The sequence below is a fragment of the Ahaetulla prasina genome, chromosome 2, assembly GCF_028640845.1.
Source record: "Ahaetulla prasina isolate Xishuangbanna chromosome 2, ASM2864084v1, whole genome shotgun sequence".
Classification (NCBI taxonomy): Eukaryota; Metazoa; Chordata; class Lepidosauria; order Squamata; family Colubridae; genus Ahaetulla; species Ahaetulla prasina.
Window position 1 is genome coordinate 223616615 of NC_080540.1, and position 72089 is coordinate 223688703.

Here is a 72089-nt window from a genome sequence, read left to right on the forward strand (position 1 = left end):
TCAGGGCCTGAATCCAGCCCATGATATGCTTAAATCTGGCCCTTTGGGGCTGCCATGGAAACAGCAAAGGACCGGCCTGCAGTGCCTCTGCTAATGAAAATGGAACTTGGGAGGGCCATGTGCAGCCCTCCCAGGCTCTGTTTTTGCTGGCAGGAGGTTGCAAGAAGCCATCGCAGCTGAAAATGGTGCTCAGAAGTCCATTTTCACTGGCAGAGCACTAGGGCCACCACAGGCACCCCCAACAAGAGTTATGTCGAGCTGGCCATGCCCAGCCTGGCCCCCCAAGGTGAAACACAACTCTCATGGGGCCCTCAATGAAATTGAGTTTGTAAAGCAAATACAAAGTTCAATTAAAATAGCATAGAGCAGACTATTCTCCATGTAAAATATAGTGACCAGACGTCCCGCTTTTGGCGGGACAGTCCCGCTTTTTAATAATTTGTCCCGCGTCCTGCAGCAATTCCAAAAAGTCCCGATTTTTTTTTTGTTTCACTCCCATTCTGAAAATGGGAGGCGGCAACGCAAGAGGAGGAGGCGGAGAAGGGGGAGTGGCAGAGAAGGGGGCGCGAGAGGGAGGAGAGACGCCGCTTGACTTCACCCGAGAGGAAGAGAAGAGCCGAGAGGAGAGCCGAGCCTGCCTGGAAGAGCGGAGAAGCAGCAGCCGCTCCTCCTCCTTCAGGCAGATGGCAAGACTCAGCACGCATGCGCAGCCCCCACCTCCCCCCCGTCAATGGTGTCCCGCTTTGCCATCGCTGAAATCTGGTCACTTTAATGTAAAAGGATGAAAAATGTCAATCAATACACATACCCATACAGGCAGAGACATGGACACATGGACACCCATACATAAACACACACAGAATCTTTTGTTCATTAGCTTCATGGAACAATGTTGGTGCTAGAAAGAAATGATACTACACCCAGTTTTATTTATTTTACTTTTTATTATTCTATTTTATTTTATTTTGATAGGCATGCCTCCTGTCTTTTAGAAGGCCAACCTAGCAAGCTTCCCCCGCCTCCCCCCCCCCCCCGAGATTACTGTTGTGTAACTTCTTTGTGAGAAAAAGGAATAATTGTAAGGAGAAACCACTTCGGCAATTTCAGGTCTCTCTCTTGTATCCAGAGGGGATCAAAGGAACTAATCTCCTAACTGGGAGATTAGAAATGTCTGCAAACATTCACTCTACAAAAATCTAGAGCCATCTTCATTCAACCATGTACTCCGGAAATCACAATATATCAAATTTCCAATTTATATATATTAAAACAGTCATCTGCATTTTTCTGATGTATGTATGTTTGTACACACGTTTCCCCAATACGCATCTTTAAAAATGATGTGAGAACATAAATGCAATGAGCCAGAATGTTGTCTTTAGTCAGACATTTTCTTATTTATCTGTATAAGTCATTGAAGCTTTACAAATAAACTGATCCTGTGCTGATGCTTTAATATACACTTGTGTATTGGGATATTAAAAATCATTTGAATATATAAAACAATTTCCCAGTTTCACTGAATATACACACATTGTGAGGAGGGTTCTTTATCTCTTGTTTCAATTTCTGTTCTTTTCTTCCTTTCTTTAGAATTATTTTTTTTATGTCTGAATTTGAAACATGTATTATTCATTTACCCACCCTCATCAGCTTAATAGTATATGTTAGAAACTTCATGAAAAACATCTCTTCCACTCAATTTGAATCCATGTTGCATCACAACAATCTCAACCAATGAAGTCCCTTCATTTTATCCTCAATATGTATATTACATACATATGCATATATGTATATGTGGTGGCTCAGTGATTAAGGAATTGTTGGCTGGAAAGCTGGGTTCAAGATCTGAGCATCACACAACCTTATCAGGTTAAGCTCCTGTTTTGGCCCCAGCTCCTGCCAGCCTAGCATTTCAAAAGCATGCAAATGAAAGTAGATAAATGGGTACCACTTCTATGGGAAAACAGTGGTCTGAAATGTCCTGCTGGCCACATGATTGTTAAAATCATGAAATGAAATGAAGATGAACAGCCCTCTATAGTTGGCAATGACCAAAGGAGTAAAATCTGCAGGGATTCCTTTACCTTTTATACCTGTAAAACCACTCTGATTATAACACATCTCCTTTCCTAGAGCATACTTTATTGTCTACTGCATACTTTAAATTTATGCGAGTAAAAATCAAGTCCTAAACTGCCACAAACCTACAAAACTAAGAATGCAATATGGGTATCTTAAAGGACAAAAATGCAGGAGCAAAGATGCCAAAGCTGATGTATATTCTCTAAGTCAGCTGAATGTATGGTGATAAATAATAATAAATCAAAAACCAGCTAAGAAATAAATTAAAGTCACCCACAAAGGGAGGGGGGAGATCAGCGATTAAAATAATGTGGATGGAAGAACAGAAAAATATTTGCAGAAAGAAAACATTTCAGCAAGTTAGACAACTTCTTTGAATGTCTTTGACAACTTCTCTGAACAGAAAAAGGAAAAAAAACATTTAATACCTCTGTATGTATGTTTGGAACTTTGGATATTTGGCAAAGTCTTGAACAACAAGCAGATATATTTTTAACTAACATAATTAATTATCGTCACGGCTATGTTGACCTCAAATGTTAAAAAAATAATATGTCACAAGACATAGACGAAAGGCATTGAAGCTGATGTACAACTAGGTATTGAAAAACACACAAAACCAAGATTTTCCCCATCTGGCCCTCTACAGTGGGCCAGATGGGAAAAATATATTATATCCAGTATGACCCTAAATCATGTCCAACTCTTTCTGTCAAATCAATGGCATGAAAAGCGGGAAATGTTTGGAAAATATGAGATATCTATTCTGTATCAATTGTTTTATAGATCACCATATTGAGAACCGTGAACTGATCCACAGACATGTTGCAATGCAGATTATTATGATCTGGGGATTAGGAGTGATCCCACGCTCACAGAGCTTTAAAGCAAGCTAACACCAGGGTTTATGGCCTGTTAGGAACTGAGCCACACAACTGGAGTAAGCGGTGGGCAAGAAAGTGACGCTTCATCGGTATTTGCAGCCACTCCCCAACACTAGCATCACTGTCTCAGCTCCACCTCAGATCATCAAGCATTAGATTTTCATAGAAGCGCGAACCCTACTGCAAACTGCACAAGTGAGGGATTTAGGCCATGTGCTCCTCCTCCCCAACCCCCGTCGTTCCATGGAAAAATTGTCTTCCATGAAACTGGTCCCTGGTGCTAAAAAAGTTGGGGATTGCTAATCTAACACATAAATAGATTTCTATCTAGTTTTGGGGGACATTATTATCATGTCAGGTTTTGGGGGACATTATTATCATTCCAATGCTGAGGTCAGATTACTTTCTGGTTGTTTTTTAGTTCAATGGTGTCAGTTCAGCTCAGTGGTTTCCTTTCCCAGAAAGCAGTCTTTTAGTTTTGTTCACCACAAATGCCTGACAGACCCAACTAGTTTCCAGAGAGAGTTTGTGGTTTTTCATTGAGGACCGAGTGGCAGACCAGCTGAGACCTGAATTATAGACTGAAATTGAGTGAGCCATGGCTGATGACTTTAAACTATAAATACAGCCCCTCCTTGTGCACTCTGGTTTATGGAGAAGCTCTAAGAGATGAAATGCATGAATAGGCAGGTGGCTGCTGGAGGAAGACAAAGAGCGAATCCAACTGAAGATAGGGAAGAACCCTTATTAGGGCCTATATTGAGGCAACAGGGGTGATGAAACAATGTTGTTCGTCCATCTTTATTGTGTCTGCCTTTTGGCAAGGGAAGACCTGCAGGATCACTGTGAGGAAAGTTGGAACTATTTGACAGAAGGTTGCTTGGATTCACTTAGAGTTGGACTCCAAAAGGTGGTGTAGCAACGATGCTTGAAATACAGCCTCACAGGATTATTTGGAGCATGTTTAATTCTGTAACCCCAATAGGTTTTCTTTTCTTTTCATTTGTAGAAATTAGTAATTTGTTTAATTTATAATGTGTATAAATTATAAATCAGAATTGCTATGAAATCAAAATGATCACTAAATAAACAACCACTGGTATTTAATATTTATTGCTGACATCCATTTTTAGTTACACATTTATTTCTGTTTTTAAAAGAGAGGTGGGGTACAACCTCCCGATGAAAGGTTAGAATTGAAAAAGGGCCATTGAAGCTACCATGCTACCTCTTGGATACATCTCAAGCTCATTATCTACTTCTATTGTCAGACCACTGAGATTTCTCCTGAGGCTCAAATGACAATTCCACATTAAATTCTGCAATTATCACATTTTCTTCCAATATTTTTCTCATCTGCATGATTTGATGTGTAATATTTATCTATCCACACTTTCCCACAGTTACCTTTCGCACAGCTTCTAATGTATCTAAAGAAGCTTCTTTGTCATATCTCTCACCAATCTGAATTTTTGAAGCTTTAATCTTTCAGACATTTTCTCTGCAATTCTTCATGATACACTCCTCTTTGAACATCCTAGACCCAGTCTTTCCAATTTTCAGATTGTGGCTGAACTATTTTATGCAGCTACTGTACATTAACATCTTTCTGTTGCTTCACAATATTTTTCCTCACTGGTTTGGGAAGTGTTCTTAATATTCTTTTGAACTATTTTTCCATTATTATTTTTTTCTGAAGGGGAATTGTTATATGTTTATCAGATTTCATTTTTCTAAATTTCAAAATATATATTTCAATTTTCTTTTTAAACAATGTAATTAAAGTTAATTGCTCAATTCCTCGTAAAGTTCCATTACTTTCAGCTCATGAAATAACTCTTCATATTGGACAGAATCAAGGCAAGAATACACTTCTTTCTCCTTCCATTTTCTCAAGGGAGAAAATCAGCAAATGAAGTAAGGGTTGGGGTTTTTTTGAGCAGGGACAGAAATCACATTTTGTAGTTTGTCCTGTCCCCCATTACCATCACTTCATGCTATCTTGAAATATCGTCTGAGACTGTAATAATTTCAATTACTATTTCATTTTTCACATTTATGAAATATGATGGGACTTGAGGAAAATGGAGGAAATGAGGAAAATGGAGAACAAGATGTCTCCAAAACAGTGGAGATGACAATGTGGCAACTACTAATGGATTGGCAGCAAGCTTGCTCAAAAGGGAGTTGAAAAGGAATCCAAGTAAGGACTTATTTTCAATTTACAAAAAAATGGTTTCTAAAACCTTGAAAGAATTTTTGAGATGGGAGAAAGAAAGTCTGCATGGAGATTCAATCCCATGACAGCAAGTTGATTAAGATTGTTAGATGCAAAAGAACGGAAGTTAAAGTTGATTTGTTTAATCGGGTTAATATATGGAAATTTTATAAAATTCTGGAAACTCTTGATGGACATTTTATCAATATTTGGGCAGAAATGTAAGCAAAACCTGGATTTTTTTCCTCAGGGCAATTTTGTGAATAGATTAGCACATATGTGCATTATTGATTTTAGTGAAATGTGAGTATAAAGGTAATGGGCAACTATTAATTTGACAGTACTTGTTGCATGAAAGATTGGAAGTTTTTTCTTTAAATATTTTTCTTCTTTCTTTTTTTAACTTTTTTCCTTTCTTCTTTGCACTTTCAAAGTTTATTTCTTTCCTATACTTTACTCTTTTCTTAGACTTCCATTTATATTATCTTGTAGCACTAAAATTATATACCAAGAAGTTTTTTTTAAAAAAAGATAGTAAATATGATAATATTGAATTGAAATGCATTTGCATCAAAGCTATCCCATCATGCAGATCACGGCAAGAGCCATTGCTCATGTGGAGTCTAGGACAACTCACTCTGGCCAGTTCTTCTGGGCCATCTCACTACAGCTGAATTGCTCTGGCCCAACTCACCTTGGGACAATTCAACATGAAATAACTCAAGAGAGGGGCAACTGAATTGCAGCAGGCCTTGTCTTGCTTTAGGTTTGAACAGTGGTGAAATCCTCCATGGTTTGCCACTAGTTCGCTGCCCGTGCATGCTGCGTGCATGCATGCACAATACATCCCAAACACATGCTATGCGTGCATGTGCAGTATGCACCAAATGCATGCTGCAGTCCTATATGCACAGTGCGTACCAAACGCGCACTTCGCGTGCAAGCACGAGGCTTAACAAGGTAAGTAGAACAGTGAGGGGGGGAAACCAGCTGTGCCACACGATTTAGATTTGCTAGAAAGCAGGATTTCCTGCTTTCTAATGAATATAAATCACATGGCACAGCTGATCGTTGGAAATACCGGTTCAGATGAACCGGTAGCTTTTATCACTACCGGTTTGCCTGAACCGGTGCGAACCAGTAGCATTTCACCCCTGGGTTTGAACCTTCTCAAGTTAGAAATCTTCGAGGTTGGGGTGAGCCAGGAAAGGAGTTTCTTGACCTTCTTGTCCCTCTTGGGTTATCCCGTATTGAATTGTCCCACGTTGAAATGTCCTGTGATGAGTTGGCTTTGGCAAGTCAGCTGTGGTGAGATGGTGGCAGTCGGTTGCCCCATTCCACTCATGTAGGCCTATATCCTATAGCTCTTTTCTATATACATTAGCATTCTATCTATGGTGGGCTATTACATACGCCAATGTTTAGCTATTCAGTTCTTCTGTAGAGTCAGACACTGGTTATGAAAAATGGCTTCTAATGTCTTCCTTAAAAGCTGCCAAATCTGCTGGTTTTTGCTATGAAAAACATTAGCAGGAATAGCTGCAGGATTAACATGGGATTGAAATTAACCCTTGTAATCTCAGCAAGACTTTTGAAGCATAACATTGTACAGATGTACTCTTGGGTCATATAAACCATCTGATTTTCACTAAAATTACAGAAGCATTCTAGGGTGTATGAGGAACTAGTAGAAGTGGGTCAACACAAAGCAGAATCTTTTTTTTAAAAAAAAAATCTCACTGCATAAAATATCTATAAAGGAATCTTGTCTCCCTTGAAGCATGGCAAACTTTTAATGGAAATCCTTGTTTGTGTCCTAAATCCGGTGAACTGGAGAAAATTATATGGAAGATGAAATGGTTGAAAAGACATACAAAATTATCAGTTGCTATGCTTTAAAACAGGGGTGTTTAACTTTGGCAACTTTCAAGAACTGTGGACTTCAACTCTCATGCTGGTTGGGAAATTCTGACAGTTGAAGTCCACAAATCTTAAAGTTGCCAAGATTGGACACCCCCTGCTTTAAAACACATACACCACACGTATGTATGTATATATGCATGTACATAAAGTGAATGTTCCCCTTGCACATATGTGCTAGTTGTGCTAGAGGCGGTGCTCATCTCAAAGCTGAAGACCCAGACGTCCGAAGACATCTTCGGTCATGTGGCCGGCATGACTAAAGGCCAAAGGTGCATGGAACACTGTTACCTTCCCACCAAAAGTGGTCCCTATTTTTCTACTTTCATTTTTTATGTGCTTTCGAACTGCTAGGTTGGCAGAAGCTGGGACAAGTAATGGGAGCTCACCCCGTTACGCAGCGCTAGGGATTCAAACCGCCAAACTGCCGACCTTTCTGATTGACAAGCTCAGTGTCTTAACCACTGAGCCACTCCCTTATTCTTTTATTTTATTTTTCTCTCTCTCTCCCCCCCTCCCATCTCTCTCTCTCACACACACACACACACATACACACACACACACACACATATGTTTTCTGAGGTTTTCGTGGGTGTTTGTATGTAGGTCTTTGGTTATTCGGGTTTTCTCCCACGTAAAATTGGAAGTGTCTTGGCGACGTTTCGACGAAGCCTCATTCGACATCTTCAGGCTTCAGCTTCGTGCTTCTGGGAGCAATGTGTGATCGCAGCTGTTTCTTCCTTTTAACTGCTCGTGAGGGTTTGAACTGATTGGGTGGGAGCTTGGCTGTGCTCTGATTGGATGGGGGTTTTTTTGTGCTGTGATTGGCTGGGGTTGTGTCCTGTTTGGGTGGGGGCTTGGTTGTGCTCAGATTAGTCTGAGTTGCAGTGAGATTTGAGCTGGTGAGCTGCATTGCTGTTATCAGGCTTCGTGTTCGTGGTCATGCTACATCTTCATAGTGGGTGTCAGTCTGAATGGATTCCAAAGAAATAAGATTGCCAAACTAATCCAAAAAGAACCCCCCACTAAAATCCAAGACAGAGAACAAGAAAACGGCACAGCCCTCCTCCTATATATAAAAGGCACCACAGACAGAATCAGCAAGATCCTCCACAAACACAACATCAATACAGCATTCTGCACAAACCAAAAAATATCCACCATCCTAAGAAACCCCAAAGACAAAACTGAGTTAGAAAATCAAGGAGTATATGAAATCTCACGCACTGCCTGCCCCACCACATACATCGGACAAACCAACAGAAGAATAAGTGCACGCATTGAAGAACACAAGAACTCAATCAAAAAAGAGGAACCAACTTCTTCCCTGGTCCAACACCTTAAAGCTACAGGACATGATATTGACTTTAAAAAGACCAGAACTATCGCCAAAACTGAACACTTTAACAACAGAATAATCAGAGAAGGCATCGAGATAGAAAAACGCCCACACAGCATGAACAAACGAGATGATACCTCCCGCCTACCAGCCATTTGGAAACCCGCCCTTATTGACAAACAAGTCCCTAACACGAGGAATGACACCAGACCCACACTCACGAGGTCCACATAGGATGTCACCACCACACATCCACCCAGAAAGCAGACTCAAACCCACACTGATCATGAAGCACGACCAAGGACCAGAAGCCAGACCGCAGCTGCAACATTAGCCACTTCAAACCCCTCCAATCCATACATGCAGCAGACTGACACCCACTATGAAGATGTAGCACAACCACGAACACGAAGCCAAACAACAGCAATGCAGCTCACCAGCTCAAATCCCCCTGCAACTCAGACTAATCTGAGCACAACCAAGCCCCCACCCAAACAGGACACCTCCCCATCCAATCAGAGCACAAAAAAACCCCATCCAATCAGAGCACAGCCAAGCTCCCACCCAATCAGTTCAAACCCCCACTAGCAGTTAAAAGGAAGAAACAGCTGCGATCACACATTGCTCCCAGAAGCACGAAGCTGAAGCCTGAAGATGACGAATGAGACTTTGTCGCAACGTCGCCAAGACACTTCCAATTTTACATGGGAGAAAACCCGAATAACCAAAGACATACATACATACATACATACATATATATATATAGGGATTCCAATACGTTTGGTCGTAGCTTGAGATATTTGGAAATGATGTCATCAGTAGAAGTCAAATGGATCTTAGATCAACTCTTTTGAAAGCAACAGCAAAATGAGTTTTGTTACAAGGCAGTATTTATCATTATTATTTTTTAGCAATATCTTCACCAAATTTCAAAGTCAAACATTAAAATACAAACTAATATAAAAGGGGAATTGGAGTAGCAAAACAAATTGAAAATGACAAAAAAAAATACAATAAACAAATTTATAACAAAGGTGACCTCCAACTTTCCATCAGCCCAGAAATAACAATTCTACAGCCTCTCTAAATTTAAGCAAATAATACTAATATCTCAAAATACCACTAATCAACTTTCTAAAATACCTATTTTCATAAAAACATATATCGTAATTATTCATTTAGTTGAAAGCGGTTGCCCGCTCAAGCTTTAAATCTTCCCCGCAAATCAATTTAATATCTTAATCTACTGATAGCATTTAACCTAATAATAATGTCGTTTCAGTGTGGAAGAATATGCATTTTTTTTATCTCCAGAGCATGATAAACAGCCCAATCCTGTTTGACAAGCAGGTTAACTGCTTTACAATCTAACTGTTTTTATCTGAGTGATAAAGTGCAATTGCTCTCGAGATAGGAAAAAATCTTTAGGGAAGTTCTAAGGATGCAGATTGAGGTGAAAACATCTTACCAGAAGGGAAAAGAAGAAGAAAAAAAACTCTTCAGATAGAAAATGGTGTAATAATTAAATGCAGAACACATTTTGGTATCATCTTTTCTCTGGGGCACAAAAATGCAGGTTCCATTTTAAAAGGAAACTCTTCCTTTTGAACATACAATTTATTTTTCTCCCAGTGCCATTTTGAGGCCTTGAGGCTGTTCTTGTCTCTTTTTTAATCTCTTAGCATCTTTCAAAACCCTCCACTGTGTGCATATGTGTGTGTAAGACATTGTTTGAATTTACATCCTACCTGCACCTTCTCTCTGTTATTACAGTTTAAGAGGACCCAGTTTAAGAGGACCCAGATTGTTGGGGGGGCAATAAGTTGACTTTGTAAATATATACAAATAGAATGAGACTATTGCCCTATACATTGTAAGCCGCCCTGAGTCTTCGGAGAAGGGCGGGGTATAAATGTAAACAAAAAAAAAAAAAAAAAGAGACTCTGCAGGAAAGAAGTACCTGAAACTTCCCCCCCCCAATGCTAGGGATTTCATTTTGTATGAGCAGAACAAAGGCTGAGACCTCATCTTGACTGATGAAGTAGTGTTATTAGTACTGAACAGCTGCACAGCCTTGTTTTCATTTCTTATAACTATAGTAAAACAATTCAGGGAATGTTATCATTGTCATCTTGCATCATAAATCCCTTAAATGGATTTTTATTGTTGTTAATCCCCCTGGCTTCCGACTCCACTCTTATGCCCTTTAAAAATTTCCAAATGATTGGAAGACTGTCCAAAACTGGAAAGAGGAAGGAGGGAGGGAGAGAGGGAGGGAGGGAGAGAGAGAGAGAGAGAGAGAGAGAGAGAGAGAGAGAGAGAGAGAGAGAGAGATGTCCTTCTAATTTTGTCATTGGAAATGCTGGCAAGGCCACTGTCTTTTAAGAAGACAATATCCAAATTGTTCTTGTCGTCGTCGTCATCATCATCATCTTCATCGTCATCTTCATCATCATCATTCTACCATTATGCATTCAATTGACCCAAATAAATTATATTTATTGTAGTGGTGAAAGAACAAGAAGTGGGGGGGGGGAATCATATAAGTTACTTTTTTTTACTTGTATTTATTAATATTATATGCATGAAACTCCCTTGGCCCAGTTTATCTACTTAATCACGATGTGTAAAATTTGGCAATTTAGGAATGGGGTATTCCACAGAACAATGGAAGATTTTGTTGTCCCATTGGACTATGTTGCAATGTTGCATCTGACAAAGACCATGTCATGCTACGGGCAATACTACAATTTACAAAAAGTAAATTTCCCCAACCGGAAGTGTAAGAAACAATATTCCCTTTGATACATTAAGCCAAACTCAAACAAACATTTTGAATTAGCAAAACACTGGATGAAACTATACTTTATCCTATAGCCTAAGACCATCATATTGTTCTTTAGAGCATTGATAAATATTAGGATGCAACAAAAATGTTTTTTATATCATTTTGGTGTTCACATCAGTTGCTGTATATGCAAATTTCTCAAGGGAGAATATAATCTTAATTTTTTTTATTAATCAGTTCAACATGTATCCAATATTATTTTTATATATTTCTTAGATTTATATCCTGTGTTTCTCACAAGGCAGATTTATATCCTTTGTTTTTACTGAAACAAAATAGAACAAAATTTCACTCATTCCATAATGTGGAAGGCTACCCTGTTTTCCCGAAAATAAGCCATCCCCTGATAATAAGCCCAATCGGGCTTTTGAGCTCATGTGCTAAAATAAGCCTCCCCCCGAAAATAAGCCCTTCCTGAAAATATTTAAACACAGAGCTGGAAATCAGGTAAGATGGCAAGAGGTGCCCCATCTTGCTCCATGCACCCCAAAATAAGACCTCCCCCAAAAATAAGGCCAAGTGCCTATTTCGGGATTCAAAAAAATATAAGACAGGGTCTTATTTTCGGGAAAACATGGTAATTCATATGGAGACACCATAAACCTCAGTCAACAAGGAGGAAGGACCGACAACAAACAACACAAATCTTCCATACATCTTCTTCCTGTTCCATTCATTTACTTATTTGCTTCTGTGCACTAATACGTACAGCTGATGTTGCACACACTACCTGGTTTGGCTTATGGTCATTCACTTACAAATTCACAGTCTTGGTCAACACGGCCCAGATTCTAACCACTTCCAACCAAACTTTGAGGCTCAACAGGGTTTTTTGGAGGGTTTTTTTTTTTTGTCTCATGGAGACATGATGAATTTAAAATAATAGCAAAACTTGTTACAATGTCCATTTACTCTTTCTCACACACAGAGGCATTCATCCACACTTAACCATGTCCTTCTCATCTTAGGCTGGCAGATACTACCCAGAGAGATGAAAGCTACCAAGTCTGGATCCAAAGGCAACTCAAAAAATGAGTTTCAGGAATCCTTTTATCTTCCAAAATCCTTGCTGAGCTCGATGTCTGGTTCAGGAATTCTGGGAGTTGAAGCACTGGTGAAATGTAAAATTTGTTGCTACCAGTTCTGTGGGCATGGCTTGGGGAGGGGGATAATGTGACTGGGTGAGGGTGGCCAACTTTTTTTTTTACTTTTAAAAGCACTTTTTCAACCAAAGAAAAAATGCTTTTAAAAGTAAAAAAAAACCTCTGATGATCGTGCGGCTCAGCTGGGCATAAGGGAGGGGCAGGGATTTTTGCTACCGGTTCTCCAAACCATTGCTACCAGATCAGGTGATACGGTCTGAACCGGGAGCATTTCACCCCTGAGTTGAAGTCCATGGGTCATAAAGGGGCCATAGTTGTCCACTCCTCTTGCTGAATCAACGGCAGAGTGGTTTTCCTTAAACTCATTCCAGCTGATGTCCAAATACCAATATCCACAGGTTTACTTCTGTGGAGTCCCTGACACCCAAGAAAATTCCAGCAACTCTGATGTGTGTCTCCAAAGGGATCAGAGAGGAAGAAGGGCACAAAATAGGGACTAAGGTAAAGGTAAAGGTAAAGGTTCCCCTCGCACATATGTGCTAGTCATTCCTGACTCCAGGGGGCGGTGATCATCTCTGTTTCAAAGCCAAAGAGCCAGCGCTGTACGAAGATGTCTCTGTGGTCAGGTGGCTGACATAACTAAATGCCAAAGGTGCACGGAACACTGTTAATTTCCCACCAAATGTGGTCCCTATTTTTCTACTTGCATTTTTTTATATGCTTTCGAACTGCTAGGTTGGCAGAAGAACAGGGACTATGAACCTGCAAAAATGGCAGAGGTATCATGCATGCAGTAGACTGTCTTGCCCTTGGCCTTCAGATTCTGCCAGCTACACTAAACTGTTGTGAGAAAAAAGTTCATTTTTAATAAAAAATCAAAGCAACTGAAGATCAAAATATGCTTTTATTTAAATGCTCAAAGTACATTGATGACTGGCATCTTTGATAAGGAACTGCAGAAGAGCCCTGGGAGAAGCAAGGCTACAAATTATATATGCTTGGTTTGTTCTACTATAGAAAGAAAAATAAAGCAATATGAGAAATTACAGTTTGACCCTTGCACCAGAATGCTTTTAATAAACTATTAGAGTTGCTTTTTCACACTATTAGACTTCTGCCCTGTTAGATATTATCAACATGTTTAATAAACATCAGTGTATCCACATTCTTTCACACAATTTTGTTCACACTCTGAAGAAAGGACAGCTGTTTGGTGTTTGTTATCTGTCTTCACTCCATGGTCTCAGCACTAAGCTACACACTTCTTAATGATAAAGTTAACAGAATATATTAACTATTTCTAAGGCATTGAATTGAGTTGACCTATATAATTGTTTAGTTGGGGTGTCTTCTGCAGTTCTTTAGTAAGCAGTCCTGTGATCACTGTAGTTCGTGCTGCCAACAAAAAGTATATTTTGAAGCATCTATCTCTAATCATTTCGGTTCTTATTTAAAGTAAGCGTTTTTCTGTAAGATGGTAAAATGGGGGATATTATAGAACAACTATCAAAAGTTGTCCAAGCTATTGGCCATTACCCATTTCAATTAATCCAGTACAAATAAAAAGGCAAAGAACAATATCACTATAAATTCTAAAGATCTAGAAATGGGGGTAAGAATTTTTGGGTTGTGATGATCTCATCTATTCTTCCATTGTATGAAGGAAGGAGGAGGAGAAGGAGGAGAAGGAAGCGAAAGAGGAGGTGGGGAGGAAAAATTGATTTGTGGATGGTGGTCAGGCTTAGGTGATAAACTCTTTGCATAGGACCAGAGATGGGTTTCAGCAGGTTCTGACAAGTTCTGGAGAACTGGTAGTGGAAATTTTGAATAGTTCGGAGAACTGGTAGTAAAAATTCTGACTGGCCCCACCCTATCTAGTCTCTTCCTCTCAAGTCCCAGCTGATTGGGAGGAAATGGGAATTTTGCAGTATCCTTTCCCCTGCCACGCCCACCAAGCCATGCCACGCCCATCAATCCACACCCACAGAACTGGTAGTAAAAAAATTTGAAACCCACCACTGCATAGGACATTATAAAACTTTTCAAACATGGTTTTCACAGTGAACTTGCTTCATAGGGCTTTAGTATAAATACTGTGGGAAGGTGGGGAACTAGAAACAAGCATTTCTGATTAAACTGTATACAGTATAAATAACATAGGAATGTTAAAGTACTGAATCTTAAACAATGAATATTTTAAAAAATAACATTGGTTGTAAAAGTTATCCCTTCATTGTTTCTTTACCAATGCTCAGATTATAAACAAAATGAGCCTTGATTAGTGCTAGAGGAAAGCAAATATGATTTCATAGAATTATAAAGATTTGGTGGAATGAATACCGTTGTCACAACTGATGCACAGTGTTCGTTAAATGAACAGAATCCACACCGGGGGTGGGAGGGGAGGAAGAGTAACACAGTTGATGAAAAGTATGTATACCTGTTCAGAGTCAGTTTTTAATAACTGAATCAAAAAAAAGGAAGAAAGAGAGAGAGGGAGGGAAGGAGGGAGAGAAGGAGGGAGGAAGGAAGGAAGGAAAGAAGGTACAAAGGAAGGAAGGAAGGAAGGAAGGAAGGAAGGAAGGAAAGAAGGAAGGAGGAAGGAAAGAGAAAGAGTGGCTCAGACTGCTAATGCAGTCTGTTATTAACAGCAGCTGCCTGCAATACTGCAGGTTCTAGTCCCACCAGGCCAAAGGTTGACTCAGCCTTCTATCCTTTATAAGGTAGGTAAAATGAGGACCCAGATTGTTGGGGGCAATAAAAAGTTGACTTTGTATATAAATATACAAATAGAATGAAGACTATTGCTAACATAGTGTAAGCTGCCCTGAGTCTTCGGAGAAGGGCGGGATATAAATGCAAATAAAAAAAAAAGCAGATGAGTCTGTGAATTTCATGATAAAATTTAGAAGCTTCTACTGGCATAGCTTTCCAAGGATTAAAACAAGCTGAATACTCAAAAGTAAATTATTCTTCTATTCAATAAAGTACAAGAAGGAAGTAATTTGAACCTACCAGTAATAATTGGGTCTGCATGACAGAAAAAGCACAATCTGCACAAGTTTTAGTTTGATGAGAGTAATAATGAATAAAATATCTAAGAAAAAGCCAACGACCACTCTGATATAAAACATTTTATGTTTGCTATATAAATTCTAATCGTTGTGATCCCGTGTCAGTAGAATTCAGAACTAGGAAGTACTTCAATGAGAATTGCTTAAATCACAAATTTCTTTTGGGCAGATTTCTGGGAAATAACTGGAACAGGAAATATGTTTTTTTTTCTTTTATAAACCTCACTCTGGAAAATATATGTTCATAAAAGTATCACAGGATGGTTTTATGAATGGAGAGAGAAGATTGTATTTACATTAGGCAATTTGTTCATAAATATCAGTCAAACTGAGACATAAATAATTTAGCATATACTAGTTTAGGAAGAGTAGAATTGTGTAGACTTCAGCTTGTCTTCATTGTGGTTCATTTGGATGAGCCCTTGTAACATGGAAAATTGTTACTGGATTGATGCTGTCTTCTTTTTATTTCTTTTCTTCCTCTTTTACTGAGTGTGTGTATGTGTGTGTGTGTGTGAGAGAGAGAGAGAGAAAGAGAGAATATTAGTTTTTTTGGCTCAGATAATAGTATTAAAGATAAATATTGTGTATTTTAAGACACTAGGGACATATATATCCTTAAGGAAATTTTGGTGATATACTTAAAAATCAGCTATGTTTCCAGTAAATAGTTAACGGCTTAATTAAAACAGAGGCCTAAAAAACAATGGTGGAATATAGTGCTTCTAGCTCACATAGTGATGCAGTCTAATTGCTGCCCTGATACGTCCATGTAAATGCATGTACATTATCCGTAAGGAAACTTGCAAGGCACAGCTTGTCGTTCCATACCCTGCTGAGGTATAAAGTGAATGCTGGAAATGTTGGAGAAGACATCTTTTTTCAAGTGTATTTTTAAATAAAAGAAGGAGCTGCTTTTCACTGAAAAAGCGAAGAGGCTTGGGGAATCAATGAATGCAGCCAGCATTCATTGGAGAGAAAAAAGCTCTTAACTCTTTGTGGCAAAGAGCTGCTGCTGTTGAGGTGAGATGTGGATGATTATTTATATAGGCCTCTCTTTTAACAGCAAAGGAGTCTCAAGTAGACCCTCCGTCTGCAAAGCAAAAAGCATCCAGAAGCAGGCCACAGTGAGTAAGAGCCTCAACCATCTCTGGTTTTAAGGGAAAGGCAGCCTGATCATTTATTTAAGGTAATAATCATTTATTTATAAGGCCATTTATCCATCAAAGACTCCTTGCCGAGCAGCTAAAAAATAGATAGGGAAGGCGATCAGACGACAATCGGAAAAACAAGCCCCCTTCAGAAACCTAATCACAGTACACATCGCCCAATTTACAACTGTCAGGGCAGGTGAATCCTCTTCGAAGCAGCATGAAGGAAGGGACACACACACACACACACACACACACACACACACACACACACACGACCCTCAAACAAAAACAGGATTCTTGGGAAAGCTAGTCACTGTTCCTGAGTTGACCTTTGCTAAAAGATCATTTCATGTACAGCACAGCAAGTATTTGTAAGCTCTGGTTAGCAATGGAGCAGAAGGAATTAAACAATCAATTTTTTTTTGGGGGGGGGTAGGATTTCACCTGGCTGGTTTATATAATAGACTTCTCTTTCTTTTTTCTTGGCAAAGAAGCTGATTGCTGGTTTGTTTGTTTTTTTTTTTTAATAGTTGCATGGAGTTTCTTCCAGCGAGAAATCCAATCGAGAGACAAACAGCATCGGTTGGATTTCTGCCCCTCGTGATCGTTCATCTCCTGGAAGAAAGCATCAATGGGAGAATAACTGAGCCAGGATGTGTAATTGGCCCACTTTTCTTTGCTTCTTGGATTCTATGTAGATACTTGGGGTGGCAAAAGCAGGGCTGCCAATCAGTCAGAATCCTAGAAAAAACATTTCTAATAAAATTTGTAGATATTATTTCAACGATCATGATTTTGTACTTAGCCTGGGTAAGATCTACTTTCTACTAGGGGAATTGTTCTATAACTTTGTCTTGTGTGCAATTGCATGCCCCCTGTGTACTTTCAGATTGTTCTATTTGCAATTCAAAGCTATATTTCATGCAGAATTACAGTCAAGTCCAACTTTATCACGTTTCCCTTTTTCACCTGCAGTCTCTTTGAAAGCAATGACTATAAGTTGTGTTTCCTACTAAATTCCAACCATGTTATGACCCAGGTCATCTAGGCAGAGCAGGCTTTGTTAGTGTCCTTGATTACTTTGCTAATTCCACAACAAATGGCCCTACAATGGCTGATAAGGCTCTACCCCAAACTTCCCTGAAGGCAGCCACCTATAGTCCCACAAACAAAAGCCAGTAAGCAACAAAACCAATTTGCAAAGGTAGAGAGGTCTAAAGACAAGATGTGAAACAGAGGTGAGTTTCAGCAGGTTCTGACCAGTTCTGGAGAACCGATAGTGGAAATTTTGAGTATTTCGGAGAACCAGTAGTAAAAATTCTGACTGGCCCCGCCCCCATCTATTCTTTGCTTCCCAAGTCCCAGCTGATCAGGGGGAAATGGGGATTTTGCAATATCCTTCCCCCTGAATTGGGATGGTAAGGGAGATTTTATAGTATCCTTCCCCTGCCACGCCCACCAAGCCATGCCCACAGAACCGGTAGTAAAAAAAAATTGAAACCCACCACTGGTGTGAGCTCACAGGGTAAGGTCCAGAGTGACAGACCTATAAGTAAGTCTATGAGGCAAAGGCAGGTCCATAGGGCAAAAACACGAGTCAAGGCTGAGTTTTTTTCAAGGCCAGGGGAGTGCATGCCAAAGCAAATGATTGTTCCTGACAAAGACAACCTCCCCCATCCTCTGCTTAAGTCAACCAAGGTGTTGGTGTTCTTTGTGAGGAGGATCAGGACAACCTTCTTCAGAGCAGCCTCACAGATGTCCTTTGAGTTTGCCTCCACCCTACTCTTTGTGCCCTCAGATCAATTGGGGGAGACAGTTGTTCCACATCAGAAGGTACCTGCTGGCTCTCTATACCACTACCTGTCTGCAGCCAATCTTCCCCCATGCCTGTGAGGACAGGTAGTACCCTGTCTGGTTGACCACCTTCCCCAATGCCTGAGGGGCCTGGGACAGCATTGTCCCCAGTCCCTGGCCTCTCCAAACATTCCAGGAGAGACATGCCATCTCCGTCAGACAGTCCCAGTTCCAACTATTCCTCCTTCTCCAAACCTGGATCCGATAGCATCATGACACACCAGCTGTGTTCACTGATCATTGGTCAAGATCACAATTTTAGGTTGCAAGTGTACGTTTGTTGGGTATTATTATTTATTTATTTATTTATTTATTTATTTATTTATTTATTTATTTATTTATTATTCATATTTTTATACCGCCCTTCTCCGAAGACTCAGGGCGGTGTACAGCCAATAAAACGACAAGAATTCTAACAAATTAAAATACAATATCAAGTTTAAAAAACTGATTCAATCGCTGTATACTTAAAATATTAGCTAAAATTTATCAAAACTAAAACCTTAATAAAACCCTATTAAAACCCACTAAAACCTCCCATACTAAAATCAATCAGGCCAGCCCCGCTTGGTGAAAAAAGAAAGTCTTGAGTTCGCGTTTAAAGGTCCGGAGATCAGGGAGGAGACGGAGTCCCACCGGCAGCTCATTCCATAGAGCCGGGGCCCCCACAGAGAACGCCCTTCCCCTGGGGGCCACCAGCCGACATTGACTAGCCGACGGAACCCTAAGAAGACCCTCCCTGTGGGCGCGCACTGGACGTACTGGACAATGGGAGGTAACTGTCGGCAGCAGGCGGTCCCGTAAACATCCCGGTCCAATGCCATGGAGCGCTTTAAAGGTGATAACCAACACCTTGAAGTGCACCCGGAAGACCACCGGCAACCAATGCAGCCTGCGCAGGAGAGGTGTTACATGGGAGCTACGAGGAGCTCCCTCAATCCCCCGCGCAGCCGCATTCTGCACCAGTTGGAGCCTCCGGGTGCTCCTCAAGGGGAACCCCATGTAGAGAACATTGCAGTAATCCAGATGGGAAGTGACGAGGGCATGAATGACCGTGCATAATGCGTCCCAGTCCAGGAAAGGGCGCAATTGGCGAATCAGGCGAACCTGATGAAAAGCTCCCCTGGCGACGGCTGTCAAATGGTCTTCTAAAGACAGCCGTGCATGCAGGAGAATGCCTAAATTGCGCACCGATTCCCTGGGGGCTAACGATTCGCCCCCCACAGTCAGCAATGGGGTAAGCTGACTGTGCCGGGATGCCGGCATCCACAGCCACTCCGTCTTGGATGGGTTGAGTCGGAGCCTGTTCGTCTCCATCCAGACCCGAACGGCCTCAAGACACCAAGTCATCACATTGACGGCTTCGTTGGGGTGGTTCGGGGTGGAGATGTACAATTGAGTATCGTCAGCATACAGCTGACAGCTCACCCCAAAACCACGGATGATCTCTCCCAGCGGCTTCATATAGATGTTGAACAAGAGGGGTGAGAGAATCGACCCCTGTGGCACCCCACAAATGAGTTGCCTAGGGGTCGATCTCTGCCCCCGTCCACACCGTCTGCGAGCGGTCAGAGAGGTAGGAGGAGAACCACCGTAAAACGGTGCCTCCCACCCCCAAGCCCTCCAACCGCCGCAGCAAGATACCATGGTCGATGGTATCGAACGCCGCTGATAGATCTAACAGGACAAGAACAGAGGAACAACTTCTGTCCCGTGCCCTCCAGAGATCATCAACCAACGCGACCAAAGCCATCTCTGTGCTGTACCCAGGCCTGAAGCCGGATTGGCACGGGTCTAGATAAACAGTTTCCTCCAGGTACTGGGGGAGTTGCCAAGCCACCACACTCTCTACAACCTTCGCCAGAAAACGAAGATTGGAGACTGGACGATAATTAGCCAAAATAGCTGGGTCCAGGGAAGGCTTCTTAAGGAGGGGCCTCACCACCGCCTCTTTCAAGGCGGCTGGGAAGACTCCCTCCCTCAGAGAAGCGCTGATAATTCCCTGGAGCCAGTCTCGTGTAACCTCCTGCGTGGCCAGTACCAACCAGGAGGGATACGGGTCCAATAAACATGTGGTGGCAGTATGTTGAAAAAGAGATTGAAAAACAGGTAAGAATAAATTGACTTAATAATAATAATAACAGAGTTGGAAGGGACCTTGGAGGTCTTCTAGTCCAACCCCTGCCCAGGCAGGAAACCCTATACCATTTCAGACAAATGGCTATCCCACATTTTCTTAAAAATTTCCAGTGTTGGAGCATTCACAACTTCTGCAGGCAAGTTGTTCCACTGATTAATTGTTCTGTCAGGAAATTTCTCCTTCGTTCTAAGTTGTTTCTCTCCTTGATTAGTTTCCACCCATTGCTTCTTGTTCTATCCTCAGGTGCTTTGGAGAATAGTTTGACTCCCTCTTCTTTGTGGTAGCCTTTGAGATATTGGAACCCTGCTATCATGTCTCTCCTTCTTTTCATGAAACTAGGCATACCGAGTTCCTGAAACCGTTCTTCATATGTTTTAGCTTCCAGTCCCCTAATCATCTTTGTTGCTCTTCTCTGCACTTTTTCTAGAGTCTCAACATCTTTTTTACATCGTGGTGACCAAAACTGAATGCAATATTCCAAGTGTGGCCTTACCAAGGCATTATAAAGTGGTATTAACACTTCACGTGATCTTGATTCTATCCCTCTGTTTATGAAGCCCAGAACTGTGTTGGCTTTTTTGGCAGCTGCTGCACACTGCTGGCTCATATCTAAATAGTTGTCCAGTAGGACTCCAAGATCCCTATCACAGTTACTAGTATCGAGCAAGGTACCACATATACGGTACCTGTGCTTCTATTAAGGCTAAGATGATTAGCAGTACAACTTAAGCTAAAATCATATTGTCTATGCACACAGTACTGCTTTCCTGTTATAGATAATTAAAGGCATAAGAGAGAGAGATAGAAGGGAAAGGATACTCTTAAAAAGAGTCAAACGCTGTTCTAGACCAAAGGAGATACTTCTGAACACTAAGAGAAGCATTCTTGATCCATTTCCCATTTATTTAAATTACATACCACATCAATCTTGAGGCCCTTAAGAAATTATAGTAATTCATGTGATCACAAATCAGCATTTTGGTGAAGCAGATGGAAAGCAGTCATTTGCATACCATGCTTACTGTCCTTGTCTTCAACAACACACATAACATGCATGGTGATCAAGCATAAGTAAAGTAAAACTCATGCAGGAAATACAAAACAACAACCGCAACAAAATAAAGTAAGAAGCAAAAGATCCAAAATGTTTTATTTTTGGCAACTGGAAATTCTTAGCTAACAATATTGGTAGTAAGGTAGCTGGGTAGAATGCAGCAATGTGTAAAAAAGAGGAAGCATTAAAGTGGAGTTAGGTTAGCTGAAGCAAGAAAGACTATAGCAAGTATCTAATAATTATAGGGCACCCACTGTAATAATCATTGGCTGCAAACTGGTGGACATGACCAGTCAAAGGCCTACTCTATTTTAATATGTGTCACCTGATGCATATATATTACAAAGTTCTGGAGTTTTAATGATTAAATCATTGACCATTGCTATAGATTCCTATGAATCTCAGGTAGATTTTTAGAAGCAGAAAACTAAATTCAGTTGCATATCAAACTATAACTTGATATGGCTCTGTAATCTTAAGGGGATAGAATATAAACCCTTTTAAAGTTCATATATAACAAATGAATTCTTTACATGTCCAAAATCCAATGTTGAATGGTCTAAGGCAGGACGTCCCACTGTGGTGACTTTTAGACTTGTGGACCAGAGGTGGGTTTCATCAGGTTCTGACCAGTTCTGGAGAACCAGTAGAGGAAATTTTGAGTAGTTTGAAGAACTGGTAGTAAAAATTCTGACTGGCCCCGCCCCCATCTATTCTCTGCCTCCCAAGTCCCAGCTGATTGGGAAGGAATAGAGATTTTACAGTATCCTTCCCCTGGAGTGGGGTGGGAATGGAGATTTTACAGTATCCTTCCCCTGCCACGCCCACCAAGCCACGCCCACCAAGCCATGCCACGCCCACCAAGCCATGCCCACTAAGCCATGCCACGCCCACCACGCCACACCAACAGAACCGGTAGTAAAAAATTTTGAAACCCACCACTGTTGTGGACTTCAACTCCCAGAATTCTTCAGCCAACATGAGTGGATGGGGAATTCTGGGAGTTGAAATCCAAAAGTCTTAAAGTCGCCAAGGTTGGACATCCCTGGTCTAAGGGTATGTTGTCTAATTCATGGGGTGTGAAACTCGACTGCATCATGTGATGTCAAGTGACATATCCTGATTTTTTTTTGCTTTTGCAGAGCCAGGGTGGGCGTGGCCTGCACATGATGCATCTGGTCCGAGGGTCACCAGTTTGATTCCCCCTGGCCCTAACTATCACATTAAAAGGATAGCTACCCATTTTTGAAGACAGAAATAAATTACTTGTTTACTCATTTCTTCCCATCATAAATCTGACTTCCAAGTGCATTTTTCTGCCGCAGAGAGAAAGTAATTTCCGCCCCCCCCCCCTTTATGTCATCTCAAGTGCTCTTGTCCACTTTTGCTGAAGTACTTTAATTCCTTATAAGATAAAACCAGCATTCTCTCCTTCACAGAGAAAGGAATACCCTCCTCTCAGCTGGAGCAGTAATTGACCCCGATCTAAGAGTTTTTAAGACAGCATCATTACCATTACAGTTAAAATACCTTAGTGGCAAAGAATTTTTGCCTGGTATGTAAAAGGTTGTGGATGTTTTAAAACTAGTTTTTTTTTAAATATATTTTCTTTCAACTAATTAGATAGCTAGCATAGATGAGAGCTTTTTAGATAACAAGAACAACCACCAGCACCACCATAACAATAGTATTCCCAACTACAACTTCAAAAAAGCCAATTATGACCTTATAAACAACGATCTTTCATTTCTGGACTGGCAAAATCTATTTGCAACCTGCATAACCGCTGAAGACCACTATAATCTTCCTACTTGAGATCAATAGAGTCATTAAACTATATGTACCACAAATGACTACCATGATCAGGAAAAGCAAACTACCCATATCAATAAAAAAGCTTCAATCAAAAAAAAAAATCCCTCTGGAGAAGAAACAAAAAAGGCTATGTTGCAAATTTCAAAATCCGCTACAGAAATATATGCAACCAAATAAAAACTGAATGCACAAATTACCACACCAAGCAAGAAGAGAACCTTCTGCGCACAAATTCCAATCGTGCCTTTTATAATTTTGTTTACAATAAACTTAAAGACTCAAGATCCATCCCACCACTAAAAGATTCTAACTATAAAGAATGCAATGACGAAACAGTTAAAGCAAACCTCTTCAACATTTTCTTTGGCTCAGTTTTTGTTAACTCCGATAGCACACATCCGACATTCCACAAACGTACCAGCAATGATTATGATGACTTAACTCATATAGATTTCACAGAAGATAACGTTGGAAAAGCTTTTCATAACTTAAAACCATCGTTATCTATTGGACCCGATGGACTATGTGCATACTGCTTAAAAAAACTTTCCATTAATATAGCAGAACCCCTAAGCATAATCTTTGATAAAGCCTTCACTACCAGTTCCCTTCCCAAACTTTGGTCACTAGCCACAGTCATCCCCATCTTCAAAAAAGGAGACCCCAGCTTAGTTGATAATTACAGACCAATCTCTTTGTGCTGCGTCTCCTCAAAGTCATGGAATCAATCATCAACCAATCCATTACCTCACACTTAGAAACTAACAACCTACTCTCTCTTGGTTTCCGGAAAAAATTATCATGTAACTTACAACTACTCCACTGTAAAAACATATGGACTACAAATGTTGATCAAGGCAAAACAATAGATGCAATCTACATAGACTTCTGCAAAGCTTTTGACTCAGTAGTACACGATAAACTTCTCCTAAAACTAAAATCCTATCGCATCTCAGGACCCCTTCACAAATGGATATCTGCTTTTCTGTCTAACAGACAACAAGTGGTCAAAATTGGCAATGCTTTATCAAATCCTGTTCCTGTCAAGAGTGGCATCCCTCAAGGCAGCGTCCTTGGACCAACACTCTTCATACTATACATGTGACCATATCTCAAGTAATTGTGTTCTCTTTGCTGATGATGTCAAACTATTTAACACCACATCTATCATTCAAAAAGACCTTGATCATCTAACCGCTTGGTCTAAAACTTGGCAACTCCAAATCTCAACCAGCAAATGCTCAGTCTTACATATAGGAAAAAAGAACCCAAACACTAAGTACATACTAGATGGACATTACCTTACAGATGACCCCATTCCCGTTAAAGACCTTGGAGTTTTCATGTCAAATGATCTAAGTGCCAAAGCCCACTGCAACTACATAGCAAAAAAAGTTCTAAGAGTTGTAAACCTAATCTTGCGTAGCTTCTTTTCCAAAAACACCACACTACGAACCAGAGCATATAAAACATTTGCTAGACCAATTCTAGAATACAGCTCGCCTGTTTGGAACCCTCACCACATCTCTGACATCAATACAATTGAACGTGTCCAGAAATATTTTACAAGAAGAGTCCTCCATTCCTCTGAAAACAATAAAATACCTTATCCCACCAGACTTGAAATCCTAGGCTTAGAAAACTTGGAACTCCGTCGCCTACGACAAGACCTAAGTTTAACTCACAGAATCATCTATTGTAATGTCCTTCCTGTTAAAGACTACTTCAGCTTCAATTGCAATAATACTAGAGCAACCAATAGATTTAAACTTAATGTCAACCGCTTTAATCTAGATTGCAGAAAATATGACTTCTGTAACAGAATCATCAGTGCTTGGAATACTTTACCTGACTCTGTGGTCTCTTCCCATAATCCTAAAATCTTCAACCAAAAACTGTCTACTATTGACCTCACCCCATTCCTAAGAGGACCATAAGGGGCGTGCATAAGCGCACAAACGTGCCTACCGTTCCTGTCCTATTGTTTTTCTTTTCTTCTTCCTATATACATATATGCTTATACCTCCTTATATTTACCCATATATGTGTTTATATATTATATAATCTTTTTGTATGATACCTACATATATTGTTATGACAAAATAAATAAATAAATAAACTACTGCTGCTACTACGTCTGCAGAATTCCAGCTTTTCATCGGTAGCCAAGGGCATTAAAACCATAGCACTCAGTTCTAGTGTTTCATCGTTTCTCCAGTCGCTTGAGGAAAAATGATGAAGTACTGAGATCCTGTATTTATTTGATTTCTAAATAGCTCTAAGCTAGGCAGGGAGGTAGGTAGCTGAAGAAATTTTTTAAAAAAAATAGATTTTAAAACATTCTGACCATTTTAACTAGCAACCTCTCATGTAAGAGCCAAAGAATTCCTATTTTACAGGTTGTTCTCACTTAAAGTCCTCACCTAATGACCTGCAGTGGTGAAATCCAATTTTTTTTTTACTACCAGTTCTGTGGGCATGGTGTTGTGTCTTGTCCGCTCTCACCGCAGCCGGGGTCTGCTTATCTGCTCCCGAACACGGAGGAATGTATGCCTCCCGGCCCCAGTTCTGGCTCCATGCCCAGACAAGCTGCAGAGGAGGGGGCACCTCCCGGTCCCAGCCCTGGCTCCATGCCCAAGCAGGCTGCAGAGGAGGAGCATCCTGCCCCAGCCCTGGCTCCATGCCCAGGCAAACGGAGCAGCTAGACCCCCCCCCCTCCTCCACAGCATGTGAGCCTGAGGAAAGTTTACTTCCAACAACAGCTGATTGGAGTGACCCTCGCATCAGAAGATTGGATAGGCGGAGGCAACAGAAGGAAGGGAGGGGCAGGCCTTAATGAGTGCTGAGTCATGGAGCCACACCCCATGGCTTATATAAAGGATCTGCTTTCTGGCAGTCTCTGAGTCAGGCAAAGTCGAACTTATCTTGCTGAAGTCACTTACTGGTCTCCTGCCTGCTCTGAGGACTTTGCTAGGACTTTGGGCAGAGCTGCAGAGGCAAGCCTGATTCGGATTTCCCTGACCCGGCCGTCAGCGGAGGAGTGGGACACGACATATGGCTTGGTGGGCATGGTGTGGCTTGGTGGGCGTCTCAGGGGAAGGATACTGCAAAATCTCCATTCCCACCCTACTCCAGGGGAGGGATACTGCAAAATACCCATTTCCTCCCCACTCCTGGTGGAAGTATATTGCAAAATCTCCATTCTCACCCCACACCCCACTATTTGCCGGTTCTCAAAATTTCTGCTACCGGTTCTCCAAACTGCTCAAAATTTCTGCTACCAGTTCTCCAGAACCTGTCAGAACCTGCTGGATTTCATCCCTGCTTTAATGTCTGTAAAGCACTTCCAGTTGTCATAAAATGTGCTCCACCTCTCAACCTCTGGAGACACATGGCTGCATTTTAACCAGTTGACAACTGGCTCACATGTATGTCTGAATATAGCAACTTGCAGTCATGTACAGCAACTATAATTTGTGGTGGGTTTTGCTTTTATTCTAACAGAAAACAGCAAGAAACACCTATTGGATATTCTGGATTTGCTTAATGACCACGTGGTTGATTCACTTAACCATGTGGTTCACATAAAGACCACAATGACTCACTTTACAACCGTTGTAAAAACAGTCATCAAATTGAGTCAGCTCACATAGTGATCTGCTTAATAAGCACCCCAGCATACAACCAAAATTCCAAGTCTGATTGCGAGGACCACCTGTAATAAAGACACAGTCAAGGATTTATTAACGTGCAAAAGGGTTGGCAAGGAAAATTTTTTATTTATTTATTTCACACTTGGCCAATACAAAATTCTATTCTATTCTATTCTATTCTATTCTATTCTATTCTATTCTATTCTATTCTTAAAGCAAAGATTATAGGGAAAACAGGAGGAGGAAGGATTATTAGCTATGCCAGCTGCCTTGAGTTATTTATAAATATAATAAAGGCAGGATATTAATAAATGAAAGATGTGTTAACTTCATCATTCAGTCTTATTATGTATTGTTGACATTCCCAGGGTAATTGTGTTTGGTTGTATCCCTCTGAATATTTACTAATTAATGTTCTTTACACATATACACACCCACAAATACACACACTCAAATATGGAAAATAACATCATTTGTGTTATGGTTGACATTACTGAATTCTTCAGCAGTAGCCCCATGCTACTGCTGCCTCGGCTATCTCCAGAGTGATATCACGAGCAAAGATTTTACCATGCATTGATTAAAATTTAGTAGGATCAATAGGCTATCTAAAACTGCCTTTTGAGGTCGAATTCAGCTTGTGATCTAGCATTTGATCATCCTTTATTGATGCAAAGGAAAAGCCTTATTCCCAGGCACTTTAGACTATTACTTATAATGGTCTTCCCTGCCTCTGTTGTGTAAGCCAAAAACATTTTCTTCTGCTGCCTATAATGGCTACTTCAGTGCCCATTTTCTTCAATGTGAATTCCAAAATGTATTTCTGTGAAATAATTGCTAAATAATTGATTTTGTAAATGATTGATAGAAAAAAAAATCATCCTATAATCAATTTATTTATGAGAGCGTGAAAAAGAGAGAGAAAGAGGGTAACAGGTTGAAGATGACTAACTGGAACCTAATTATTTCCTCAAAAAATGCTAAAGAAAGGAAATATGTTAAAATTACAGCATTTCTGAGTAGACCTATTATAGCAACTGTATTACTAAGCTGGCCAAATGCTTGCTATGAATTTAATATTCAGGACACTCCAAATGAAGGCTCCCTCATCCGTACAACTCTTCAGTGTATTTTTTTTCCCCCAAACAAAAATATTTTGTTTCTGATTAGATTACATTATCTCAGTTTTGGCTGGAAATAAACAATGCAGTCAGTGGCATTAGCATGATGACTTGTCTAATGCTTGTGACCATGAAAGGAAGTAGCAAATAAATAGGAATCTGGGACAGGAAAGAGAAAGACAGGAGTCAAATACAGATACTTCATTTTTGGCACCGCATAATCTATCAGGAATAAACATAACTACGAGTTCTGACCCAAAGCCAAGATTTTTGACAAGACAACAAAATTTTCTGGAGGAAAATTATGCAGTGGATTCTTATGTTAAAAAAATGAATTTAGTTCTTTTTTAAAAAAAACATTAGGCATTAGAACATGGGACTTTTAAATTGGATTCACTGCAACCTGAAAGGAAGGGACTTCTAGGAGAAGAACAGGAAGAGTTAAACTTGTCATCAGTTTAGAATTGTTGATTTCCCACAAGAGCTCCAAGTCCAATCCCTCCTGAATTCCATTGACCCTTATATGAAACCAATCTATGTTGAACTTTAGTTGACCAGATTCTTATATATAGGCTTAAATAAATCTTCTATGCTACAACTAAACTAATAGTCCTGATTCTTTGTGCCTGACAAGAAGATGGCAAATAACCTGTCATTATTTCATTTAGGGTCTCTTGGATGAGGGAATGAAAAAAACATTAAAGTGTACTAAAGGAACATAAAGTAATTACAGGAAATCAGAATGAATTTATTGAATTCTGCTTCCATGGTTATTTAGTGATGATGGAAAGAAACATTTTCTTCCTAAGTTCATTATTTGCTTATTTCACTGATGAGATTTCTCCGTACAAGACCCAATGCATATACAATAAAGTGACCAGATTTCAGCGATGGCAAAGCGGGACACCATTGACCGGCGGGGGGGAGGGGGCTGCGCATGCACGCTGAGTCTTGCCACCTGCCTGAAGGAGGAGGAGCGGCTGCTGCTTCTCTGCTCTTCCAGGCAGGCTCGGCTCTCCTCTCCTCTCTGTTCTTCCAGGCAGGCTCAGCTCTCCTCTCAGCTCTTCTCTTCCTCTTGGGTGAAGTCAAGCGGCGTCTCTCCTCCCTCTTGCGCCCCCTTCTCCACCACTCCCCTTCCTCCACCTCCTCCTCTTGCATTGCCGCCTCCCATTTTCAGAATGGGAGTGAAACAAAAAAAAATCAGGACTTTTTGGAATTGTCGCGGGACGCGGGACAAATTATTAAAAAGCGGGACTGTCCTGCCAAAAGCGGGACGTCTGGTCACTATAATATACAACCTTTTTTTCTGAATGAAAATATGAAATCCAGGGCACAAAAAGTCTTTAGAATCACTCCTTTTTTTCTCATGAGATCAGTGATCATTCTTTTATAGCTAGTTCTACTTACAATAAGTTAAATTTGTGCTAGATGCAAATGTTTCCTGAAAGGTGCCTAAAGCATGAAGATATTTATTTTATTTGTTTGATGTTTTGTGAAAGTTTCTCTGCAGTAATTTAGATCAAAGATCATTATACACTGCTTGGGTTTTCTGGAAATCAGCTTTGGTTTGTCTTCGTGTCCTTTGGGACTCTTAGAAGTTATTTTCTTGACCAAATACTGCATCTTTACTCAGTGCTAAACCTATATAAGAGCCATGGTGGCACAGTGGTTAGAATTCATTATTGCAGGTTAATTCTGCTGAGTGCCAGCAGTTTGATCCTCACCAGCTCTAGGTTGACTTTGGCTTCCATCCTTCCAAGGTCAGTAAAACGAGGAGCCAGATTGTTGGGGTTAATATGCTGACACTGTAAGCTGCTTAGAGACGCCTGGAAAGCACTGGGAAGTGATAAATAAGTCTTATTGCTATTGCCATTGCTATAAGGGATAGATTGAATTCTGATTTTCCAGTTTAATTCCAAACTGTGATACTTTGTTAAGACTAAAAAAATTCAGAAGGCCATTAAGAAGGCAGAAAGGAATTGCATTTCCTATATCTCTTTTCTGCAATCTAGCATTCATCTTAATTGTTCCAACCCAGATCTAAGACTAACTTTTGCATAATACTCCTTAGTGATGATATTATTATAAAATCAAAGATTTTCTTCTTTGATGGAGGACTATCTTAAGGACAAAGTGGATCCAGAGGTAACAATTGAGAGATAATTTTTTTAATATCCATTATTTGAAATACAGTGATAAATAATATTTTGAAAATAAAAAGAAAGCTTAAAAAAACAAAACAGAGAGAACATATTCTAAATACATTGAAAATAATGTCTTCTAAGGACTTACTATATGATAATCTACTTTAATTTAGACTCTTTAGAGGATCGCTACGATCTTGAAAATGGCCAGCTCTGAATTTCTTGGATCAAGGGGAAATTCTGTGTTTCCAGCTTAAGCCATGTTAGAACACATCTATTGAAATCAGTGCAGTTTCACTTCATTTACTGGCAGAAAGGTCCTTGAGTGGCGCAGACTGCTAAGACAGTCTGTTATTAACAGCAGCTGCTTGCAATTACTGCAGGTTCAAGTCCTACCAGGCCCAAGGTTGACTCAGCCTTCCATCCTTTATAAGGTAGGTAAAATGAGGACCCAGATTGTTGGGGGCAATAAAGTTGACTTTGTATATAATATACAAATGGAGGAAGACTATTGCTTGACATAGTGTAAGCCGCCCTGAGTCTTCGGAGAAGGGCGGGATATAAATGCAAATAAATAAATAAATAAAAGAAACCCAGAAAAAAAGTGATTAAAGTGTTCACTTTTCTCAAAGGACATTGTTTGAATGGATGCACAATGGTACAATACTTTGTGTGTGTGTGTGTGTGAGAGAGAGAGAGAGACTAACACCTTCCAACCTCTAGTAACATCAGGTGCACCACAAGTTACGTCAAAAAATCCTCTGATTCACAGCCTTACAGCCACAGTATTTGTCCATTGACAGTAACCATATTTTCTGGCTATACATAAAAAGAACACTACACACTATACAAACTGCTCTTGTTGCTTGCTCTAAAAAAGGATCAAGTAGCTCATAAAGCCTGGCAGGAGTCATTTGAATTTGGTTAGATTTTTTTTCCTTTTAAACTTTTATGGGATAGTACTTCAGCATTATATATGGACTTAAATCAAATTTCTCTCTTCACTGTGAATTAAGGAATCAGTTTTTTGTTAATTCAGCAGATTGTCATATCTTTGAGAAAATGTTTAAAATTTGCTCATGTGTTATGGGTTGCTATCAAATTGAAACCAGTCCTCCACAGTTTACTTATCGGTATATATCAGAATTCCCACCCTTATGGGTGGACTGTGCCTTCCTGGGTCTCTGGTACTCTACCAGAGGCCTGGAAGTTTGTAGGTTCTGCATAGGATCTTAACTGTTCCTAATACTCAGTGGTGGCTCCTGTCGGTTCGCACCAGTTCTCCTGAACCATATGTTAATTTTCTGAGCAGTTCGGAAAACCAGTTTTTGGAAGAAATCTTTTCCCACTTTAAAGGGCTAACCCTGCAAGGGACGCAGGAAGGAAAGGTTCTAGTGTGCCTGTATTTCTAGCCTAATCCTTATCTTAATTGCCACCCCTGTTGCTTTAAATGTTTTCAGGAACTGCCTCTTAACAGCCTTAATAGTTCTTGGCAGTATGCCCAGACTTTCTGTCTGTAGCTGAGCTTCTCCGAAGTTCCCCCCATCCTGGAGTTTTTTGTGGTACTTTTATTCCTGGGGCTTGAACAGCTATTTACAGAAGGGTTGGCACAGCCATAGAAGAAATGGCTCAGAGACAGGATGCAAGCTTGGCATTCTGTCTGATGTTTTTACTGCCTTTCTGAGGACATGTGATTTTTCCTTAAATCTGGAAGATTACCTTAGGACTGTGATGATGAACCTTTGACGTGCCCGTGTGCCGGCCTGCATGCTGGAAGTGGCACGCAAAACCATCCCACAAGGTATGTGCAGCCCCCGCTGGCCTTTGTGCACATGGGAGTGCCAATACCCAGAAGAATGGCAGTCCATCGCGCATGTGCGAGCCGGCACCCAAACACTCAGATACTGGCATGGAAGTGTGGCCAACAAACAGCTGGCCACTGCCATTCTTCTGGGTATTGGCGCTCAACATCAACCTGGAAGGTCGGATGCTGGCCTGCGCATGTGTGCCTGAATGCAGCTTTTCTGGGTTTCGTCGCTCCGACAGCCAGCTGACCGGTGCACGTATGATCACAGGAATGCAGAATAGGAGCCAGCAAGGTCATGCATTCTTCACGGGATGGTTTCACATGCTGCTTCCAGCACACGTGCCATAGGTTTGCCGACACTGCCTTAGGATATCTTGTGAGGTGAGTGAGACCAGCTGGCGTCTTTAAGTGGTGCAAATGGATCTAATGATTGCTTCTCCTGGGTGCTTTGTCAGTTCACTGAGCACAGGAGTCTTCTGTCTATGTAGATTCTTCAGTCATTCAGGTCATGGTTGTCCCAAAAGTGCCTCTTTTTTCAAGAGGCAACTGGAGTTTCTTGGTTTCCAGAAAGTCTAGTTGCCTCTTGAAAAAGCATCTTTGGGACAGAAGACTCTTGCATTGCTTCAGAGTGGCCAAACTACATTATTGTTCACTGATAATAAATGGATCCTCCTTCCAATTTGTTACCGTTTGCTCTCATAATAATATGGCATAGTAACATGGCACCAATTGTAGAAAGTTAGCACCCACCCCTTATTGGAGAAAAGACACACACACACACACACACACACACACACACACACACACACGTGTAGTGATAGCCAAGTGAAAGAACAACCCACCCATCAGCCATGGTAGTGCAGTGGTTGGATACAATGCAGTACTGCAGGCTACTTCTGCCGGCTGCCAGCAGTTTGAATCACACCAGGCTCAAGGTTGACTCAGCCTTCCATCCTTCTGAGGTCAGTAAAATGAGGACACAGATTGTTGGGGCAATATGCTGACTCTGTAAACCACATAGAGAGGGCTGTAAACGCACTCTGAAGTGATATAGAAGCCTAAGTGTTATATTACTATCAGTCCAGGGAATGACTACTCTACTGAAACATCCTAGAACAGGGGTCTGCAAACTTGGCCCCTTTAAGACTTGTGGACAGAGTTGAAGCAAAGCTAGCTGAGGAACTCTGGGAGTTGAAGTCCACAAGTCTTAAAGGAGCCACGTTTGCAGACCCCTGTCCTAGAAGAATGTCAGAAAACAAACTCTGTATGTAGTGAGTCATTCATTCACATTATTCCCCTATCATGGGACTCATATAGGAGCTCTTGTGTTTGGCAGTCATAACGTTAGAATTTTCTAGAGCTAGTTCTAGTTTAACGATTGTCTTGTTTAGCTACTGTTCACTGTTATGACAATGACAAAAAATACTTTTGTGACCAATCTTTGCATTTACTTTCATGCCACTGTAAAGCAAGTAAAGATGAAGTAAGACAATAAGCATAGTTAAGTGCCTGTTTCACTTAATGACCATGTCACCAGTGCCAATTGTGGTTGCTTAACGAGAACAAACCTGTAATTCATTCTGACCCATGTTCATATCTTTATTCTTTCTATGAAGTTCTCAGTTGGAGGGCCTTTCCAAGATTAGCTTTTGTTTATGGGTTTTCAGAAATTAATCATTGTTGTTGAATTGTTAGAGAGAAAAACAATGAGTTGTTGATGAAGTGCCTGTAATTTATGCACAGGGTATAAAATCAGAAGCAAACGGAGAACCTGAAATTATTGCCGCAATAAAGTTTTTACTTTGATAGTAAAGGGTCATCTTCAAGGGTGCAATGAATGACTGACGATGATGCAAAATGAGTTTAAATGATTTAATTATATTAATTCATAGGAATTCGAAAGAGGTGAAATCTATCAGTAGCTCGAGGTGGGCCAACATATAACCTTGGAATTTATCCCTGCAGAGGAAGTAGCTTTGAATCTAGCAAAACTTTATGTAGCTGCCATTTTCTGGCAGAGAGACACAACATCATTTTTTTTTCCAAAAAAAAAATGCAGTAAATGCAGAAATGGGACAAGAAGGATTTATGAGCAAATGCTAAGTGACACAGACTGAAAATAGGCCGATTTCTTCATCTCAAAACACATTGCTCAAAGGAGTCCGCTTCCTTATCGTGGCATTTCCCGTTTCCGTGACAATAGAAGATGATAGGACCACGCAGTTATTTTGAGGTGCTTTGAGAGAAAGCAGGGACGATAACACCAAACATTTTGATCAAAGTTAGGGCATGGATGATAAACAACTGTTGGTTCGGTGACCTACGTAAAGAATTCTACAGTATGAAGGTCATTCCATTAGTCTTCTCCCTTTCCAGTGACTGAGATGAATTACTAAAGAAGGACAAAAACCTCTTTCTATCTCTAGCTTTTGGTTTCTAGAATCTTTTGACCTTAGTGAGGCTGGCAGTGGAGCCTGCCCGAAAGACTTGAGCAGAACCATTATCTTGTCACACGCCAAGTATTTTGATCTTTTTATGTTGTGGATAGCTTACTGGCTTTGGGGCAGCCTTTCTCCTGGACACCAAGAGATCCTGACACTTCCTAATCAATCCTAGGGTTTACCTCTCATATTTCCTCTGTTTTATCAGTCTACCAGCCTATTTCTCACTTAAAAGTCACCTCAAATCAGGAAGGAAGCTCTGAAATAACCTGCCTTCCTTCTTCAGTAGGTCAAAGCCTTGACTTTTCCTGTTGTGACCCAGGCCCAAGTAGGTAGTCCGTGGAAACTTAGTCCGTGGAAAAACAAACTTTATTCAAACAGCTGGTAATTACTTCATTCCCAGCATCGTTCAACTCGAAGTAAAACAAATGCCATCCAACACAAATTCCGCAGTTATCTCTCAAACCTTAGTCCAATTAGGCAAACTGCCAAAGGCCCTTCCTGGAAAAAGTCCAGAAGCCACAAAAACAAAGATGTATACGAAGCAGAAGACGAAGCAGAAAACACAGCTACAATGTTGTTTTCCAGCAAAGCTGAAACACTGGTGCCGGTCTGTTTTAAGCCTAATGGGAAGGGCGAATCACCTCTTGGCCCTACGCCCAAGTTGTCTTCTCTGCTTGAGCTGCTCTTGCCTTCTGGCAGCTCTTCTCATGCGTGCATTAGGAACAGGCTCCACCTGTTCCTCTGCCTCACCACTATCAGTTTCTGGAGGCTCTGGAGTCCACACCCCACTTCCCGATGTTCCTGGCCTCACCTCAGCCTCATCTCTGTCTGACTCCATTGCCAGTTCCGTAGGCTGCTGATGGACCACAACAACCTGCCTTCTTTCTTCAATAGGTCAAAGCCTTGACTTTTCCAACCTTAAATTAGCCCATGCAAAATTCAGAGTGTCACTCTACAACAGAACCCCAAAACTGTAGCAACTGTTTCTTCTGTTCATATACTAGCATGCTATCACCTTCAACAGAGGCATCAAAGCAGTTCCTCTTACAGTCTATGGAGATTCTCAGTCATCCAGGTCATGGTTGTCCCAAAGGTGCTTTTTTCAAGAGGCAACTGGACTATCTGGTTTTACTTTGAAGACTTTTCGCTTCTCTTCCAAGAAGCTTCTTCAGCTCTGACTGGACGGTGGGTAATGGAATGATTTAGATCTCTTGCAAATGACAAGCTGTTTGCAAGAGATATAAATCCTTCCATTCCCCACCATCCAGTCAGAGCTGAAGAAGCTTCTTGGATGAGAAGCCAAATGTCTTCAAAGAAAAACAAGGAAGTTGCCTCTTGAAAAATCATCTTTGGGAGTTCCCCTCACTATTAACAAAACTATAGCAGGGGTGAAATGCTCCCGGTTCCGACCAGATCTCGCGATCCAGTAGTGATCGTGGCCGGTGGTTCAGCGATCTGATAGTGATGGCCGAGCAAAGCTCCGCTCACCCACTCAGGTGTCATTACTTCCTGGTTTTAACCAGAAAGTAATGTGATTTTTATCTTCTGCGCATGCGCAGAAGGTCTGTGCACAAATGTGATGTGCACATGCGCGCAAGTGAAGCGAGCACGTGCGCGCGGTGAAGATAAGTAGATTTCACCACTGGACTACAGGTTATTTAGTGCATGGCATTCAGTATTTCAGTATTTTGAGCATGTATCAATTAGACTTTCATTGCTTATGCATTCAAAATGTGTTAAATGTACTTTTATTGAAAATATGACATTAGGATTGATACACATATTTGGATTTTGTGATCATATTTTGGATTGCTTGCCAGAAATGAAAAGCTAATCTGGTAGATGTAATCAGTCACAAAATATTAATTTATCAAAGCTCTTGCTCAACCCTTGCTATACCTCTCTAGAATGTTCTTTACTTTTGTAGTTCTTTACCTTTGTAGACAGGTTAGATACATAAATAAAGATAGATTCTAAATATAGGCCTGGAGTATAGTCACCCTTAATTTATTTTCAAATAATATTGGGTGTGGGTATGGGTGTGTGTAAATAAAACCATACCAGTTTCCTTTTTAATATTAATATTTAATATTAATTAAAAAAATGAATAGTATTGTGGGTCTGAGAATTTGACCAATACTAAAGAAGCAATCCATGATCACAGCTGCCCAGGGATTATCTCTTTCTTTTAAAGGGAGCAAAGAAACCAAGAGCAACACATGAACAATAAAATAGTTTTTAAAAAATCGTAAAAGAGCAGATGATAGCCCATTTATAAAATATAAAACGAACTGCTATAAATGCTCAACATCCATTCAAGGGAAACTGAATTTTAATTTCATGCTTTTTATCTGAAAAGTCATGTTTTAATATCATCTAAAACAGTATCATCTTGGACCCTGCCAAATTATTCTAGCAATATATTAGTTGTTATTAGAGGGGAAAACTCAGTCCTTTGTGATTAAATGTTTAATTTTATAGGACTGGGAGAACCGAGGGAGCGTTCCTAGATAATATCTGAATTTTACATAGAGGAATATTACAGGTAATTCTTGATTTACAACCATACCTTTAGTGACTATTTGAAGTTGCAGTGGCAGTGAAAAAAAGTGATTTATATAAATAACTTATGACCTAAGTTTTAACAATTATGACCATTGCAGCATCCCCATGGTCATGTGATCAAAATTCGGACACTTGGCAACTGTCATGTACAGGTATTTGTGACAGTTGCAATATCCCAGGATTATACGATCATCTTTTGCAATCTTTTGACAAGCAAAGTCAATAGAGAAATCAGATTCCTTTAATAACCATGACAAGAAGGGTCATAAAATGGGGCAAAATTTATTTAATAATTGTTTTGCTTAGCAATTGCTTAGAAATTTTGGGCCAGTTGTGAGCCCAATCAAGAACTACCTGTAAAATGTTCAGGAAAAAATCCAATTCTCCAATTGCCGGGTTTAGGAAAAATTGTGAATGACAATGACTACATTTTTTTAAAAAACAATTTTTTAAAAATGGATAAAATAATACATTAAGACCAGGGAGGCTCTACCCACCTGTGCAGATGTCATGATGTCCCTTTTTTGTGACAATTATAAACCTCTGAGCATGTGCAAAAGGCTTTTCGCATGTGCAGATCACATTTGCAAATCAGTAGGGAAGGTACCGTATATACTCGAATATAAGCCGATCCGAGTATAAGCCGAGGTCCCCAATTTTACCCCAAAAAACTGGGATAAACTGGGGACTCGAGTATAAGCCGAGGGTGGGAAATGAGGCAGCTACCGGTCGGGGAAACCCTCCCTCCCTCAGCCGAGAAGGCTGGCGGCTCCCCCGCCCTGCCCTCTCACTGCACCGGCAGGGCTTCCCCGCGCTAATGCAAAAGCCCGCCAAGTTTGCGCCATCCGGTATAATGTGAAAAAAAGAAGAAAAAAAAAACCTCGAGTATAAGCCGTATATACTCGAGTATAAGCCGAGGGGACGTTTTTCAGCACAAAAAACGTGCTGAAAAACTCGGCTTATACTCGAGTATATACGGTAAATGAATTTCACCCCTGATTAAGAACGTCATTTAATAGACTCGATTTAATCTGAACACTTACCCAAAAATAATTTTCACCTTTAGAATTTCAGCAAATTCCAAATTTAAAATTGGAAAAATCAAATCCTTTCTGTGAAAACTTCGCAAAATTCAGCCATCCACGTTGTATAAATGAAGGGCAGATCAAATCAATAATTAGAATAGCAGTAAAGTGGGATTCAATCCTACAAAACCATTTGCCTGCAACAAAATATTTGTGCAAATTAAAACATTTTACTTGCATCTGAGTAAAATTTAAAAGCTAAAAAAGACTTCCAAATAAAAAGATCAGCGGTAGCAATGCCGCAACTGGTCCTGTTTTTAATTGCTGTCTCTCTGTCCTCTGAGTTTAGATTGATTGTGGACCCTCAAGTTGGTGTTGACTCTGAGCCACAGAGATAGAATTTCTTCAATTTCTTCAGGACCTCTTAAGTTTCAGGCACCTAAAGAAGAATTTATGGGGAAGATGACAAGAATAAATTATGGAAAGTAGTTTTGGAATAGTTGCAATAAAATCCAGGATTTCTTTTAACTAAAATATGAATGTGATGCTTTTTTGGTGAAAATCTCGTAAAGGTCTATGAAACATGAAGACATTTATCAAGAAAGGGTATTGGGCAACCCTAAGGTCCGAGGAAAAGGTGTTTGCTTTTTTTTTTTTTTGGTGAAAAATAAGTCTAAACCTCCCCACCCCCACCCCCAATCCCATCCCATTCTTTCTACAGGTAATTTACTTAAGTTTCTATAAACCAGAGCTTCAGATCCTGTAATCTTGTGACTCGGGGGTGAAATTCAGCAGGTTCTGACAGATTCTGGAGAACCAGTAGCGAAAATTTTGAGTAGTTCGGAGAACCAGCAAATACCAGCTCTGGCTGACACCAGAGTTGGGAGGGAATGGAGATTTTGCAATATCCTTCCACCAGGAGTGGGGAGGGAATGAGGAATTTGCAGTATCCTTCCTCTGCCACGCCCACCAAGCCACACCCACAGAACTGGTAGTAAAAAAAATTGGATTTCTCCACTGCTGTGGCTACATAAAAGCTCTTCACACCATTCCATTCAATGTAGTCCCATTTTCAGAAGCTTCCACTGAACTGTCAATGCATTTCTTTTGTTCTTTCTGACATTCCTCCCTTATTTTTTCTTCATTTGTACCTTCCAGTATTAAAATCTACAGCGATCCTTGGATGAAACTTTGTGTACCTCTGTCTTTGGGAGTCAAATACTATTGTTTCAAGTATACAAGGATTATAACTCATTCGTTATGGGTTGAGTAATCCCATAATGGGATGAATGGGATGAGTAATTTCTCTGGCAGTTAGGTAACTTTATTATATTTTACATAACTTTTATAAGACATCCTTGTTATGTTTTAGTCAGCGTCCTATGAAATTATATTATATGCAAAAAAAATTTGTTTGTTTAAAAACATGAGTTGGCCATCCTACTAGAGTTTGCCATTTTTTTAAAATGTTTTTTTTAAAAAAAAACACAGTTCATGCTCGACATTAATTTACCAAAATTCCCAGTGTCATTTAAAGTGGTAATCTAGCCATCAGCTATGGATCATCTTAGTTTTACCTGGTCTCCACAATAGACACTGAATTCATTCTGCCAATAGGTAATTTTCTTCCTACTTCTAAATAGTCTCGTTTCTCCTGTGGGATCTATCAAAGGAAACACAAGGTTAAAAACTAAGAATTCCAATAAGAAAGTTTTCTAAGGGGTTCTATAGTTTTTTCTATTTCTCACTGGAACTTTGAAATAAATGTTGAATTTCAGGTGGAATATACATGAAGGAACTTTAAAGGAATCCTAACTAGAAGAATTTGACATGGAAGCTTCAATTTAAAAAATTCTGAGGTCTACTTTCAGGCCCTATAAGGACCAAGATCTCAGACAAGTGTAATTCATTCAAAACTTGAAACTTTCTGAAACATTGCTCATTGCATCATATGTCATCTAAGCATGTCCTTTTGTACATGCTTAGCTTTTCACAATAGCAATATATGTTCATGCTGACTTCTTTGAAGACAAGGGGAACAATAGGAGACAGAGCCAGCTTGGTCTAGTGGCTAAGGTACCAGACTAGAAAGCAGGAGACCAAGAGTTCAAGCCCCATTGAAAGCCAGCTGGGTGACTTTGGGCCAGTGACTGTTTCACAGCCCAACCCACCTCACAAGGTTCCTGTTGTGGGGAAAATAGGAAGAAGGTGTCTTGGATATGTTCACTGCCTTGAGTTATTTGTAAAAATAATAAAGGCAGGATACAAATTAATAAATAAATAAGTTTAGTGTCTATCAACACTGTTTTGAGTAATGATAGCAGTATTCAAAGACATTAGGAGGTGTGAGAACTAACTCACAGAGTTTTTCAAACCCATCACACAGTTCCCACAGGCATTCCCTTACTGTTTTTCTACACAAAGAGAAAGGAAAGATTTTCCCAGTAGATCCAGATGATAAACTGCATTCTGTTGCTACAGAATACGGTCATGTCACTTTTTTCAGTGCCATTGTAACTTCTAACGGTCACTAAATGAATCATCGTAAAATAAGGACTACCTGTACTGTGCCGAAAAAAGTTGGAAATCAATGCTTTTTTTCCCTTTTCCCCTATACTGCCCTCTTTCTTTCCCTTTTTCCCCCTTTCCCCTTTTCCTTTCATCTTTATTATCATCTGTATTTTATATTACACGGGTGTCAAACTTGATCACGTCATGTGATGTATCGCGACATATTGTGATGTTTTTTGCCTTTGCAGAGCCGGGGTGGGCGTGGCCTGTGTGTGATGCATCTGGACCACAAGCCGTCAGTTTGACACCCCTATTATATTGTTGTTTTTAGTTGCGAAGTCGTATCCGACCCATCGCGACCCCATGGACAACATTCTTCCAGGCCTTCCTATCCTCTACCATCTTCTGGAGTCCATTTAAGCTCACACTGACTACTTCAGTGATTCCATCCAGCCACCTCGTTCTCTGTCGTCCCCTTCTTCTTTTGCCCTCAATCTTTCCCAGCATTAGGCTCTTCTCAGTGAGTCCTTCTTTCTCATTAGGTGTCCAAAGTATTTCAGTTTCCTCTTCAGGATCTGGCCTTCTAAAGAGCAGTCAGGGTTGATCTCCTCTAGAACTGACTTGTTTGTTTGCCTTGCAGTCCAAGGAACTCGCAGGAGTCTTCTCCAGCATCAGAGTTCAAAGGCCTCAATTCTTTGGCGCTCAGCCTTTCTTATGGTCCAACCTTCACAGGCATACATTGCAACTGGGAAAACCATAGCCTTGACTATACACACTTTTGTTGGCAGGGTGATATCTCTGCTTCTTTAGTACGCTATCTAGATTTGCCATAGCTTTCCTCCCCAGGAGCAATCATTTTACACATCATATTATATTATTATATTACATATTATCATAATATATACATAATATAATCATATTACAATCATTTTAATAAAAAAATTATGTACGTATTTAAACTAAATAAAATATATTTTCTAAAAAGTATGCCTGATGTATGAAGTTTAGGATAATTCCATAGACTGCAATTCCTTAATCCAGGAATCTGCAAGAGAGGTCAAAAAAGTCAAGATGGTAACTACCTCCGCACCATCAAAATATGGCCTTTTTTTACATGTATCATATGCCCAATGCATGTAGAACGAATTTTGACTGTACGGTTATAGCTGCCTTGTTGAATTCATTCTGATGCCTCTTTAAAAGGAACTAGAGAATGGAAAATGTCATTTTGCAGTTTCTTTTATGTTTTTGAGTTTTTTCTCTCCTTGCATATATTTATTTATAGGAGAGCAAGGTTAGTTTTGGTTATGAACTTTTTTCCCAAGCATTTTCTTCCCCGATAAGAAAAGATCCATTCTGTAATTAAACAAAAGTTGAAGTATTATTTAAGAAAACTACAAGATAAGCAATTCTAATAACGAACAGATGTGTAAATGTTTCTTGTTTTTGCACTTATACAAGCTGCAGAAGAAACTCATCCAGCAGAGGCTTTAATAGCAGTGGCCTAGATTTATTTTCCTTTGTTTTAGTTACAATCTTCAAAGGTCTTGTGGGTTCTGCTTTAATTCTGAACGGAAAAGGAAAAAAAATCTACCATGAATTTACACAAAGAACGGTATAAAATGACAACGTAGTGCACATTATCTTCATCCATTTTGGTGTAGTGGTTAAGGTGCCTGTTGTGTCTGCGCCCCCTAAGCCGGGCCTGCTGCCAGAAAGTGACTTGGACAGTGAAGGGCCGTCAGGACTTACCTCGGGAGCACCAACTTGCCTGGCTCAGCTCCAGGAGCCAGAAACAGGCCAGGCGGAATAGATAACGAGGCCTCCATTCCCTGACTCTTCCCCCCCCAGGCCACGCCTGCAGACCCAGCTGATGGCAATCAGGCTTGGTTTCGCAGGCAGGAGAGGAAGGAACAACAGAAGCAAGGATGGGGCAGGCCTAGGAAGTGCTGAGTCATGAAGACACACACCCCCAGGATATAAAAGGCAGCCAGAGCTGCTGTGTCTCTTTGTAAGAGGCAAATCCACTGATTAAGAGCTGAAGTTTGTTTCTAGGTCACTCACCAGCATCGTGGAAGATAATGGAGGCTCTTGGCAGACGCTGGCTATTCTGCTGCCAGAGCTGATAGTGACGGCTAATTAAGCCATCATTCGGACGGAGGCGAGGGAGGACAGAACAGTGCCAGCCTAAAAACCAGGAGACCTGCCTTAGGAATGAAAGTGGGCTAGGTGACTTTGTGCCAGTCACTCACTGTCAGCCCAACTGTTGTGGTCTGCCAGCAGCCTGCAGACCTGGCAGTGGAGTCAGACAGTGAAGAGGCTGGGGAGGACAATGGGTCAGTTCTGGAGTCAGGGGAAGGCCCAGACGAGGGCTGTGCTTTGGAGCAGAGATGAGGCCAGGGCCATCTGGGAGCGATTCATGGACTCCAGAGTTTCCAGAGGAAAACAGCAGAGAGGCAGAGGAACAGGAGGAGCCTGTTCCTAGTGCATGCATGCAAAGAGCTGCCAAAAGGCAAGAGCAGCTGAAGCAAAAAGGATGACTCAGGAGTAACGCCAGAAGATGATTGGCCACTCCCATAAGGCTTAAAAGAGAAGCAATGAACCGTTGGGCTCTTCGTAGAAAAGCAACATTGATTCCATTGCTTCTTGTCAGCATCTCTTGAACTTTGTGGGTTTTTTGCCAAGAAAAGATTTTGCAGGTTGCCAAAGACAACAAAGGTTGGTGATAAGGCTGAAGGACTAATTGTGTTTGGTAATCACTACTTGGGCCTCAGTCACAATACCAACCCACTTCACAGTATGGTTGTTATGGGGAAAATAGGAGGAGAGAGAATTATGTATCTTCACAGCTTTGAGTTACTTATAAAGTAATAAAGTACCAAAAATCTAGAAACAAATACTAATAGGCACCTTGGATGCAATCCCAAAATAACTGGACCACTCCAGGTAGTCCTTGTTTAGTGACCATTCATAATTATATGGTGCTAAAAAGTGATGTATGATGGTTTTTCATACTTATGACCATTGCAGCATCCCCATGGTCAGGTGACCAAAATTCAGATGGATGGTTCATATTTATGATGTTTGCAGGGTCCAGGGTCCTGTGGTTGATTTTCTGACAAGCAAAGTCAATGGGAAAGTCAGAGTTTCTTAACAGCCATGAACCATGGTGGCACAATGGTTAGAGTGCAGTACTGCAGGCTACTTCTGCTGTCTGCCTGCAATTTGGCAGTTCAAATCTCACCAGGCTCAAGGTTGACTCAGCCTTCCATCTTTCCGAGGTCAGTAAAAGGAGGACCCAAAATTGTTGGGGACAATATGCTGACTCTGTAAACCACTTAGAGAGGGTTGTAAAGCAGAATATAAGTCTAAGTGCTATTGCTATTGCTGTTACTTACTTAACAACTCCAACGATTCACTTAGCAAGAAAGAAAATTCGTAAAATGGGACAAAATTCACTTAACAAATGTCTCACTTAGCAACACAAATTTTGGGCTAATTGTGGTCATAAGTCATGGACTACCTGTACTATCAACATTGGAAAAATCACCATTGGTCAATTGCAAAAGGTAACTTTATTTGGAACAACGTATATCTTGCGACGATACCTTCAATCCCATCAAATCTGCTACCCCAGGTTCTTGGGAAGGACTTAATAGGTGGATAAAAATGCCAAATCCAGCCTAAGCATCTGGCTGAGTGTGCAACAAACCATAATATGATAAACCCACATAGGGCTGGCTGGGAAATTCTGGGAGTTGAAGTCCACACACCTTAAAGGTGGTGAAGTTGAAAACCATTGCTAAAATGCATGGACAAAGCTGAATGAATATAAGGGTGTCCACAAGAAAGTCCAAAATGGTGTCCACAATCATGTAAAATAGGTGACATGTTGACATGGTTGCAGGTGACATCCTGAATTTTTTTCCCCTGCAGATACTCCTGATAAATATATAATATATGGAAAAGAAACTTCCTTTTCTTTGGGCATTTTATGAAGTAGCATTTATAATTTGTTTATCTCTTTGCTGTAAATTTCAAACAGTCATCCGCATAAGTGCTTTTCAGAGCAGATGCCTGGAAGAATATAATCCCTTAGCATAGTTAATGTGATACTGGTCTAAAAGAAATTCTTTTCTTTTAACTATACAAACGGAAAAAAAAACACCCAAAGTTGTACAGCCTTGCTGGTGCAAAGTATTAATTATTAAGTGTTAATTTATGCAATGACACCTTTGAACATAGTTGTAGCTTTCTGTGAATTAATTCTTTGGATAAATTATTAATCCTTCTGCTAGTGTGAGAGAGAGACACCCAAGGAATTTGGCTTTCAATGTATTTGTATTAATTGTGCCTGTAAAGAGACCAATTGTCAATTTTAGCTGAAGTAGGACAGCAGTCAAACAGTCTACCTAGAGACAGCTCTTAAATTGTGCTCTAGAACAAGAAGACTCTGGTAAACCAATTCTAGTATAATTGCCAGTCTGTTCCTTTATAAAAGTGTCCACATAGTTTTTTCCTTTTTTAAAAAAAGTTTGAGAGAATGAAAATATTATTATTATTTTTTGTTGAAGAAAAAAAATGTACTATGTCTTGAGGGATTAATTAATTAGGTGCAAACTGCAACATTAAAAGACAGAGGGCACTCCTGTTGCATACAACTATAATGGAAAATGCTATAATAATTTTCAAGATAATATAAAACCCAATATTCAAAAGAAAATGTCAAAAAATAGATCTCTCCTTGTTCTCTAAATTTGGCCACTTGCTATTTTCTCCTCCACCCTTTCATTTAGGGTGATATGGAGAATCGGTACAAGGACGGCAGTATGCAAACTTTGTATATGATCATCAGCTGAGGTAGAAATTGTTCTTTAATATTAAAGGCTGAATGCAATTTTTAGCGTTCTCTTTTTTAATTAAAAACTATGGAAAGCAGTTGGAGAACCACTATCATGATGTAAAGGTATCAATCTGAGCAGAGCCTGAGTCACTCATCTTTAGAGGGATAGTAAGAAGTTTCACGAAAGAGAGAAGTGTTCTTCCTTTCCAGCTTGTTCCATTATGTCAGCAAATAACATTAATAGTAAAGATTATCCATTCGGATTAAAAGAACAGATGACCCAATTTATTCCACCAAAGCAGAGTTTTTTCAGTTTACATCTATGAAGCAAACTGGGTGATCTCAAGACCAGTTTGAATCAGTGCTGTGCTACAGACCTCCAACCAGTTCCAGAGGGAGACCAGAGACAGAAGAGCGAAGTCAGGAAAAGACCTAGAACATCTTGGCTAGGAAGTGGACCTCTCTTCTCCCCTGATACGCACCATCAGGAGATCTGTTCAACAAACACTGAAAGATGATGCGCAAACAGACTCTTGATCATTCCAGATGGTTTCTGAATACACTTGGGGAATTCCTAATTTGTTTGTCCATAATAGTGTGGAACTTATGTCTGATATATATATATATATATTTGAATTTATATCCTGCCCTTCTCTGAAGACTCAGGGCAGCTTACAATGTGTTAAGCAATAGTCTTCATCCATTTGTATATTTATTTATTTATTTATTTTATTTTATTAGATTTTTATACCGCCCTTCTCCCGAAGGACTCAGGGCGGTGTACAGCCAAATAATAAAAACCCCACAATATACACATTAAAACAAAAACTTAAAACCAAGCATATTACATAAATGGCCGAAATTTAAAACAATTTAAAACCCTAAAATTCATAAAAAACCCCAATTAAAATTTAATAAAACTTTTAAGCCAGTCCCGCTTGAATAAATAAATGCGTTTTCAGCTCACGGCGAAAGGTCCGAAGATCAGGCAATTGGCGTAAACCAGGGGGAAGTTCGTTCCAAAGAGTAGGAGCTCCAACAGAGCTCCTACTCTTTGTATATTATATACAAAGTCAACTTAATTGCCCCCAACAATCTGGGTCCTCATTTTACCTACCTTATAAAGGATGGAAGGCTGAGTCAACCTTGGGCCTGGTGGGACTTGAACTTGCAGTAATTGCAAGCAGCTGTGTTAATAACAGACAGACTTAGTCCGTTGAGCCACCAGAGGCCCCTATATATATATATATAGAAAACAGAGATAACTGTTTGAGGGACACTCTCATTCCTAATCTTCCTCCGCCACAGTTCAGCCAGCACCTGAAGCAGATAGGTAGAAGGTTGGAATGTGAGTGGAGCAGTGGTGGTATTCAGCCAGGTCTGTCCGGTTCAGGAAAACTGGTAGCGGCGGCTACGAGAGGCTCCACCCACCGTCATCACATCCCGTTTTTGCTGCTCTGTGCATGCACGAAAGTCTCTGCGCATGCACAGAGGTGGCTCACGCAAGCGAAGCCAGCGCACCTGCATGCACGCTCACATTTGCGCACTGGTAGCAAAGGTAAGTGAATACTACCCCTGGAGTGGAGGGAGTTTCAGAACCATTTGGTTTGAACACTAGGGACACTTAGTTCAAGCCGATTTGAAATCCTAATCCATGGCACTGGGTGCTACTGAAAATGGACAACTTCTCCTGGACCTCTCAGTGGCTTTCAGTGCCATGGTATTCTTTCGGGATGAGTGACAGGGTCAAAAGAATAGCATGGTATTAACAGGCACAGGGGACACTCTTTTGCAAAGTTACTTACCCACCCCATCAGAATTCCTTATGAAGTAATGAAATGTATGTGCTCTGCAGGTTTCAGGTTTCCTTTTTTTCCATGTGAAAATTTCTGGGGAAGTCTTGCTTAATCTTGATTATGGGCTGGATGAGGAAAACAAGTTGACAAAAGTGCCATTGGTAAGGAAAAAACTGGATTCCAGGATTGAGTTGAATCTTGTTTTCTATGGGTTTGCACTCCCCAAGAAAGAAGGAAAGACCACATTCATAGCTTAAGAGAGCGCCTTCACTCCAGATGTCACTGGCATTTTCAAATTTTCAAATCTTCACAAGAAGAGTCCTCCACTCCTCTATCTGCAATAGAATACCTCATGCCAACAGACTCGAAATGTTGGGCTTAGACAACTTAGAACAATGCCACCTTCCTTCTGACCCAAGTGTAGCACATAAAATTATCTGCTACAATGTCCTACCTATTAATGACTACTTCAGCTTCAACCACAACACAAGGGCACACAATAGATAGAAAATTAAGGTAAACTGCTCAGAAAATATGACTTCAGCAACAGAGTTGTCAATGCCTGGAATGCACTACCTGACTCTGTGGTTTCTTCCCCAAACCCCCAAAACTTTAACCTTAGATTGTCCACTGTTGACCTCTCACCCCATTCTTAAGAGCTCTGTAAGGAGTGTGCATAAGTGCACCAACGTGCCTACCGTCCCTATTCTATTGTCCCCCCTTTTTTCATAAGTATCTCATGTATTCATAATCATGTTTATACATTTCATGTACTCAGAATCATGTTATACTTTTATCTGTACTCTTATATATGTTTGACAAATAAATAAATAAAATAAAAATAAATAAAATGGTGGTTATAACAAAAGAGGCGTTTAGTCAATTAGGATTGTATTATGTGTATTGCAATTCTTCTGGAGATGGTCAGATATAGCAATAATTAGGAATGTCTTAATAACAACCCATCTTGGGTACTGTATTAAGCTGTGTGAGGCTACCTTGAAACATGTCCAGAAATTAATACAGGCAGTCTTCATCTTACAGTCGCAATTGGGACAGTTGCTAAGCAATTCGGTTGTTAAGTGAGTCACACTCAATTTTATGGCCTGTTTTGCCACAATTGTTAAGCAAATCATTGCATTTTTTTAAACCTTGAACATTAACAATTTTAATTTTTATCAGTCAACATTTTTATTGAATTACAAAGTTTTATAAGACACAAAATACCAAGTAAACAGAAAAGCGATGGGGGGGGGGAGGAGAAGAGAAGTGAGTAAAAAAAATAGAAAAAAGGAAAAGGAAAAGAAGCAGTGACCTCCGACTCTCTCTGTTACCGTAAAATAAAGGATTAACATCAAATCACAACTTTTTTGCTTTTTCATAATAATATGAACAAGCCATTTCTATAAAGATCTATCAGTCTAATCAGTGAAACCCAAAGTCAAAGTTTTTCATCCTTCTCCACATCAAGCACGAAGTTCAGAAGTGGTCTCCATGCGGAAACAAAAGTACTTATGTTCTTTTCTTTAATCAAAGTAGTCAGTTTTGCCATTGCAGCCAAAAATAAAAATAAAAATGCAATTTTAAAATAATCATGCAGTTGTTATGTGAACAGTTTCCCACATTGACCTTGCTTGTCAGATGGTGATCACATGACCCCAGGGCACTTGTCAGCCTCTGCCTATGATGCCTGCTTGCTATTGGCTTCCATTGCAATGGGAGGGAGGAGGTTTTGTTGGTATATGGGTGGGGAGGAAGCGAGCTGGTGGAGATGTCTCAAGAAAAGGGAGGAAATTATCTCAGGGGTTGCCAAAAAGAAGAGGGAGTCAAGCTGTTCTCCAAAGCACCTGAGGGTAGAACAAGAAGCAATGGGTGGAAACTGATCAAAGAAAGAAGCAACTTAGAACTAAGGAGAAATTTCCTGACAGTTAGAACAATTAATAAGTGGAACGACTTGCCTGCAGAAGTTGTGAATGCTCCAACACTGGAAATTTTTAAGAAAATGTTGGATAACCATCTGACTGAGATGGTGTAGGGTTCCTGCCTAGGCAGGGGGTTGGACTAGAAGACCTCCAAGGTCCCTTCCAACTCTGTTGTTATGTTATGTTCTCACAGGCTTCAAGCAGCTATGGAAGGAGCCGATAGCTCTCAAGGTCAACCGTTCCGGCTTACCAGAGAGATGGGGCCCGACTGAAGAAAAGCCCCACATGACATCTTGGGGAGATGTGGCTTGGACACTCAACCTGGTTCCTTGTGGGGAGGGATTTGGGATTGCTTTCAATATCTAATTTTCACGCCTATGCTCAGACTTTTCTTTTCTTTTGTGCCATTCAGTTCATACTCAGTAAAAGTACCTTTCACTATAAACATGGAGTTGGGGTTTTTCTTTCTTGGGTTTTGAACAGAGGCATGCCTGACAACTCTGCAACCGTATAAATATATGCCAATTGCCAAATACATGCCGAATTTTACTTATGCGTTCGTGGGGATGGTGCAATGGTTATAAAACTGAGAACTGGTTATGAGTCACTTTTCTCAGTGTCACTAAATCTTCAAATGATTGCTAAGTAAATGTTTGTAAGTCGAGGATTGTGTTCATTGATTTAAACTGCGTGGTACAGAATTCATATGATTCTTGTACTAAAGGCTTTGCACTGGCCACCAATTGCCTATCAGACATAGTTTATAGTGCTGGTTTTAATCTTTAAAATTCTAATTAGCAATAGCACTTAGACTTACATACTGCTTCCAAGTGTCAACCCTGAAGCAGACCTGGCTGAGGCCATCTTTGAGGCTTCAGGGTTGACACAAGGAAGCAGAGGGGACAAGGAGGGGAAAATAGACAGCTGGGGTTTTGTCATCAAAACAAAAAGCTTTTCTGTGGGAACCAAGGACATTCCAACAGGTGGCTGGGGAGAGGAGGAGTGGAGAAACCAAGCAACCGGCCATGACCTCTATTGGACAATGTGACTAATGACGTGGGGGAAAGGGCAAAGTTTTACTTTTTAATCAGGTGAAAATCATGGGAACTTTCAGAGTTGACTTTCACCAGTTGTGCCAATATGATATATCCAATAAATTGTTATTTGAGGAAACTACTTGTCTCGGAGTGCTGCTTTCTATGGGTGTATTTCTTGGAACCCTGATACCTCATGCTTTATAGCCCTCTCAAAACCATTTATAGCGTCAACAATCTGGGTCCTCGTTTTATCAACCTCAGAAAGATAGAAGTCTAGATCAACCTTGAGCCCATCAGGACTGAACTCCTGGCAGTGGGCAGAGTCCTCCTGCAATACTGCATTCTAACCACTGTACCACCCCATCCATCCCAGTTTAGCACTTGATTATCCGACAGATGCCTCCTTCAAATGAACTTGCCCAGTTACTTAAATGATCAGAAAAGGACTTTCTAACAATGCTACTAGAAGTTTACTCACATACGTAGTAAGTGGTTTTTCCTAGGAATATAGAATCTACCCCCTAAAGTTGTGTTTTTGGCTCTATTTTTGCCAATATATTCAGCAGATGTTAAAAGCACATCTGTTTTGCCAGGCTAATTGTAAATTATTTTAATGACTGATTTTAAAGTTGGTTTTTGATTTTAATTGCTTTATTTTTTTTATTATGTTTTATACACAACATGTTTTATTATTGTAATCTGCCTTGCAGTTCAGAATGAACAGAACGTTCGGGGGATAAATTCAATAGTAACAAACAAATACATAAATTAACAGTCATGGCTGAGTAGAGATTTTGTTTTTGTAACCTAAAACTGAAGTTCCGTTGAGTGCACCGGGATGAGGAATCTGTAACCCACTGGATGCCATTGTAAATAGGCAGAAGGAATAACCCTGAAGAAGAGGACAAAAAGCCGAGATAATGGTCAGGTAACAGAGATCTGAGTCTGGGGCAGAAGAGTAATCTGAGCAAGCATCTCAAAAAAAGACCCTCTGTAGTTTTGAGGAGGCAGGTAGAAATACATTCAGACTTGCAATGTTGTTGTCAGCCCTCCAAAGTAGACCAGACTAGAAAACCCAAGTTATGAATGCTAGTACTACTTTTATTATAAGGTTACAGTAACCTTGTTTTAATAACAGCTCTTCCACAAGTTTATTACTTCCACCCATGCTGAGCTATACAATTACCTGCATCCCTTACATTTTAATCATGCTGAATGGAAGGGTTACTTGATCTGTAGGTCAATGGTTCAGAGAAATATAGAGCTTTTTGAAAGATTTATCATGTCTTTGTTATTTTTGTAAATAACTCAAGGCAGCAAACATACCAAATTCCTTCCTCCTCTGATTTTCCCCGCAAGAAAACCCTGTGAAGTAGGTTGGGCTGACTTTGGGGCAGTGACTGTCCCAAAGTCACTCAGCTACCTTTCATGACTGAGGCAGGACTAGAATTCACAGTCTCCTAGGGATTGGACCAGAGGTGGGTTTCAGCAGGTTCTGACCAGTTCTGGAGAACTGGTAGTGGAAATTTTGAGTAGTTCAGAGAACCAGTAGTAAAAATTCTGACTGGCCCCGCCCCCATCTATTCTCTGCCTCCCAATTCCCAGCTGATCGAGAGGAAATGGGGATTTTTGCAGTAACCTTTCCCTGGAGTGGGGAGGGAATGGAGATTTTACAGTATCCTTCACCTGCCATGCCCACCAAGCCACGCCATGCCTACCAAGCCACACCCGCAGAACCGGTAGTAAAAAAAATTGAAACCTACCACAGGATTGGACCAAAGTCATCTAGTTGGCTTTCATACCTAAGGCAGAACAAGAATCCACAGTTTCTTGGTTTCTAGTCTGTAGCCTTAACCACTAGGCAAAACTGGTTCTTTAATCCAAGTTATGCATTATCAATTTATTTGCCTGGAAGAAGTTATATTTTACAGATCTTTTTATCCCATGCTTTCTAGGGTCTTGTCTTGGATTGGTTAATGAATTGATAAATATAGATTAGATATTTGTCTGTTTAAGCATGTCACTATCTACAAAGTAGACTTCTGGCAGTGGTATTTGCATAAAAAAACATAAAAGTGAATTTTAAAGAGCTTTAATGGGAAACAATAACTTTCAGAACTTTGATCTACTACTTAAGTATTCAGTGCTAAAAGCTTGGGGGTTTGAGGCTGAAATATAAATGAAGAAAAAGAAGACGAGCAACACAAACGATAGCACAGAGAAGTGGAAAACAGGGAAGTAGAGGGCCAGGCTAGCATTAACTAATCAGGAGGAGGGGAAAAGATTTGGAGGGCACTAGTGATAAGTAATGAAATGATAATAATGTTACTTCTATTATAACATTAATACCAAATGTAGTTTCCTATCTCCATCAAAATCTGACACGAGGTGGCGGAAGTTCTTCCTGATCTTGCTTCAGATTTTACCTGAAGACTTGAAAAATAGATGCAATTCTGCCCCTTCCTCCATGGCATTTCTCTAGCTCAGGGGTCTCCAACCTTGGTCCCTTTAAGACTTGTGAACGTCAACTCCCAGAGTCCCTCAGCCAGCAAAGCTGAGTTGAAGCCCACAAGTCTTAAAGGGCCAAGGTTGGAGACCCCAGCTCTAGCTGACCCTGAACATTTTTGTCATTCTGCTGTCACACAATTCTCTTCCAAATACGTCTGTGCCCCAAATTAAATTGTTATTTATTTGGCAAATTGGCTGTCAATGAATTTTATGTTCAACTGCTCATCATGGTACAGACTAATGCTATTTATCTCTAGCCACGATCCATAGGCTTTTCCCAAACCATTTGAGTAATGTCTTTGATTCTATCCATCTGCTTTATTCATTATTTTTCATTATTTTTCTGCTACTTTTCTCAACCTTAATAAGCATAGTCATTTTTTTTTTTTAGGTCATGATTCATTCTCATAATGTGCTCAAAATTTGTGACTTTGTGTTTGCTAATCATTGCCTCCAGGGAAAAGTGAATTTTTGGTTCAGAACTGATTAATTAGTTTTCTTTCATTCTGTGGAACTGTCTGTAACCTTCTCCAAATTCATAATCTGAAGGCTTCTTTTCTTTTTCATTCTTTCTTAGTGTCAAGTTTTGAAGAATTATATTACCTCTGAAAGACTATTACTTTAACTATAAATATCATTGTTATCACAGAACTGTTATTAATGATGTCTAAATTTGTCACCATGTTTTTCTTTACTTCACCTATTGCTGTAAATTCACCAATCATGCATCATATTCATCTATATTACTGTTTTATTTATCTTAATATATAATATTATTTTGAATTGTTCACTTTGCATTTTTATTTTCCAAATGAGCAGAAATTTTACTTTCTGCTAACAAAGTGATATTATTTGCTTGTCTATCATACACTGTTAACATTTTTTATCTCCAGTTTGATACAACTACAATATCTGCCATCGTTTTACTCTTACAGTAGATTTTTGTAGCTCTTGAACAGATATGGGAACATATACATCTTTGCCACAATACTTACCCTATTCTGCATTGCTCTTTTTCTCAAATTAAGGTCTTATAGCAGTTGTTTTTAGTTCATTGAGAAAAATAACTAGAAAAATAATCTAATTTTATCTAATCTAGTATTATGGCATACTAATTGATCTAAATATGTACCATGCCTTGGTTATCTATTATTTCAATTGGTATACCTACCATCCTGCACCTCAGGCTAGATAACATAGTATACAACTTGGTGAAACAACAATAAGAGTAATAAATCATCATCATCAGTCATCAGTATGGATATAGGTTGAATATAACCTAGCAAACAAAGGAAAAATGTCCTTATTATTTTTCTTGTTCTGTCCATTATACGTCTTACATTAATTATCTGGCCTTATGTCCCTTTGACTTTTTTTGAAACTTGGCAATTCTCTCTTTGTGTATGGTTCTAGTTTTCTTTGTAAGAACTTAAGCACAAGGAATTAATGGAATGGTTCCATAATTTATCCATTCTCTTGTTAGCCCTTTTTTGATATTGGTATATCATTCAGTCTTCCAATCTATGGACTACATATTCTTCTTCCATATTTGCTGACAAAGAGTTTTCTTATATTTCCTTTCTTGGTTTTTTCTTTTCTTTTGCTGCTTCATAACATTCTTGATTGAGACATTTCTCCTTATCCTTTCTTTTTTGGCCTCCAGTCATCATATATTTTTCTGGTTGTCCCAAGTTTTCATCTTTTTTGGGCATGCTACATATATAAAGTCAGTATGTTGAATTTGATCATTATATTGATCTCATTTTCCAGTTGTATGGTGTATTACTCAGGCCATACCTTGCTGGCATACTGATTCTGTTTAATATTCTGATTTTATCAATTCTGATTGATATTTCATAGTGTTTTCTGAAATCTGCATCTGTAAGTGCCCTGGGTGACTGGATTATACTTCTCCATCTCTATTTCCTTTCATGTGTTTAATTTGATTCTAGATTGGGGAATATCCAGGTGCATAGTCTGCATTTATGTTACATGAAACAGATGTTCATAACAAACAAGATCTTTTTTTTTCATAAAACCCAATTTATCTCCTACATTATTACAGTTTCCTAGTCTAGATTTTCCTATGATAGCAAGTTCTTTTATTTCTCCATTTCAGTTATCCAACAATAGTACTATGGTGTTTACTGATGTTGCATTTATCCTCTCATACAAATTATATAGAAATCTCTTCCTCCATTGCATCTGTACTTGGTGCATGCCTCAAGGACGTACACTTGTATTACATTAATGTTCCATGTTTAAATATTTAAATAGATTGTGTAATTTATTGGGTTATACTTAGCAATGTTCTTTTGAGTAACATTACTGCTCCAATCCGTTATATGAACTCATGCCTTGAAAAGTATATCATTTAATTAATTAGATCAATTGGTCCATTCCATTCTACTAAATGTATTATTCATTAGATATCCATTTTCTGCTTTTAAATTTTTAAATTTTCCCAGGTTCATGTTTCTTAGATTCCATACTCTTTGGCACCATTAATGACTAGTCTTCCTGGAGAATTTGAACTGGTCACCTCCATATTTATTTGTGAAAGTTAAATATTCTACTCTGGTAATGCCTTCCAAACAAAGGCTCTTGTCATGTCCCACCCAAACTCACGTTTCAGCCATCTTCATACATGTCATAAATATAAGTCCTTTGTGTGAATTCTTCTCAATTTTCCTTCTTCTGATGTTCTTCTCCTACCTGGCTTGACTTCCCCATGTTTATGGCTCATCACTAGAGGCTTTCAAGAAGAGATTGGACTGCCATTTGTCAGAAATGGTGTAGGGTCTTCTGCTTGGGTGGGGGGGTTGGACTAGATCACTGTGACACAACAGTGATGGTGAACCTTTTAGCACAGAGTGCCCAAACTGAAAAATGCATGTGCATGTGCACCAGAGCACATGCACACCTCAGAAATCTGATGAGCAGCTGGCTGAGCTGGGGCAATGGCGTCTGTGCCCATAGAGAGGTCTCTGCGTGCCATCTCTGGCACGCGTGCCACAGGTTCGCCATCATGGACCTACAAGGTCCCTTCCAACTCTGTTAATCTGTAAATGGGGCCTTACCTATTCTCCCCTATAGTAAAGATTCTTTGATGACCATACATCCATTTCACTAATATTAGTGACATAATTGTTTCTAGGATCACTGAAGCCTCTCTGACTTAAAGATGGCAATCACCTGGAGATTTACCAATTAAAAGTAAGTTCATAAAATACCATTAATAAATGATTTTTCTCTAATTTGTACTTATCCCTCAACTCTTCTATAGCCAATGTAAAAGAAACCCTCACCAGGAAATTTGGTACAGTGGTCCTGACATCCGGTAAGTAGCAGCGCACGATCTCACAGTTTCCATGCATGTATACCTGAAATGTTTTTCTTCATATTTACTAAATTTCAATGGAAACAATATTAGTAGCCACAAACAAAAGGAAATGTTACATGAAAAGAGGAAAAAGAACAACTGTAAGGGGAGAATAAACTAAAATACATTTCAGCTCAGAGACATCCAAAGTTGTCTTATTAAAGCACAGTGAACTTGGCCAGTGCAGATGCCAGAAGCTAAAGATATCATTTAAATGGCATGAACAGTAAATAAGGGAAATATTTAATTAAATTGTGCGTTTGGTGATATGCAAATGAAGCAAGAGATTAAGTAGTCTAAATACACAGTTTATCACCATTTTGCCCACTGTAATTTTTCTCGTTCTTCATAACTAATGAAATTACACTTGAGGCATAATCCTCCATGCTCTGAGTCAGAGCTGGCTCTTTTTGAAACAAAGTGCCCCAAGAGTGTAGAAATTCTCTGCAGAATTTAGCCTACTGTAATTAAATCTACGCGGAAATCTGCATAATTGTAAATGCTATCAGACAGTCCATTAAATACTTGTTTTTTATAAAAAAAATCGTTTCCAGACAAGTAATGGTGAATGAAAGACCATGGTGAAATAGAGCCGCTCTTCAGAATTTCTCCCCAACAAAGATAGGACTTGAGATCACACACAAGTGTGCTTTATTAAGTTGCTTTCTGGTGGGTTTAATGCATCGGGGGATAAGGGAATAAACATCTTGTCAAAATTGTGGCCAATACCTTAAAAAAGGACACTGGGTTCACATACTTCCTTTCCTAATTACTTTTAGATACTACTTGTGAACAGGAATGTTTTGGAATTAACTGTAAGAATCCTTCTGGTGGAAAAATGCTTAATAGAATTAGAATTAAACTAACAGAGTTGGAAGGGACCTTGGAGGTCTTCTAATCCAACCCCTTGCTTAGGCAGGAAACCCTACACCACTTCAGACACATTGTTATCCAACATCTACTTAAAAACTTCCAGTGTTGGAGCATTCACAATTTCTGGAGGCAAGTTGTTCCACTGATGAATTGTTCTGTCAGGAAAGGATAATAGAATGAGACTTTCAAGGTTTAAGACAGAGGAATTATTGAGTCTGTCATCTGCACCTCTATCTGTCTGGTTTCTGCAACCCAACAAGACAGACACAGACTTCAGAGGAGAATTAGAACTGCAGAAAAAACAGTGGCTACCAACCTGCCTTCCATTGAGGACCTGTATACTACATGAGTCAAAAAGAGGGCCGTGAAAGTATTTACAGACCCCTCACATCCTGGACATAAACTGTTTCAACTCCGACCCTCAAAACGACGCTACAGAGCACTGCACACCAGAACAACTAGGCACAAGAACAGTTTCTTCCCAAATGCCATCACTCTACTAAACAAATAATTCCCTCAACACTGTCAAACTATTACTAAATCTGCACTACTATTATCTTCTCATCGTTCCCATCACCCATCTCCTTCCACTTATGACTGTATGACTGTAACTTTGTTACTTGTATCCTTATGATTTATATTGATATTGTTTCCTAATTGCTTATTTGTACCCTATGACTATCATTAAGTGTTGTACCTTATGATTCTTGATGAAGGTATCTTTTCTTTTATGTACACTGAGAGCATATGCACCAAGACAAATTCCTTGTGTGTCCAATCACACTTGGCCAATAAAAAAATTCTGTTCTGTTCTATTCTATTCTATTCTATTCTATTCTATTCTATTCTATTCTATTCTATTCTAGAGGGAACCAAAAGGAGCTAAAGATTACAATTAAAGGACAAGAAATAAAAGAAGAAATTTACAGAATGAAGAATGACTTACAGAAATTTGACTGACAAAATGAAGCAAAATATTTTAACGTTGAATATATTGAAAGATGTTTTGAACATTTTGAACAATGGTCTCAGAAGATAATTTTAAGAGGGCCTCCCTCTATAGTTATGTTTAAAGGTGTTATGAAAGAAGGACAAATTATATCTGACAAAACCAGGAATGACATGTTTTTTATTTTCTTTTTTCCAAATTAGGTTCTTAATTATTTCACACATATAGGTAAAATCTTGCCAGACTCAGCACTCTGTAATTAGCATCTACAATATAGAATAGAATAGAATAGAATTTTCTTGGCCAAGTGTGATTGGACACACAAGGAATTTGTCTTGGTGCATGTGCTCTCAGTGTACATAAAAGAAAAGATACGTTCATCAAGGTACAACATTTACAACACAATTGATGGTCAATATATCAATATAAATCATAAGGATTGCCAGCAACAAGTTATAGTCATACAGTCATAAGTGGAAAGAGATTGGTGATGGGAACTATGAAACAATTAATAGCAGTGCAGATTCAGTAAATAGTCTGACAGTGTTGATGGAATTATTTGTTTAGCAGAGTGATGGCCTTCAGGAAAAAACTGTTCTTGTGTCTAGTTGTTCTGGTATGCAGTGCTCTATAGCGTCGTTTTGAGGGTAGGATTTGAAACAGTTTATGTCCAGGATGCGAGGGATCTGCAAATATTTTCACGGCATCTTCTTGATTCGTGCAGTATACAGGTCCTCAATGGAAGGCAGGTTGGTAGCAGTTATTTTTTCTGCAGTTCTAATTATCCTCTGATGTCTGTGTTTTTCTTGTTGGGTTGCAGAACCGAACCAGACAGTTATAGAGGTGCAAATGACAGACTCAATAATTCCTCTGTAGAATTGGATCAGCAGCTCCTTGGGCAGTTTGAGCTTACTGAGTTGGCGCAGAAAGAACATTCTTTGTTGTCCTTTTTTAATGATGTTTTTGATGTTAGCTGTCCATTTGAGATCTTGCGATATGATAGAACCTAGAAATATAGCCTATGAACTATTAGGAAGGAGCTGTCTTAACCCTCTTTCTCTGACACATAACATCCTGTCTGAATTGCCTCTTACAGTTCTGAAATGCACTCCTCCCGCCTGGTAATCTAATCTAATATTACATTCTATCACAGATAAGTTTGAGACTGATATGAAAGTGGATTTTAAAAATGATAGGCTACACAAATGACATGGGGGGGGGGAATGCTGCACTGTGCATACAAAAGAAGTTAGGTGATCCTTAAAAATTAAAAGGGATGTACAAATAACAAACCAAGAGAGTGAGCTGATTTTAGTTATGTTGGATTTATAAAAGAAGCTTGTTAAAGGTTTGAAACATTTTGTGAAAAGCAACAAAGAAAAAAATAAAAATCAATTCAAATTCTAGGACATTATTTGAAGGAATTAACGATCAAGAGTGTTAGAAGTAAAAGGAAGGAACATAATGTTAACATATAACATAATAACAGAGTTGGAAGGGACCTTGGAGGTCTTCTAGTCCAACCCCCTGCCCAGGCAGGAAACCCTACACCATTTCAGACAAATGGCTATCCAACATTTTCTTAAAAATTTCCAGTGTTGGAGCATTCACAACTTCTGGAGGCAAGTTGTTCCACTTATTGATTGTTCTAACTGTCAGGAAATTTCTCCTTAGTTCTAAGTTGCTTCTCTCCTTGATTAGTTTCCACCCATTGCTTCTTGTTCTACCCTCAGGTGCTTTGGAGAACAGCCTGACTCCCTCTTCTTTGTGGCAACCCCTGAGATATTGGAACACAGCTATCATGTCTCCCCTAGTCCTTCTTTTCATTAAACTAGACATACCCAGTTCCTGCAACCGTTCTTCATATGTTTTAGTCTCTAGTCCCCTAATCATCTTTGTTGCTCTTCTCTGCACTCTTTCTAGAGTCTCAATATCTTTTTTACATCGTGGCGACCAAAACTGAATGCAGTATTCCAAGTGTGGCCTTACCAAGGCATTATAAAGTGGTATTAACACTTCACATGATCTTGATTTTATCCCTCTGTTTATGCAGCCCAGAACTGTGTTGGCTTTTATGGCAGCTGCTGCACACTGCTGGCTCATATCTAAATGGTTGTCCACTAGGACTCCAAGATCCCTCTCACAGTTACTACTATTGAGCAAGGTACCACATATATGGTATCTGTGCATTTTGGGTTTTTTTTGCCTAAATGTAGAACCTTACTTTTTTCACTGTTGAATTTCATTTTGTTAGATAGTGCCCAATGTTCAAGTCTGTCAAGATCTTTCTGTAACTTGAGCCTATCTTCTGGAGTGTTGGCTATTCCTGCCAGCTTGGTGTCATCTGCAAATTTGATGAGTTCCCCATCTATCCCCTTGTCCAAGTCATTGATGAAGATGTTGTAGAGTACTGGGCCTAAAATAGAGCCTTGGGGTACTCCACTGCATACTTCCCTCCATGTTGGTTTATTTGATCAAAGTTAAGACAGATATTTTGTTATCTCTGATAACTTTTAATGGATTTTTGTGGATTAGTACTGAAATGATGAGGCTTCATTTATAAATAACAAATGTTTATAAATAAATGCTTATAAATAACAAATGTTTATAAATAAATGGGAGAAACAAATCAATTTGATTTATTTTAAGAAAGGGTGATATATTTACAAAAATTGTTCACACTTGTGATGAAGGGAGAAATAACTTATTTCTTTTCTTTTTCTCCATTATATTCTTATTCTTATTCTTAATTTTCAATTTTTCTGTTTATTTTCTGCAGTTCCCATTTTTCTTTTTCTTTTTTCTTTTTTAATTTTTCTTATTTTTTTTCTTTTTAATTGTACGCTTTAATAAAATTACTACTAAAAATTACTTGTTTAAACAGAAATAGGCTTGGCCTGTAGTTTTTGGATACTCTCAGTCATCCAGATCATGGTTGTCCCAAAGGCGCTTTTTCAAAAGGCAACTGGACTTTCTTTGTTTTTGCTTGAAGAAGTTTCACTTCTTATTCAAGAAGCTTCTTCAGTTCTGAAATGCTGAACTTCAGAACTGAAAAAGCTTCTTGGATGAAAAGCAAAATATCTTCAAGCAAAAAAGTCCAGTTGCCTTTTGAAAAAGCACTTTGGGGCTTGACAAAATCAAGAAGGGGAACAAAGAGCATCTTTGATAGAGCTCCACATTTCCTTTCTGTTAGATCAGGGGTCCCCAAACTTGGCAGCTTTAAGACTTGTGAACTTCAGCTCCCAGAATTCTCCAGCCAGCATAGCTCGTGATTTCATGATCAGCATAGCTAGCTGGAGGATTCTGGGAGTTGAAGTCCACAAGTCTTAAAGCTGCCAAGTTTGAAGACCTCTGTGTTAAAAAGATGAAGGTAAAGGTTCCCCTTGCACATACGTGCTAGTTGTTGCCAACTCTAGGGGGCGGTGCTCATCTCCCTTTCAAAGCCAAAAAGGCGTGCTGTCCGAAGACGTCTCCGTGGTCATGTGGCCGGCATGACTCAATGCCAAAGGCGCACGGAACGCTGTTACCTTCCCACCAAAGGTGGTCCCTATTTTTTCTACTTGCATTTTTTAGGTGCTTTAGAAACTGCTAGGTTGGCAGAAGCTGGGACAAGTAATAATTTATTACTATATATAGTAATAATATATTATATTATACATATATTATATATATATATATTATATATATTATATTATATATATAATAATATAGTAATAGAGAAGATCCAGCCAAATTTTAAATTCCTGGATATTTTGCAAGTTAGGGCAGATTTGGGACATTAATGCTAGGAATAACAATAAGAAATCCAGCAGAGTGTTAAAAAGAGCCACATGCTATTTTAACTAAGCATTACAAATTTCAAACTCCTAATGCTGATTTGATGCTCTTAATGTTGCTGTCTCAGAGCTCTCTCTGTATCCAACTAATAGGAGGTTGAAAAATAACTAGTCATGTATCTCCAGTCTTTAAGGAATTCTTCCATTCTTGTTAAGTATAAAAAAAGGATTTGTCGCCAGCTGAGTTCCATAATCTAATTCCAATACTCATTTTGCAGATTAATTCTACTGATTCTTGCATTCTGCCACCTTAAAAAATATCGCTATATCTTATCAATATATTTATACAAAGCTGTATTACTTTCCCTGCGTTGCCCAAGAGATGGAAAACAGCATCTCTTTTGTCCTCCAGAAGTCTCATTTTAAAAAAAAAACCCTACCTGTTTGCTCTATTCTGTTTCTGCATCTCTTTTTAACTTAAAAAATTAGCATGAAAATACGCATATTTTTTTTTCTGGCAGACTGGCATATTTGAACCTTCATGTGCATTTTTGGATGCCTTTTCTTCAGGATATTTTTTTCCCCTCTGAGTGCAATTACACAGAATATAAGCCGTTTTTCCATCCCCATTTTTCTAAAGTCTGCATTTTGCACCCATCTTTGATAGAGGTCTGAAAACCAAAGAGTAATTATGTTCAGAATGGTGTGTTTGTTTGGGAAGCAAATGCCATTTTTCCTTCATTATTGTGGAACAAACCCTTTGCTTGGTCTTCTTTGCTGGGCTTGCCAAAATATACTGTAATCCTTTGGGATGTCACAGATTTTTCAAACCATCTCTCTTTCATTCAAAATAGGAGTCCCTTCGCCCTTGGCAACCACATGAATGATGGTCAGGAAATAAAGCAAAATACTTCATTTGGCTACCTTTCCTAACAATGTTATTCCCTCATTTCCCACTCTCTGGTAGTTGTCCTTTTTTTCTACCATCTTTGTCTAAAATCTTAGACATTTTTCTTCATCTTTTCTATCCATGTGTAATTCCAAAACCTAGAAAATATCCATCAACTAATCGGCCTGCGCAGTTCTTAACTCTGCAAGCAAAAAAATGTGTTCTGATTTTATATTAAAAAAGAAACATTTGTCCAATTTGTACTTCTTGAATTTATATGCAAATTTCATTACTAAAAAAAGAAAGAGGGGGAGGGAGAGAGAAATGTTGTGGTCCACCAGCAGCCTCTGGAGCTGACAATGGAGTCAGACAGCGATGAGGCTGAGGAAGAGCGTGGGCCAGTCTTGGAGACTGGGGAAGGCCTGGATGAGGGCTCTGCATCGGAGGCTGGAATGGAGCCAGGGCCATCGGGGAGTGAGGTGCAGAGCCTGACGGTAGTGAGGCAGAGGAACAGGAGGAGCCTGTTCCCAATGCATGCATGAGAAGAGCTGCCAGAAGGCAAGAGCAGCTCAAGCAAAGAGGATAACTCAGGAGTAGGGCCAAGAGATGATTGGCCCCTCCCATAACACTTAAACGACTAGCAAAGGCATTTGTTCTTTGCTGGAAAACAACACTGATAGCTTCATCTTCTTGCATTTATTTTGTATTGATTTCTTCTGAACTTGTGCCAACAAAGGCCTTTGGCAGTTTGCCTAATTGGACCATGGTTGGTGGATTGGACTGAGGAATTTGTGTTGGGAGGAATTTGCTTTAATTTAGTTGAACTACGCTGAGAATGAAGTAATTCTCAGCTGTCTGAATAAAGTTTGTTTGTTTTTACTGACTGAGTTTCCTACTACCTACTGGGGCCTGGGTCATAACAAGAAATGCATATTTCTTTGTTGTTTTGTCAATCGCAAAGTTGTGTCCGACCCATCGCGACCCCATGGGCAACGTTCCTCCAGGCCTTCCTCTACCATCCCGTAGTCCTCTACCATCCCCCGTAGTCCATTTAAGCTCACACTAACTTCTCCAGTAACTCCATCCAGCCATCTCATACTCTGTCGTCCCATTCTTCTTTTGCCCTCAATTGTTCCCAGCATTAGGCTCTTCTCCAGTGAGTCCTTCCTTCTCATTAGATGGCCAAAGTATTTTCATCTTCAGTATCTGGCCTTCTAAAGAGCAGTCAGGGTTGATCTTCTCTAGGACTGACTTGTTTGTTTGCCTTGCAGTCCAAGGGACTCGCAGGAGTCTTCTCCAGCACCAGAGTTCAAAGGCCTCAATTCTTTGGAGCTCAGTCTTTCTTATGGTCCAACTTTCACATCCATACATCACCTTGACTATACACACTTTTGTTGGCAGGGTGATGTCTCTGCTTTTTAGTATACTGTCTAGATTTGCCATAGCTTTCCTCCTCAGGAGCAAGCGTCTTTTAATTTCTTGGCTGTAGTCCCCATCTGCAGTGATCTTGGAGCCCAGGAAAATAAAATCTGTCACTACCTTCATCTATTTGCCAAAAATTGAGAGAGCTGGATGCCATGATCTTAGTTTTCTTAATGTTGAGTTTCAAGCCAACTTTTTTACTCTCCTCTTTAGTTCCTCTTCACTTTCTGCCATTAGAGTGGTATCATCTGCATATCTGAGGTTGTTGATATTTCTCCAGGCAAGTTTAATTCCAACTTGTGATTAATCTACCCGTGCCTTTCTCATGATGTGCTCTGCATATAAGTTAAACAGGCAGAGCAACAATATAAAGCCTTGCCGGACTCCTTTCCCAATTTTGAACCAATCTGTGGTTCCGTGTCCAGTTCTCACTGTTGCTTCTTGGCCCGCATACAGGTTTCTCAAGAGACAAATAAGATGGTCTGGTACTCCCATCTCTTTAAGAACTTGCCACAATTTGTTGTGATCCACACAATCAAAGGCTTTAACATAGTCAATGAAGCAGAAGTAGATGTTTTTTCTGGAACTCCCTAGCTTTCTCCATGATCCAATGTATGTTGGCAATTTGATCTCTAGTTCCTCTGCCTCTTCGAAATCCTGCCTGTACTTCTGGTAGTTCTTGGTCCACATACCTAGCTTGTAGGATTTTGAGTGTTAGCAAAAGGGCATTAAAAAGAAAACACTATTAGCAAAAGGGAGTAACTGCAGATGAGTTTTCTGCTGGTTCTTTTTCAAGTAGTATGGAAATGGGATTGGTTCAACTTGAGCAACCTTTGAAGGTTGTTTTAAAAATGTGGCTGTTTTTACCCTTTCAGAGTTTGTCCCTCAAAAATGATCACTTCCTCATAAAAACTTAGTTCTTGCTTCTGTGCTGGATTAAAGCAATCCTCTAAATCCCTGACAACAGCTCTGCATTTCTTGGTCTGTAAGTTAATGTGAAATATGTTCCCACCAAGTAGAAAGCTCAAGACTTTTACCCAAACTTTTAAATACAGCTCCAAAGAAGTGTAGCTGGGATATTTGTAAAAACAATAAAGGTGGGGTACAAACAAACACATAATAAATAAATTTTAGTACTAAGGTTCACCCTGGGAAAAGATCTGCCTTCTCCTCCCCATCTTTAAAGGGATGCCATAACTTTTTCTTCATTGTTGGAGTCTCATAAATCCAGTCACTGTCAATTTAACAAGTATTCAGTGTTTGGAAGCTAAACCATTACCGGCCTCTGCTTATATATAGACAATAGAAAAGTGTAGTGATGCCAGCAATTGCTACCCAGGATCTGCATCCAGTGTGCTGCAGCTGTCAAAAAAGCCAATGCAATCCTAAGCTGCATGAACCGACGGATAGCATCAAGATCACATGAAGCCAGTGGTGGGATTCAAGTAATTTAACAACCGGTTCTCTGCCCTAATGATTTCTTCCAACAACCAGTTTACCAAACTGCTCAGAAAGTTAACAACCGGTTCTCCCGAAGTGGTGCGAACTGGCTGAATCCCACCACTGCATGAAGCGTTAGTATCGCTTTATACTGCTTTGGTAAAACCACACTTGGAATACTGCATTCAGCTTTTGTCGCTAAAATACAAAAAAGATTCTGAGATTCTAGAGAGAGAGGACAGAGAAGAGCAACAAAGATGATTAGAGGGCCCGGGTGACTGAAACATACGATGGGTTGCTGGAACTGGGTTAAAGATAAAGGTAAAGGTTCCCTTCGCACATATGTGCTAATCGTTCCTGACTCTAGGGGGAAGTGATCATCTCTGTTTCAAAGCCAAAGAGCCAGTGCTGTCTGATGACAATTCCGTGGTCATGAGGCTGGCATGACTAAATGCCGAAGGTGCCCGGAACACTGTTACCTTTCCACCAAATGTGGTCCCTATTTTTCTACTTGCATTTTTTATGTGCTTTCGAACTGCTAGGTTGGCAGAAGCTGGGACAAGTAACAGGAGTTCACCCCGTTACACCGCACTAGGGATTTGAACCGCTGAACTGCCATCCTTTTGATCAACAAGCTCAGCATCTTAGCCACTGAGCACCATGTCCCCAAGGAACTGGGTTATGTATGGTCTAATGAAGAGAAGGGCCAGGGGGTGACATAATAGCAGTGTTCCAATATCTCTGGGGCTGTCACATAGAAGAGTCTCCAAAGCACCTGAAGGCAGGACAAGAAGTAACAGATGGAAATTTATCAAGGAGGGATCCAACCTAAAACTAAGGAGAAATTTCCTGACAATTGGAACAATTAGTCAGTGGAACGGCTTGCCTCCAGAAGTTGTAGATGCTCCACCACTGGAGGTTTTTAAGAAGAGATTGGACAGCCATTTGTCCAGAATGTTATAGAGTCTCCTACTTGAGCAAGGTTTTGGACTAGAAGAGCTCCAAGGTCCCTTCTGAATCTTTTATTCTATATCTCTGAATGTCATTCTCTTACCAACTGTATGAGATGGAGGTGAACTCAATTTATTGGCATAATTCTGTTAGACTTGGCATCTCTCTCTTTTTGGTCCTCTGTAGGATACTGAATGCTGAGCAAGAGATTTATAAACATTATTGCTTCCAATTAAGCCATTATACGTGATTAATCATGCTTTGTAATTTTATGTTCTCTCACATATTTTATATGGAAAGTATTCTTTTCTGCTGCATTGTTCTGTATCCCTGACATTTACCACTGCAATTTGCCAATATTTTTCCTCTAATGAAGCTATTTAAATATATATTTCATATTTTCTCTTTAATATTTTCTGTTTAATGTTTCTTTCTTTTAATATTTATTAGTTTAGTATGTTGTAATATAGAATTTATTACACCCATATGAAAGATGAACATCTTTCTTAATTCCAGCAAAAACAATGACCTAGAATTAGATGACGGGAAAATACTTTGCTTCAATCTAACATCACCTATGTAATGGGCTGAAAATTCTGCCTCATTACAGATCACATAGAAATATCATAAGTTTGTATTTCTCTAAATAAAAAAGAACCATGAAGAAGCCTTGTGCACAGTCACTCACGCCCTTGTGACGTCTCGTCTGGACTACTGCAATGCTCTCTACATGGGGCTCCCCTTGAGGGGCATCCGGAGGCTACAGTTAGTCCAGAATGCAGCTGCGCGGGTGATAGAGGGAGCCCCTCGTGGCTCCCGAGTGACACCTATCCTGCGCAGGCTGCACTGGCTACCTGTGGCCTTCCGGGTGCGCTTCAAGGTGTTGGTGAACGTCTTTAAAGCGCTCCATGGCATAGGGCCGGGTTACTTACGGGACCGCCTGCTGCTACCGAATACCTCTCACCGACCCGTGCGCTCTCACAGAGAGGGACTCCTCAGGGTGCCGTCGGCGCGACAGTGTCGTCTGGCGACACCCAGGGGAAGGGCCTTCTCTGTGGGGGCTCCCGCCCTCTGGAACAAACTGCCCCCAGGACTTCGTCAACTTCCGGACCTCCGAACCTTTCGCCGCGAGCTCAAAACTTACTTATTTATCTGCGCTGGACTGGGTTAGTTTTTTAAGTTATGGGTTTTTAATGGGTTTTATCTCTAAATTTTAATTGTGGCCAATTCAAATAAGTTTTTTACTAGTATTTTAATTGTATCTATAATGTATTTTCATTTTTTACTTGGCTGTGAACCGCCCTGAGTCCTTCGGGAGAAGGGCGGTATACAAATTTAAATAATAAATAAATAAAAATAAATTATTGCTTCCAATTAAGCCATTATACGTGATTAATCATGCTTTGTAATTTTATGTTCTCTCACATATTTTATATGGAAAGTATTCTTTTCTGTTGCATTGTTCTGTATCCCTGACATTTACCACTGCAATTTGCCAATATTTTTCCTCTAATGAAGCTATTTAAATATATATTTCATATTTTCTCTTTAATATTTTCTGTTTAATGTTTCTTTCTTTTAATATTTATTAGTTTAGTATGTTGTAATATAGAATTTATTACACCCATATGAAAGATGAAAATCTTTCTTAATTCCAGCAAAAACAATGACCTAGAATTAGATGACGGGAAAATACTTTGCTTCAATCTAACATCACCTATGGTGATGGGCTGAAAATTCTGCCTCATTACAGATCACATAGAAATACCATAAGTTTGTATTTCTCTAAATAAAAAAGAACCATGAAGAAGCTGGGGACCTCACCAAGGCATAACAAAAGTTCAGCTTTTATCTTTGGCTACAGGGCTTGACAAAGAAAAATAATCTTTTTAAAAAGTGGTTATCATCAAATGAATTAGACATTGTCCTTATACGAAGGAGTATTTGGAATGACTGTTGTAGTCCGCCAGCAGACTGTGGAGTTGGCAACAGAGTCAGACAGCGATGAGGCTGAGGAAGAGCGTGGGTGAGTCCTGGAGGCTGGGGAAGGCCCGGATGAAGGCTCTGCGTTGGAGGCTGAGGTGGGACCAGGGTCACTGGGGAGTGAGGTGCAGACTCCAGAGCCTGACAGTAGTGAGGCAGAGGAACAGGAGGAGCCTGCACACATGAGAAGAGCTGCCAGAAGGCAAGAGCAGCTCAGGCAAAGAAGGCGACTCGCTAGTAGGGCCAAGAGATGATTGGCCCCTCCCATAAGGCTTAAAAAAGCGTTTGGGCTCTTTGACGGAAAACAACGTTGATAGCTTCGTCTTCTTGCATTTATTTTGTATCAGTGTCTTCTGAACTTTTGCCAAGAAAGGCATTTGGCAGTTTGCCTAATTGGACCAAAGGAATTGTGTTGAGAAGAATTTGCTTTAATTTAGCTGAACTACTGAATTTAGCTGAATGAAGGAATTCTCAGCTGTTCAAATAAAATTTGTTTGCTTTTACACTGACTTCTACCTACTTGGGCCTAGGTCACAACAATGACTTTGTTTTGGGGCCACCACAGAAGCTTGGTTTTCTCATTGAGAAAGCATTATTTTTGACATCTAACTACTGCCAAACCATGCTTCCCAAAAAAATAAAAAAATAGAAAATATCCCAAAAGATTTTTTATTAAAGTTTAAACATACAAAGTCAAAAATCTAATACAAACTAAGAAAATATAAAAAGGAAAAAAGGAAAATGCAGAGAAAAAGAAAAACAAAGACAAAGCTATATAAAGGAATGACTTCCTCACTATCAACAAGTACTAACAATTTAAGTAACTTATCATCTTCTCTGACATTTCAACAAAATATGTTCCTTTCATTTCGTCCCTTATCTAAATTTTAATATAATTTTTATTGAAACTTTTAAAAAAGAAAATAAATACTAATAAAAACCGATATAAAGCAAGGAACAAACAAGAAAAAAGTGCAAGCTGAACAAAAAGAAAATATATATATATAAAATGACTTCTAATATTCTTTATTGCAGTTATAAGTACAAATAAATTTTAAGCTCCGTCTCTAAAATTTTCTTTCTATAACATAGCCTAATCATCAAAGTCACGGATCACAAGTTCATTGCTTTCATTTTTATGCATAAAGTCAACAATGAACATAGATAATGTCTTTTTACTAATCAAAAGAGTGAATTTTGCTATTTCAGCAAGATTTGTCAACTTTACCAACCATTCCTCCATAGTGGGTTGTGTGTCAGAACTTTCCATCTTTATGCATACAGTAATCCTGGTGCAGTAATGATATTTTAAAATAATTTCCATGGCATTTTTCTATTTATCCATTAAACAGTTCTCGTTTCAATTGAATATTAATCTTTAAAATCCTCTGTATCTAAGTATGCACTTGGATCCAATTTTTTATACACCCACAAATATCCATGTTAATCACATTTCCTACATATATCTTAAATACATACATTCTAGATAATTTTTCGGGCCTCCCTTAAACAAATGATCTACTTCTTTCCATTTCCCATCTCTCATATCTCATTTATAAACAAATCATCATTCAATCCTAATCAACAAAAGTCCATTGTGTTCCCAGAAATAACATATATATTAAACTTTAATCAAATAAAGGGGCTTCCAAAAACATAAGAATCAATGCCTACAAAACACTGAATTTTAATTAAGGTAGAACATGTAGAAACCAACAACTGACTAATACAGTATTAAAACCATTCATAATTTCAAATTGTATCTCAATTCTTCCTAACTTTCAAAAGAATATAGCTAGAAAAAGATATTAGCGTGAACAAGATGAAACATTCTGGAAAAATAACAATATTTAAATAAATGAAAATAACAAAAAAATAGATTTTGGACACCAGCTGTCTTTTTCTGGGGAAGACATTCCATGAAGAAGAGATTATATTTTGGCAGCTATTTTACCTGGTTAGATATTCAGAGAAAGGCTCTGATTATGATCTTCGAATGGAGAGATCAGCTTAACCATTTCTCTATCTTTTGGCAATTCTCCTAAATTCTGTGCTTTGAAACCAAATACCAAAAGTAATTTTACATGTCAAAAAAATGCACTGATAACAACTAATAGAGAAAGATCCAAAATGGAGGAATAGATTACGAAGATGGCAGAATTTGCAGAAATGACCAAACTGATTTGTTTGATTAAAGCTGACTTCTATAAAAGTCTGGAAACCCTTTATGGGCTTTTTGCTGAAAATGGATAAAAATTAATTGGCAATTCATGGATTTACTGATTAAAATGGTTGTTTATGGAAAGGAACAAAGATCATTAATTTGGGAGGGTGAAAATGATCACAATTATATTTCGTCTGCAAAGAAAATCAGTAATCGCTTCTTTGGATATTCTTTCTTTTTATCTTTCTTGTCATTTCTCTCACTTTTTATTTTATTCATTTATATCTTTTTCTTTTTTCATATTTAATTTTCTGCAGTTTTTTAACCTTATGTAAAATTCTCTTTCAGTAACAAAATATATTTAAAAGATGCACTGAGAAGTACCGTGCAATAAAGAATGCCTCTACCTTGCTTATTATCTTCTGTCAATGCCTGCGTTATTTCAACTTTTTCTGTCCCTGTGGTAAATTCAGTTTCTCTCCATTCTCATTAGTGTTTTAAAAGTGGGCAAGGAATTTGAGGGAATTACATCATCTGCATGACCAAGGAGCATGAAAATGTCCAAAGAATAAAGTTCCTTAGGATGTGTTTCAACAGAACTTTAGCATAAATATCTTCTTCTCTCTCCCAACTGCTTTTTTTTTTTCATTTGAAAAGCCTTTTTCAGAACAGCAGCTTTGTAAATTTATTATTCTAATAAATCAAAGACATCACATGACTGCTATACTGTCATTGTGAAATTGCTAGTTCAACCTATGAATTTCTCCCCTTTACAAATATATTGTTTTTTCAGCATCCATTTTTCAACTGCAGATACAGCAGATGTTGAAAGAGGAAAGACGCTGAAACTACTATCCAAATTCTTAAAAAAATAATGAGAGCAGCTAATATATTTTGAGGAATATTGGAGTGTGGATTCACAGGCCAGGCTATGAATGGAGGGAACACACAAGGAAAGCAGCTCGCTTCCTATTTTCTAATAGGAAGATTCTACTTTTTCTATTCTAATTTATTCACATATTTTCTTAGTAGGATTTGTTCATGTGAACTTTTCCCTGAAATCTATAGAAACTTAGTGAACACGTGTCATAGACTTAAGGGTAAAGGGCATTAGGTACTGGAACAGACTTGTAAGTGGATCACAAGCTTCCTAACAAACAGGAAGCAGCATGTGAAGCTAAGTAAGATCACATCAAATACCTCTACAATTAGCACAGGGGCCCCCCAAGGCTATGTGCTCTCCCCACTTCTCTTCTCTCTGTATACCAATGACTGCATCTCCATCTGTTAAGCTACTGAAGTTTGCAGATGACACAATAGTGATTGGTCTCATTCGAGACAATGACGAATCCGCATATAGACGAGAGGTCGAACGACTAGCCTCGTGATGCGACCA